At 43.5% G+C, this 72089-nt stretch overlaps 4 protein-coding genes across 4 annotated transcripts; 1 reads left to right on the top strand and 3 right to left on the bottom strand.

Moving 5' to 3' along the window:
* Positions 1-19305: 19305 nt before the first annotated feature.
* Positions 19306-28636, bottom strand: LOC133902939 (disease resistance protein Pik-2-like). The gene is made up of 2 exons (XM_062344268.1): positions 27576-28636; positions 19306-21655 (listed from the first exon to the last, which is right to left on the bottom strand). The coding sequence occupies exons 1-2, from the start codon at positions 28526-28528 to the stop codon at positions 19675-19677; spliced, it is 2934 nt and encodes a 977-aa protein (XP_062200252.1). The 5' UTR covers positions 28529-28636; the 3' UTR covers positions 19306-19674.
* Positions 28637-35254: 6618 nt separating this feature from the next.
* Positions 35255-46309, top strand: LOC133903608 (disease resistance protein RGA5-like). The gene is made up of 5 exons (XM_062345030.1): positions 35255-35446; positions 35592-36514; positions 37536-39534; positions 39618-39754; positions 46164-46309. The coding sequence occupies exons 2-4, from the start codon at positions 35682-35684 to the stop codon at positions 39744-39746; spliced, it is 2961 nt and encodes a 986-aa protein (XP_062201014.1). The 5' UTR covers positions 35255-35446; positions 35592-35681; the 3' UTR covers positions 39747-39754; positions 46164-46309.
* Positions 46310-47050: 741 nt separating this feature from the next.
* On the bottom strand, positions 47051-48418 carry LOC133903274 (aspartic proteinase nepenthesin-1-like). The gene has a single exon (XM_062344579.1). It carries the CDS (start codon positions 48416-48418, stop codon positions 47051-47053), a length of 1368 nt encoding a protein of 455 aa, XP_062200563.1.
* Positions 48419-60213: 11795 nt separating this feature from the next.
* On the bottom strand, positions 60214-61902 carry LOC133902860 (aspartyl protease family protein At5g10770-like). The gene is made up of 2 exons (XM_062344180.1): positions 61655-61902; positions 60214-61589 (listed from the first exon to the last, which is right to left on the bottom strand). The coding sequence occupies exons 1-2, from the start codon at positions 61776-61778 to the stop codon at positions 60373-60375; spliced, it is 1341 nt and encodes a 446-aa protein (XP_062200164.1). The 5' UTR covers positions 61779-61902; the 3' UTR covers positions 60214-60372.
* Positions 61903-72089: the final 10187 nt, after the last annotated feature.

Consider the following 72089-nt stretch of genomic DNA (forward strand, 5'->3'; position numbering starts at 1 on the left):
TATCCTCCAAATGTTTCCATCCGCCGAATCTTAAATGGTCTGAAGTTGATCGCTTGGAACAATCTTCTGGGGAGACTTAATAACATTAACCCCACACAAGAGCGCAATGAATTCAAATGGAACTTGACCAAAAATGGTCAATTCTCGGTAAATTCCTTGTACTGCATGCTAAAAATATCAAAACCCCAAATACAAACAACCAGTTGTGGAAACTGAAATTGCCTAAAAAATCAAAATCTTCCTTTGGTACCTCCGTTAAGGAGTCCTTTTTAACAAAGGATAATCTTATAAAAAGAAAATAGCAAGAGAGTCAAAAGTGTTGTTTTTGTCAAAAAATGAGACGATTAAATATCTCTTCTTTGATAGTCGCTTTGCCTGTTTCGCATAATTTATCATCCAGGTGGCTTCAAATCTTTACCCGCCCCGTAGCGTAACCCACATGTTGGGAAACTGGCTTCGTGGTTTAAGTAAAAAAACTAAAAGCTTATATACTTGTTGCAGTAACAGCTCTGTACTGGTCGCTTTAGCTATGCAGAAATGATATTGTTTTTGACAAAAGAAAATTCTTTTCTCCAGTGCTGCTTATCTATACATGTACATGCTAGCTTCGTACTTGGTCTGTGCTTCAGTAGTCGGATGCTCGAGAGATAGTTACGGTAGCATGTACGTGTTTGGAGCAGGTGATTAGAGAGTTTTTTAGCCAATATAGATGGGGAGCTAGACCCCGGATCTTGAACCCTACACCTTAATTTCCCCCATATGCAGCTTTCAGTTTCCACCAATTTCATTTTTTGTGTTTCTGTACTCAGGACTATCTTTTCCTTCTTCTTTTTTGGGCTGTGTATATGTTAGTATGCATTTACCAAAAGTAAATTTTTATACGATTGTATCATTTTAACGTAACGATGAGAATTAATAAAAACTTATTTTATCAGAAAAAATAGTCAAAAGTCTATTCATATGCAAGTATACTTCGTAGCAGTACGGTGCTAAAAATTACGACTACAAGAAAAGTGGACACCAGCCCCGCCGTATCCGGCTACGTGCACTGTCGCCTCACGGTCTCCAATCCCGTCGGGTACTCCCGCAATAAACTAGTATTGATGGTAATATATATTTTTTCTTTTCAGTCAGGTACGTGCAGGTTTGGTTTTATTTAGCATAGCTTTAGAAATTTTAATCCGAAGTTATAGGTAGATTGACACTATTTAGTTGAGCCATCTTATTTTTATTTTAAATTAAAAATAAAATTTAAATTACTTTATTTTATTATATAAACTTTAAATTAGAATAGATCTCGAAGTTAAAATTGTACCCAATAGACCTATAGTTTCGATTTTTGTTTTGTGTTTGGCAACCCAATCATTAGTAATCTCAACTCAATCGCCGTAGATTGAGGATATAGCGGTGATTGACTTGCTGAAATTCAGGTTCCTCAGCTAGCTACTTTTAAGGGCCGTTTGATTGCTCGCATGTCTGAGTCTGGTATGTATTTGTGAGTCGTACTCATCTTAGTCAGATTGAGTGTATGTAATAGTAATTTGTTTGATTGAATTTATGTGTTGACAAAAGAGATTGGATTTGATTGTCCATATGAGTATATGTTGTACTAAATTAAAATAAAAAATAAGTGTTAATATGATGTTTATTTTACATAAATACACTCTACAATACTTAATTTATCATATAAGCTTTAATCTAATTTAAAATATACTAATATGAGTTAATACTCACTAATTATATACTAATACTATTATTAACTGAGACAGCCCCACGAGTCTAACTCTAAAGAAACACAATTAAAATCTATTTTCCGAGCCAGACTTATACAGTGATTTTGAATCCCGTGAGGTGTTAGGCCAACTCCAGCAGGAGTGGTGATGAGAACAGCGGCCCGATCTTCCGATAGGTTCGATTGATTTCGTTGTGAGGACGTTGACGCTTGGAGGCTTTCAACCCGCAGATTGTCACCTCGCAATTCGTTACACCCGCACGACTGTCGTTATCAACCACGCTCACACGCGATCGACCTTACCACGAGGGTTATTGTTCCTGTAAGCAATCGAAGCAACTCACAAGAACAAGGAAGATGCAATCTGAATTGCTAATAAAGATGAAGCACACGAATTAGGGTTCCACAAACCGATGAACGGCAAAAAACTGACTAATTATCTAGTTGTAATCTAAGCAAAACCCAAAACCTAGAAGAGGGGGGCGGCTATCTATTTATAAGCTAGGAGAAGAAAGGATTCGGCCACAACTGATGGAGCTCGAATACAACTCAATTACAAGGCCCAAGGCCCAAACTGATTCGGACTGGAAGAGCGATGCGACTTGTTTTGCCGATTTCGGACAGCACAGAAGGTATTTGGAGATGAGGTCGGATCCATATGAAAGTAGACTCCGCGACCTTTCCAACAAGTACTCATGGGCCTCGACCACCTTTCGGACTCAAGAGTTATGGTCGTTTGAATTTGGTGCTGTCTGTAATTCCGATTCCGAATTGATCTTGGGGATAGAACTGGATTTATGCGCGGTAGCCCTCCAGTTACACTTGTGCTTATATGGATCTTCTCTCAGGTTCCTAAGGATAATAAAATCATCGCAATAAGTTAGTAGCATCCAATCCTTAGAAACATTTGTATGGACAGCGAGGAACGAGTTCACCTGATAATTAAGTTCTCGTGCACGAGCTCTTGTCAAAGGACCTTCAATTACAGTAGCGGGAGGATGAATATTTGTGGTGTGTGTAACCGAAGGAGTGATGTCCTCATCATCCTCCCCCTCTTGAATTGGAGTCGCCCTCGACTCAATCTCATCTTCTTCTCCCACATACGGCTTTAAGTCTGAAACGTTAAATGTGGGACTAACCCCGAAATCTGCATGCAACTCAAGCTTATATGCATTATCATTAATCTTCTCGAGTATTTTAAAAGGACCATCAGCTCGAGGCATCAATTTAGATTTCCTCAACTCGGGAAAACGATCTTTACGCAAGTGTAACCAAACAAGATCACCCGGTTCAAAAGTTAAATGTTTCCTACCCTGGCTGCCATAAGCACGATATTTTTCATTCATCTTCTCAATATTTTCTTTAGTTAATTCATGCATTTTAAGAATCAGTTCAGCACGTGTCTTAGCATCAAAATTCAACTTTTCAGAAGTAGGCAAAGGTAGCAAATCAATAGGAGCACGTGGATTAAAACCATATACAACCTGAAACGGACTTACCTTGGTGGTGGAGTGGACGGACCTGTTGTAAGCAAACTCTATATGAGGTAAACACTCTTCCCACAACTTCAAGTTTTTCTTCAAAACAGCCCGCAACATGGTAGATAACGTGCGGTTAACGACCTCCGTTTGTCCATCGGTTTGGGGATGACATGTAGTAGAAAACAGTAGCTTCGTTCCCAATTTATTCCAAAGTGACCTCCAAAAGTGACTCAAAAATTTCGCATCGCGATCTGAGACAATGGTATTGGGCACTCCATGTAGGCGAATAATTTCCCTGAAAAACAAATCAGCTATGTTTGTAGCATCATCGCTCTTGTGACAAGGTATAAAATGTGCCATTTTTGAAAAACGATCCACAACCACAAAAATACTATCCCTCCCCTTCTTTGTTCTAGGCAACCCTAAAACAAAGTCCATAGAAATATCCTCCCAAGGTACACTAGGAACAGGAAGAGGCATATAAAGACCATGTGGATTTAAGCGAGACTTAGCTTTATTGCAAGTAGTGCAGCGTGACACGTAGCGCTCGACGTCACGTCTCATCTTTGGCCAAAAGAAGTGGGCGGCTAGCACATCTTCGGTCTTCTTTGCTCCAAAATGCGCCATCAAACCTCCTCCATGTGCCTCCTGCAACAACAAAAGACGAACAGAGCTAGCTGGAACGCATAGCTTGTTAGCACGATAGAGCAAACCATCATTCAACACATATTTATTCCATTCTCTTCCTTCTTTACAATGTTCTATCACTTCTTTAAAGTCCAAATCAGTAGCATACAAATCTTTTATTGTCAACAAACCGAAAATTCTATGATCCAATTGGGACAACATGGTATATCGTCTAGATAAGGCATCAGCAATGACATTTTCTTTACCTTTCTTGTGTTTAATCACATAAGGAAATGACTCAACAAATTCTACCCATTTAGCATGACGTCTATTCAATTTTGCTTGACTTCTAATATGTTTAAGTGATTCATGATCCGAATGTATAACAAATTCCTTGGGCCATAAATAATGTTGCCATGTTTCAAGAACACGAACTAAAGCATATAATTCCTTATCATAAGTAGAGTAATTAAGACTAGGTCCATTTAATTTCTCACTAAAATATGCAACAGGCTTACCTTCTTGAATCAATACACCACCTATCCCAATTCCGCTAGCATCACATTCAATTTCAAAAGTCTTACCAAAATCAGGGAGTTGGAGTAGTGGTGCTTGAGTGAGCTTCTCTTTCAAAAGGTTGAATACCTTCACTTGTGCAGGACCCCATTGGAAAGGCACTCCTTTCTTTGTCAATTCATTCAATGGTGCGGCAATGGTACTGAAATCCCGTACAAAACGACGATAGAATCCAGCAAGGCCATGGAAGCTCCGCACCTGTGACACAGTAGTAGGCGTCGGCCAGCTTTGGATGGCTTCAATCTTTGCCTCATCCACCTCAATTCCCTGTGGTGTCACAACATAACCAAGAAACGCAACTCGATCGGTGCAAAATGTGCACTTCTCAAGGTTACCAAACAAACGTGCATCTCTTAAAGCATTAAAAACAGCACGTATGTGATCAAAATGTAGATCATGTGACTTGCTATAAATCAAGATATCATCAAAATAAACCACCACAAATTTTCTAATAAAAGCACGTAAAACTTCGTTCATTAATCGCATGAAGGTACTAGGTGCATTAGTTAACCCAAAAGGCATCACTAACCACTCATACAACCCAAACTTAGTCTTAAATGCGGTCTTCCATTCATCTCCAAGTTTCATTCTAATTTGGTGGTATCCACTCCGCAAGTCAATTTTAGTGAAAATTATAGCACCACTCAACTCATCAAGCATGTCGTCTAGCCTAGGAATAGGATGACGATACCTAATTGTGATATTATTAATGGCTCTACAATCAACACACATTCGCCAACTACCATCTTTCTTAGGAACCAAAATAACAGGAACAGCACATGGACTAAGACTTTCTCGTACGTACCCTCGGTCCAATAAATCTTGGACTTGTCGTTGAATCTCCTTAGTCTCTTCTGGGTTGGTCCTATATGCAGCTCGGTTTGGCAAAGTAGCTCCCGGAATCAAGTCAATTTGATGCTCAATTCCTCTCAAAGGTGGCAGTCCCGGGGGTATTTCACTTGGAAACACATCAGCATACTCCTGCAAAAGGTTAGCAATAGCAGGAGGCAAAGAGGGAGGCATATCCTCAAGTGTAAACAAGGCCTCTTTGCAAATCAAAGCATAGCAAAATGAATTATATGCTAATAAATCAGAAATTTCAGATTTAGTAGCTAACATGGCAGCACCCTTCAACTTAATTGTGTCTTTCCTAGCATGTGTATTTTTGTTCTCATGTTGAAGTGGAAAAACATTTTTAGCTACAACCTGATTTTCAGATTTGTTATCATTGCATTTTCTTTCATTTTCAGCACGTTCTACTTCATCTTTCAAAATTTCAGCAGGTGTCATAGGCAACAACTTAATCTTCTTACCCTTATGTGAGAATGAGTAGGTATTAGCTCTACCATGGTGCAAAACATCATTATCATATATCCAAGGCCTACCTAGCAACAAAGAGCATGCTTGCATAGGCACTACATCAAAGTCTGCACTGTCTTTATAATTACCAGCCGAAAATTGTACTCTCACAACTTTGTTTACCTTCAACTTACCACACGAATTGAACCACTGGATGTAGTAAGGGCGTGGGTGTGGCTGTGTGGTCAAGCCAAGCTTCTCGACCATCTCGGAACTAGCAAGGTTGTTGCAGCTACCTCCATCAATGATGACTCTGCAAGCTCTCTCCTTCACAAGAAATCTGGATTGAAACAAGTTGTGCCGCTGATTTTGCTCTCCTTTCCCCATTTGTGCACTTAGAACTCGTTGTACAACAAGGCTCACGTATCTCCCTGTATCAACAGCAGCTACTTGTTCTTCTCCATCATCAACATCATTTTTTGTCTCGTCTCCTTCACCTACAATGTTAGCAGCCAGTACATATTCATCCTCAATATCACTAGCACTTACATAACCACCATCTTCTGTTGCAATGTACGCGCGCTGACTTGGGCAGTCCTTCATGACATGGCCCATTCCCTTGCATCGGTGGCAAACAATCCCAGTTGTACGGCCCGTGGAAGCAACCGAAGAAGAACTCTTAGCGGGGGCCTGCACACTAGTAGATTTACTTACCTCAGTTGCATGTGACGGTGTAGTAGGTCCTGCTGAACGCGCCCTACTCGAGGAGGGGGCAGCAGACCGTGTAGCAGATGGTAGAATGGTTTTAACTTGCCCCGGCGTTGATCTTGGTGTAGACGTTCTTCCAAAATTGTTCTTTGGCCTCTGTAGTCGTCCCTGCAATTCTTTTTCTGCCAAACATGTAAGTTGGAACAATCTAGGAATATTATCATATTCTTTGTAATCTACTATGTCCTGAATTTCACATCTCAACCCTCCATAAAAGCGTGCCAAAGCAGCCTCTTCATCCTCAACAATATCACAACGTAACATACCAATTTGTAGCTCCTGATAATATTCTTCTACTAACCTATTGCCTTGGTTTAAGCGCTGTAATTTCTTACGCAAATCACGTCTAAAAGATGGTGGAACAAATCTATTGCGCATAGCCACCTTTAAAGCATCCCATGTAGTAGGCGATAACCCATCATTGCATACCCTATTCCACCAAATGATAGCAAAGTCTTTAAACTCACTAGTGGCTTGCCTAACTCTATGCACTTCAGGAACTAGGTGAGCATTAAATTTTTGTTCCACCGTCATCTCCCAGTCTAGATATATTTCAGCATCATAAGTACCCGAAAAAGATGGTATGGTAAACTTAACTTTAGCAAATGGATCATCATTACCACGTGTATTATGTTGCTAAAAATTGTTACCTCTCATACCTTGACGGTTGAAGTTTAATCGGTTCCTTTGTCGTGCATCAAAGGCGTCACGCTCTTGCCTCAAAATTTCATCATCAGCGATGGACTCTTCATGTTGGGCTGCACCTTGAAGATGGCCATTGTCGCCATGAATACCATGTTGCATTGGGGGCTGCTCTGGGATGCGCGTCTCCATCCTGTTCAACCTATCAGTGAAATTAACAATAATACGGTTAGCAGAACCTAATGCTTCATCCATATGATGAAGTCGGGTCTCATGGCTCCGAAGTAATTGTTGCATCTCGTCCATCTTCTCAGTTTGATTGTTCGCACTCTCAACCAGTTCATCGATCTTACGTCCATAACTCCTCATGAATTCCCGCATCTCCTCCTCGAACGTTTTACCTGCCATGGTTAGTAGCAAACAAGAGACAAATATATATATATATATATATATATATATATATATATATATATATATTATCCCTATCGACTACTGGGTTGTGGAGGTGAAGGTGGAATCACACACTCTCAAGCGTCTTACCAAGCTCTTATGAATTTCTTACCAAATTGCAGCAGGTGGTATGACCGGAGAAGGTGGGATGTATGACCGCGACGGAGGCGAATGCGAGGATCCAAATCTGAGGGCCAAAAGTATGTGGAGCTTGGATAGGCACAATATATGGTAGCAAGGATTAGCAATAGTTCAATTCAGAAATTGCAAGACTGAAAAGTAGTCCCAAGCTAGTCTATGCCGCCGGCCTAAACTCGTCTCTAACCTAGTTCAAGCAAGCAGAAATCCAACTCAGCTCAAGAACTCAAAGGATGCAAGCACTTTTGTTTCTATTTTTTTTAATCTTCTTTTCTTTTGGTGCGGCTTTTTTTTTCACTTTTTCTGCACCTCTTTGCCTTTTGCTCTTTTCCTTTTCTTTGTTTTTTATATGACAGAAAGTGCCGCAAAAACTGCTAGCAGCAACCTAATCGGATTCTGCTATTTTCTTCCGAACTGTGTAGGATATTTTCTTCCGAAGTAGTAAAGAAAGAAAAAAAACCTACTCGGTATGCACAACAAGGATCTTTATTCTCAATGCACTCTATCTCTAGTTGGAAGCAGGCAAATCCGACTAGCTTTCTTCTAAAACAAAACGGATCTGTTACAAGCCAACAAAACGAATTGAAGTACTATTCTTTTCAACAGTAAACACAGCAGCTAAAGCAAACCGAGAGGGATTTATATGGTAGAATTTGCTACTCGGTTTCCAAGGTACAGCTGCTTACAAAAGGAATTGGCACGGAGGATCTGCTAGCTGATTAATCGTGGCCCAAGATTTTCTAGCGCACTGCAGGGGGAAACGACGCGATCTATTATGTACGCTAGCAGATGGAAACGCAAGGATGACAGACACCTTGCACCAAAAACAACTCGACAAGAACACAGGCCCTAAAACAAGACCAAGACCAGCGACACAAAGACAAGGCGAGGGACTAAAATTCAGAAAAGCAAACCAAACTGAAAATTGCACGGCACAAAGGGGTTGTAGGACAGCGGAAGACGATGAATATTATTTTTTTTGGGGGGGGCTAATTTTCTGGATTCTAGGACGATGGCAAATTTAATCTAACAAAAGGGGATACAAAGTTACCTATCGGGCAACTGAGGCTCTGATACCACGTGATGAGAACAGCGGCCCGATCTTCCGATAGGTTCGATTGATTTCGTTGTGAGGACGTTGACGCTTGGAGGCTTTCAACCCGCAGATTGTCACCTCGCAATTCGTTACACCCGCACGACTGTCGTTATCAACCACGCTCGCACGCGATCGACCTTACCACGAGGGTTATTATTCCTGCAAGCAATCGAAGCAACTCACAAGAACAAGGAAGATGCAATCTGAATTGCTAATAAAGATGAAGCACACGAATTGGGGTTCCACAAACCGATGAACGGCGAAAAACTGACTAATTGTCTAGTTGTAATCTAAGCAAAACCCAAAACCTAGAAGAGGGGGGCGGCTATCTATTTATAAGCTAGGAGAAGAAAGGATTCGGCCACAACTGATGGAGCTCGAATACAACTCAATTACAAGGCCCAAGGCCCAAACTGATTCGGACTGGAAGAGCGACGCGACTTGTTTTGCTGATTCCGGACAGCACAGAAGGTATTTGGAGATGAGGTCGGATTCATATGAAAGTAGACTCCGCGACCTTTCCAACAAGTACTCATGGGCCTCGACCACCTTTCGGACTCAAGAGTTATGGTCATTTGAATTTGGTGCTGTCTGTAATTCCGATTCCGAATTGATCTTGGGGATAGAACTGGATTTATACGCGGTAGCCCTCCAGTTACACTTGTGCTTATATGGATCTTCTCTCAGGTTCCTAAGGATAATAAAATCATCGCAATAAGTTAGTAGCATCCAATCCTTAGAAACATTTGTATGGACAGCGAGGAACGAGTTCACCTGATAATTAAGTTCTCGTGCACGAGCTCTTGTCAAAGGACCTTCAATTACAGTAGCGGGAGGATGAATATTTGTGGTGTGTGTAACCGAAGGAGTGATGTCCTCATCAAGTGGCATCGGCGGGCCGTATCACTGTGCCGATGATTTTGCTTCTCTTGCCATCCCGCATCGTCTCCAGCGGAGGAGAGGCAAAGTTAATTTTTCTGGTGCTACAGGGAAGCAGGTGGCAGCCAGGATCGGCAAATTTGTTGATGCAAAAAGGAGTCTGTATTACTGTTCACAAAATATGCGTGTGGGTCTGAGGGGAGGAGGAGAGTAATAAAAAGTAGGAAATATAGTAACTGCTAGAGATGAAAAAAATAAAAGATATTATAAATAGTATTATGAAATACTGTAATAATATTATAGGGATATATTTTTAATATCTGCTCGAGTTGGTCTTATATTTCCTAAGGCAGACTCGTACAGTGAGTTTTTTTAGTGTGTTGTGCTATTACCCTACTCTGTCTGAAGCCTGAATGCAGAGAAATGCATGCGGATGGATTGATGCTCGCCTGACGTGACGTCTAGTTGATCGGTCGAGATGGTGAAATAACACATAAAGCTTCGTAATTGATATACTACATCAACCGTAATTAATGGATCTAAGAAAATTACACACGTGTTTCACATCAAGTAGCACCATCAAGTTACACGAATTGAAATAAAAAATCTAACATTATATAATACATAACGTATCATAATTGACCAAAAGTTAGACACAAGTCCTGTGGTCGTCACTATATCATCGCCAAACGAGCTACATGCTAATCCTCATCACCATCAAATACCAATTCATCACCATCTTCCGATACAACTACGTGCAAATTAGCCACAAGTCCCTTTAGTGTCTCCATTTGCACCTCTTTATTTGCCTCCTCTTAAGCCATGCACCTCCTATCTTACTAACCCATAACCTCCTTGTGTGACTTGAACTTCAGATTATTTTCTTCTCTCTCCGTCCTCCGATCCTCATACCCTTTAGACGGGGGCACGTACTTGTCACGATTCTTCCTCCACCACATCAACGCCACCTCTAGGCCTACTTTCTTCTTCCTAATAATTTGGCTCAAAACATCCCACGATGGAGATGGCACATCATACCTGCTCTTCATCTCGTTCTTAATATTTTGAATTCTCCTCTTCTTGGATAAAGGTTCGAGTCGGTGTATATGTTCCAATAGTTTACGTAGACCATCGAAACTCTCCCAATTGCACCTCCATGTCTCCTGCAACATAGTATCTAAAAGTTAGAATTTCAAAAAACCGACACCAATGCTACCACAATCCGCTTACTCATTACCAACCGTGTTACCATAGAAGTATCCATGTCTGAGCTTAGATGGCACTACACCCTTCCAAGCTAGAATCCCACACTGACACATTATTGGTGGGTTCTCATATTATGGCATATGCTTGTCATATGACTTGTATTCTGCCTGTTCCCCCTCCTTTGACCATGATGACTTCGGACCATATATGAACTCTTCGAAGTTGCACACAACCCATCCATCCTGCACCCATGCTCAAATTAGCATACAAAGAGCAGAGTATCGTCATTTTGAGTCACATGCTTCACCACTTACATGGTCCCGTCTCGAGCAAAGGAAGAAAGGAGTATAGGTCAATCCCTCCGCGAACGCTATAGCTGGGCACAGACACCACAATGGCACAAAGGGGTTAGTTACACGCCTAGCACTAGCTTCCTCCTTCTCCTTCTTCGTCATTTTTGGTAGGTTTGGTGGAAGAGGTACCCAACGCTTGAAATGATGGTACGGAGTAGTGTGACTAACGCCCCGACTTACTCATCACCCGGTACGGATTATATGAGTTTACGGTTATGTCATTCGGATTAACTAACCCCCCGGCTTACTTCATGTACCTCTTGAATAAAGTTTTCATGGAGTATCTGGATAAGTTTGTTGTTGGGTTTATTGTGACATACTGGTTTACTCTAAGAGTGAAGGAGAACATGAAGAGCATCTAAGAAAAATCTTGGGAAAGCTTAGACAACATCAACTGTATGCTAAACTTAGCAAGTGTGAGTTTTGGTTAACAGAGGTGTCATTTCTTGGACACATTCTATCTGCCGAGGAGTTGCAGTAGACCCAAGTAAGGTGAATGATGTGTTGAATTGGAAATCATCTACCAGCGTTACAGAAGTGAGAAGTTTTCTTGGTCTAGCAGGCTTTTATCGTCGTTTTATAGAAAAATTCTCGAAGATAGCCAAGCCACTCACAGAGTTGCTAAAGAAGGAAAAGAGATATGAACAGACAAACACTTGTGAAGCAAGTTTCAATGAGCTTAAGAAAAATTAACTACAACCCCAGTGCTAGTGTTGTCGGATATCCAGAAGAACTTCGATATATACTGTGATGCATCTCGACAAGGTCTTGGATGTGTTTTGATGCAAGAAATACAAGTGGTAGCTTACGCTTCGAGATAGTTGAGGACTCATGAGAAGAATTATTCGACTCATGATCTGGAATTAGTAGCAGTGATACATGCTTTGAAGATATGGAGACATTACCTTCTTGGGAAAAGATGTGAGATATATACGGATCATAAGAGCTTGAAGTATATATTCACACAAACAGATCTTAACTTGAGGCAACGAAGATGGCTAGAATTGATAAAGGGCTACGATGTGGGAATTCATTATCACCCAGGGAAGGCAAACATGGTTGCAGACGCGTTAAGTAGTAAAGTATACATCACCATGGCAAAGTTACACGAAGCTCAACCGACTTTCTGTGAAGAGTTTCGGCACCTTAACCTAGGTTTTGTTGTGGATTTAGAGACAGTAACTATAGAAGTGGAACCTACTCTGGATGAGGACTTAGAGACAGTAACTATAGAAGTGGAACCTAGATTTCAAAGAACGTTTTCAGTCTTCTCGACCACCGATCGGAAACCTGACAACATACATATCGGGTCCGTGTGCCTTAACCACTCCCATCTCAACCTGAGTGCCATACCAAGGCAGTTGAGTTCGTGTAACTCCAACCCACCATGCGACCAGGCAACAACCACCACTGGCGACCTCAGAGCCACACCACAGAAAACCTTCCCGAAACTTGTCAATTGCCTTGATCACCCACGGCGTCTTAGTTCTGCAAAAAGCCAGGTTTTCATGTGAGGGTTGATTCTGTAATAGTTTTGAAAGCATTCAGCAAAGGGGCAAGATTAGATTCGAGATTGTTAAGTTGTTGACCCTAGGGGAGAATTAAACGTTCCCACCAGTTCCCAAGTTTCAATGTTGGTCTCCACAAAGGATCCACTAACCCACAACACAAAGCTGACACTCTTTCTAAAACACTGGCACACAGCCCACACACACTAAAGGATGACTCACACAAAAGCTAATCATCATGAGTGAACCATCAAGTCCATATCCGAGGACAATGGCTATCCGAATAGATCAACACTTTGGAGAGATGTACAATTTTACCCACAAGATATGCAATGAGATGACTAGAGTGACTTGCAACTCTGCCATAACGAAGCACCATTTCCAATAACTCAATGTCGATAGCCACCCATGTGATTTACTACTCAAGGGCTCATAATACTGGTTTTTAGTCATAACACAAAAGTGCAATGGCTTCTGCACACAACTCGAGCTGGACCGCAAGACCATACACATAGAGGCTTGCGTCTTCTCCTGAGTCCAGCTGCAATTCTATCTTTGAGTGGGTACCAGCCTAAGCTAGGGTATCTGGGCCAAGTCCAACCCATAACAGGTCTTGTGGTCATACGGATGTCGTTAGGTTGAAGGTCACAATGAATAAGTCCTTATACGACCGAGACAAATGTCTCCTAGTAGAGGAACACCACACAGGTGAACCCCACCCAAAGGTAACTCTACTCACTATGGTACCTACTCACCCTACCAAAAACATCACTAAGGGTAGATTACTGGCTTTTCCATTTACTCACACGCACAACCACCAAGGTCACACACATACTTAATGACATTTTATAAAAGCATGGTGATTAAGATGTAATCAACACATGGTGCGAATAACATAAGGTCCTAATCATAATAGTTTCAAGACAATCATCCAAGCAATCAATTATACATGATGTTGGAGAGTAACCTAGGGTTTCCAAGATCCTGTGTTAACAATTACCAAGTAATGGCTAGTAACAAGTAGGGATTAACTACTTCAATATTTAAATTACTTCTAAATTAAGCATGCACATATATAACATTAAAATACATGCTTCTATGAGATGTGGTGATAAAACATGGGACAAACAATGTCAAGAAAAAGTTAGGACTTGCCTTATTTGAAGTCTTCCTCAAGTCCTTCTTCGAAGTCTGGGTCTTTTGGATCTTCCTCGTATGTTTCCTCATCCACGATTCGTAAAATAGTGTTGAATAAGTAAACTACCATGAAAATCAATCAAATTTAAATAAACTCAAATGTAATTCAAATAAGTTTCAAAAGTTCACAAAACTGGTCTGAGTAGGTAGGGTTTGAATTTTACTGGTGAAAGAATCATTGAATTTCTAGCTAAAACAATGAAGTTACGGGCTTCGGAAGATCGCAAAAACCCTAAATTAGAGAAAATGAAAGGGGAACACTACGCAAGTTGGGCTTCAATTGTTTACTGGGCTTAACAGGCTGTCAGGGGTTTATCGGGCCAGGGTTGAGTTTCGGCCCATGCACTGGTTGGTGGACTAGGTCCATCGGTGCCGTGGACCAACTACACCAGGGCGGTCCACGTGGACAGTGGATTATGCCCACGGACCATTCGCCGCTTGTGGACCAGATGGGGAGTGTGAGAGGGGTTCGCATGCACTGTGTTCACAGGATGAGGGAGAGGGAAGGCTTGGCCGACGGCGGTGGACATGCCGATATGCCGCCGGGATTTCACAGCAGTGGCCATGGTCAGGTTCAAGCTAGAGGCCTGGGCTCTACAGGAGGCAGCAGACCTAGTGGCAGCATTGCCGTTGTCAGCGGTGAGTTGTAGCGGCCGGTACGGCCTGCCGAAGGTGCGACAGTAGTGGCGAGAAAAGGGAAAGGGAGTATAAGGGGTTCCTGGTGCGAGCGAGTGGACTAGAGAGGTGCGCATGGGCGTGGTGAACCTATTCTGTAGGTGTGTGCAGCCGGACGGCGGCAACCGGCAGCAGGCGATGCGCAAGGGCAGCGGCGGAAGGGGTGAATCATTGTGGTGTCCCTTGGAGCTACAAGAGAGGGATGTGAGTGTCCCGTCCTCACGGTTGTAGCGTGCGTGGGTCAAAAAGAAGAATACCAAGGGAAGAGAGAAAAGGGGGTGGCATGGGCTCGCTGGGGCTACAGCCCAAGGAAGGAGGGAGCGGGAAAGAAAAGAAAAAAAAAAGGAGGTGTGGGCTGGCTGGGAGACCAGATTGGGTTTCAGGGGATTTGATGGCTTTAGCATTTTCCAGAAGTAAAAACCGTTTTCAAAATTTGAATAAGATTCAAATTTGAAAGCAAAACACAAACTTAAAGAATAATAAAAGCAGAAATGCACATGGTGAAGTTTGATGCAAAATTTGAAATCCAAAATTTAATTTTGTAGTGAATTTGAGATACTTAGCTCAAACTATTATTGATTTGATTTGTATTTGTTGCAATCTCACAAAGTTCAATTTTTTTAGAGATTTTCATGTAAAGGAAACACGGGGTGTTACAGAAACTGTTTGCATGGATATAATGAATGAATACGCAATCAGATGGTCATCAGAATTTGTGCAGTCCTAGTACAATGTTTACCCATTTGCCTTGTATAAAAACTAAGTATAGTATTTTGGGGGAGGCAGTAGGGGGAAAAGTTGGTGGATTTTATAATAGTGAAAATAGCAATCAGATCTGACCACAACTGCTCCAATCTGTGACAAACCCAAACGGTGATATTGCACAGACAAAAGGGTAGAGAAGGATCACTCACATCCTTGTCACGCTCCATGTAAAAATCAGGCTTCAGCTCTATCTCATTATGTCAATCTGTACATTTGCCTTACGGAAATTTGGTCTAAGCTCAATATTTTGATGGAGGAAGGATAAGGTAATGTACTGAATTTTTAAGTTGTTCGGTTGTGACCAACTCCGACTTGTGACGAACCCAAATGATGTTATCGCAAGCGAAAAGATGAAGATGGATTATACTTGCATCTTACTGCAAACCAAAGGACGAAGATGGATCATACTTGCATCTTTGTCAATTTCCATATAAAATAAGTGGTGCTTATCTTCTTTTCTCCATCTGCCGGCTCGACAGTACAACCTAAGATGTATAATCTTGAATCAGGACTGACTTGGTTGAGTCAGTCAGTGCTGATATGCATGGAACATTGGTTTAGTGACATGGTATAGTAACACGGTTTTACAAATTTTAATATATTAGCCTATCAAACCTTGCACTTGTACGGGTTAGAAATTTTAGAGAACACACGAACTGTACAAAGTTTGTGAAACAATTGACTATATGTCCACGATTTAAATTTCAAACATACTTTCTATGACAACTATGTAGGATGTCGTCATGTGTTTAAATATAAAGTAGGTCGTGAAATGGTACAGTATTGTAAGGACTATTTGAAATTTCATAATAGTTTTGCATTATCTCAACTAAAGAGATAAAGAGAAATTGCACATGTACTCTCTCTGGTCATAAATAAATATTGTTTTAGACATCGATATGGTCTGCAAAATATACCTTTGACTACCATTAGTATTGTGAAACTACTATTTGAGACAAATCTATCGGTACCATTTTTAAATATTCAATCTCAATATACAAAGATATGTTAATGGTTAAAATTTAAACACTTTAACTACACGCAACCCAAAAGACACTTATTTTTTATCGGAGGGAGTACATGGATTCTAATCTCCAGCAGTTGTGTGGTATGTCCCACTACAGTTTACTGGTCACCTCATTGTGCTTCCCCGTCTTCGTTTCCATTTCTCTGGTGATTTCACGTGCACCTGTTTAACTGAACCTCTAGCTTTGGCTACACAGAGCCCTCTTGATCGGATTGGAGAGCCGAGAGCCAGGACTCCCGCCTTTCATGGAGGTGCTCACGGTCTGATGCTTGGCTAGCGTGAGGTCCTTTGATGACCCTTATTGATCCCCGAAAGGATTCAGGTATGGCCAGTACTTGACCTATGCACAATACGCGAAGGATTCAGATGACCATCGTCCCTTATGGGAGATGAGTGAGGAGGACATTCGAGTGTTTGACAAGGTAATTGGTCGGCAACCCCGCGTCCAAGAATTAAGAACTGGATTAATTTGGCGTTGGCTCCTGAGGTGGGTGCAGCAGGGCCTATTGTGCATGCAGACATTGAATTTCTAAAATGCTTTCCATGAAGATGTGGTTGCAAGGTTCATTGCATACCGTCTCTACGACACTGTAAAGGCACGGCTCAGCATTACTCCAGTTTTGATTGAAGTCATAAAATACATTTCCACCAACACGGCGACGTACAGTAAGGCCTGTTAGAAAATCAGCCCTTGCGGCGACAAGTTGCCCGCCAATCTCCCCACGGAAGCGACATGGATCTACCGAGACAAACAATATAAGATCAAAGACGACACCAGAGACACGATGCTTATTAACGAGATTCAGCTAAAACTAGAGGAGTCCTGGCTCTCGACTAGGATATTATTACATATGCATATGTAATAAAAAAAAATCCAATTTATTCTCGTATTCCGTTGCAAACACATCACTAAAACCGATGTAGATCCAAATCTGTAACTCCGATCAATCTCAAATTTTAATAGCCGAAATTAGATAAAGTTACGGAACTAACCCATTAAGAATTATGTTAATCGGATATCTAGATCTGAAGTTATGAACCCATAAAGCAGATTGTGATAGATGATAACGAAAATTGATTAAACACTAAAGGCCTATTTGGATACAAAGTATTTTTGAAGTTTTTAGGCAATACCATGGTTTCTTAAAAATACTATGGTATTGAAAACATTGAGGTGTTTGGATGCAATAAAAACTATGGTTTTAAAAACCGAAGTATGTCCAATACCATAGTATTTTTGGAGTATTTAAAAATCCTTATTTTTGGAGCACGTGTGCGCACTTTTTAAACTCTAAATAATAGTATCCTTATATCATTAAACTTTAGGTCTGTCATCAAGCATGAGGACTGACAGGACCATCTTCATCTTTTACGCCGTGACCAAGAACCAGTTGAACAAAATTCGAAGATTACATTGTATTCCGTGAACCGCTTAATATGTTGTTTACAATTGACAAAGGAGCTACCAATATGTCTAGGACAAGGTTCAGTTAGTGCGTTGAGCAATTAGGGAGGAAATGGCTAGCCAGTAACCATACGATTCTTGTTAATATAGAATTAGTTGTCTGTCCCAGTTTTCATGGTTCAACATGCCAACCTTTGGCCAGTGAATACGAGAAATATCTATTCGTCCAGCGTAAGAGCTTCTAGTGAACTGCCTAATTCAGAAAATCAACACACAAATGTACCACATTCTTAGCAATTTATTGTTTGCCTGAATTGGTGCACATCTCACGTAAACAATTTCTCAACTCACAAAAATGGTTGGACCATCTTTCTTTTCATCTAAGAATTGGGTGTATACTCTTCCACACCATGATAACTTGCTTCTGCAGTGTCACCCGTTTTTTTTATCTGAACTCAGTGAGTAAATTTAGCAATAAGTTTCTCACTCCTGATAACATGCTCAGAGAATAAAACATGAATATATTTACCACTTATTCTGTGGATCTATTGTGGTTAAACTGATCTGGCAAGAATTATTTAATGTCTTTTCTTTATGGTTTTTCAATCTATTGGTCGTTGGTGGTTAAGCAACAACAAAAATTCTGCTAAAAACTGTTAATGCTGCTGGTGCTGCAACGAACATAGAAACTAAAAAATGATCTGGTATTTCAGACACACAAATGGAGTTTTATGGTTTCTGTGGAGAAGAATGGCGGACAAGTAGAGGACTTGACACCGAGCAGAGGACCGAGCCTCTGCTCGGTTGGTAGCATTCGGTGTGGTCGAGCAGTCGCACGCAAGTTTGGTCCGTGGGATCGGCACTTGCATGCCTCACGGGGTATTTTCCCAATAGCATTCTGGATTAGTCCGAGTTAGGTTACTATACACACGCATGTGTGTTCAGTGGTACTGTACGTTCCCGCACACTGGAGGACTCGTGCCTCCCAATCTCCTCCTGATGTGTGTATGGACACGCACGCGTGTGTGCGCGTGTAGTGTGAGTGTGGCCTACGTGTGGTGCGAGTGTGACGTACGTGTGTAGTGTGCGTCCTCTATATACCCTCTCAAATAAAAAAGATGATGCAATGTGTTTCGCAAATAGAGAAGAAGGCTCAGATGGTCTCTCCAAACGAGGGAATCCAAACTGCTGTGTTTCTGCTTACTGCTTCCTATACTTGATGGTCTGTGATACCTTGTATTGTTGATTCATGTAGCTTTTGTCTCTAGAGTTGTATTATGTCTGTGATACATGTTCAATCTCGAACAATATTAAACAAGAAATAATAATGGTGTGAAACGGAAGTATCGACCCTGGTGGCATCATTATGGTAGAGCGAGCTGAGTTTTCTTGCAGCGGCGCTAGGAGCAGGAATTTTCAAGATGTTAACATGTTGATGGTATTTGGCAGTCCCTGATCTTTGCAGTGGCATTATATTTTGCAACTCGCGCTCTTTTGCGATGTATTAAACAAAATAGCCCCAACAAATTTGAGCAGGTTTCAATGCACTCTTACAAGTTACAACACCAAGTCTAACTGACCCAAAGAAGGAAGAACGACAAAAAAACAACTCTGCGGAATATGCAGCTTTGTGCACAGCCGTACAAGTTACATATATAGGCCTCTTTTGGATTGCGAGATTTTTTCCCGAATCCTGCGTTTTTCCTATGACATTGAACTAATTCCTGTGAAATTCCTGTACGATTCCTGTGAAATTCCTGGGTTCCAAAAGAGCCCTAAAAGATGAGTTCGTAATTACCGACTGACACAGCCACATCTATATATATGTGCTTGACATGCATTCCAATCAATCATGCATGGTACTCGTTGACAATGAGGGCATACTTCGATGATGGTTTCTTCCCTGTTTTCAGACCCTCTAGTATCGACTTTGTCTGCTCACTTGATTGGCCACCAACCGTTAAAAGCACATCATTGAGCATTCCAAGTTCGTCCATGCCATGAAGACCTTCCAACCTTTTGAAACGCAGTTCAATCCTTTCCAGCTGTGGTGTAGCCTTCTTTGCAAAGCTGAGTGATGGAAGAAGAGGAACAAATATGCAAAGCAGTTTGAGCTTACTGAATCCTCCAGGTGGGACAAAGATCTCTCCTCCTGAATCAGACTTATTTTTCTCGAGAATGGCTGCCATAGCAGGATCCTGCTTTTCACTTATTGAAAACGTGAGAGAAAACAATGAACTTAGATTCCTAAGTAGTAGAAAATTATCTGTGTGGAGAGCTGTCGCCGAAAGAGTTAACTTGACAAGCTCATGGAGACTGTTGAGCCACTTTGGGACTCTAAGCAACTTGCCAGACAGCTCAAGAGCTCTCAAGTCCATTGGATCGGACGACATTGAGTCCAGGGTCATGTGGAATTCAGATGACTCATCATTGATTACAAGAGCTTGGAGAGAATAGCCGCTGAGGTATTGGATAGAGGAGAGTAAATCCTTGAATATCTCCTCACTCTTGTGGATCCTGTAAATTGCCAGCTTCCTGAGCCCAGTAAAGTAACCGAGGTCTGATGCAGCTGTTGATCCCTCTACAATTTCAATCCCTGACAATATGTGTAAGGTATTCATTCTTCCCTTAAGCTCTTTAGGAAGTCTCAGGGTTTTCTGTGTTCTCTTATCTCCGCCAAGTATGTTATTTATTCGTTCCAGCTGCCCTACAGTTGCAGGCAGCTCTTGAACCTCTGTCTCTCTTACATCTAAAGTCTCCAAGTACTTGAGCTTGCAAATACTTGGAGGAAGCTCTTTTATGTCTGTTCTTCGGAGGCTCAGATACTTGAGTAGAATCATTTGGCATATGTCCGAGACCTTAACATGGTTCTCCCCAAAACCTTTGCAGCCTTCGAGATCTAATACTTGCACTGTTCCAGTTTTGAATTGATTGAAGTGCAATTTGTCCAGGCTCCCAAACACAGTAAGTGACCGGACATGGCACAAGTTCATGCTATTCACGTTCTTTACACGCTTGGGGTCACTGCTGTGGAGGGAAAGCCTACGGACTTTGTTGCTACGTGTTGGCATGGACCAGTGGCTACCAACCACAGTGGCATATTCCTCTTCAGCTGCCTTGGAAATGATGAACTCAAGTACCATGTCATGGACCTGACAGCTCTTCACCCTTCCACTGCTGCTGTGCTCTGTAGGTCGTATTAGTTTCCTTTCAATGAGTTGATTAAAGCATGTCTCTGCTACATCCTCAACACTCAAACCCTGCTTCTCAGTGACAAAGCCTTCAGCTATCCATCTTCTGATGATCCGCTTCCTGCTAACTTTCCAGCCCTTGGGAAATATGCTTAGATACAGAGAGCAAGTCTTGAGGTCACTAGGCAAGTCATTGTAGCAATAATTGATTATCCTCATAAAATCCTCCGGTTTACGACGTCTCTCCGGTTCAGGAAACAGAGAGTTGCAAACAGAAATCCACTCCTCCCGGATCATCAGCGGCTTGGATGCCACGAGACCTGCCATGGTAATTATGGCCAATGGCAAGCCACCACACATTTCCCAAACTCTGCTTGGAACTTTACTCACACTTGGTTGACTGTCTCCGGTACCCCTGCACTCAGACATGGCTTCCTGGAATAAGTTTTTGGCCTCATCACCAGGAAGAACTTCAACTGCATGGACACGGTCCTGATCTTTGCGAGCAGAGCTTGTTGTGGCGACAGCTTGAAATCTTGTGGTGACAATTATCCTACTTCCCATATCATTTTCAGGAAAATATTTTTTGATATTGTGCCACGTAGATGATGACCAGACATCATCAATTAACAGTAAGTACCTACAAAGGAATAAGACACGATAACACATGAGGGCTGTTCGCATATATTTTCTATGTGGCAGTGTCTCACTATATTTATTTAGAGCATACTTTGCTAGATTTGTACCTTGTATACCTTTGCTTTTATGTTGGATGCCTTTAAGAGTTAAGAGTATGGTGGAATTGGAAAGTCACCTGCATTTCTCCTCTGATTTTTTTAAGCTCTGTACTCACTCATTTTGCCACAATTAACCCGGTTCTCCTAGTGGTCGGTCTTGAAAGTTCTGATCTTTGTTCCAGTGATGAAACTTTAAATTTAGATTTCATTAGTACTCCGTCTGGTCATAATACTTGAAGTTTTGGAGGTCAAAATTTTGAAACTTTGACTGTTAATAACTTTTAAAATATTTAGTTTAGAAACATAAAAATTATATTTATAGATTTGTCTCGAAAAGCACTTTCATAACCTCATAAATTTATTAGATTTTATAAATATATTCTAATAGAAAAAATAGTGGTTAAAGTTACACCTCGAAGACTGTGATAAGTCAAAGACGACAAGTATTTCTGACAGGAGGGAGTGTTTATTTACTTTCTGTGTTTGTTCAAAAATAACGTCAGCGTTTTGTAACAAAGGACTGGTATGTTGGAAGCGGATGAATGTGTAGAGAATAAGAAAGAGAGAGGGAATAGATGCAAATCATCGCACAAGCCAATGGCTGGGGTGGCCTTTCATATATAGCCAGATTGAGTCGGCATTAGGAAGTTACAGCTCCTCAATTAGAGGAGCTAAACTAGGAAGGTTACAACTATACAAATATATCTCTAATACCCGCTCGCAGTCGTATCAGGAGGAGACCGGACGCAAAGACTGGAGCAGAACTCAGTAAACAACTATACAAGCAAGCCTTTAGTCATCATATCCGCGAACTGGTGAGTGGAAGGCCGTGAAGGACTCGAACATGCCCAAGAGACACCTTCTCGTGAACAAAGCGAATGTCAATCTCGATGTGCTTCATGCACCGATGTTGAACTGGATTGGAAGACATGTAGACAACACTGACATTGTCGCAGTAGACAACAGTGGTGGAAGCAATGGAGATATGCAGTTCTTGAAGAAGTTGACACAGCCAACAACATTCAACGATTACGTGGGCGACAGCGCGATACTCGACTTCGGCACTGGATCGGGAAACCGTGGTCTGGCGCTTGGAAGACCAGGACACAAGGTTGTCGTCGAGATAGACACAGTAGCCAAATGTAGAACGCTTGGAGTCAGGACACCCCGCCCAGTCAGCATCAGAATATGCCGTGATGGAGGTGACGGAAGAGGTCCCAATTTGGAGGCCGACACCAAGGGTGCCTTTCAGGTATCTCAGAATGCGTTTGATCAGTGCAAGGTGCGGTTTGCACGGATCATGCATAAAGAGAGACACCTTCTGCACAGCGTAGGCGATGTCGGGGCGGGTGAGGGTCAGATACTGAAGAGCACCCGCCAGGCTCCTGTACGTGGCTGGGTCAGCAATAGGTTCGCCATCGCGAGCGGAGAGCTTGGCACGAGTGTCCACGGGTGTCGCCGTTGAGTGGCACTCAGGCATGCCAACACGCTAGAGACGATCCATGGTGTACTGGTGCTAGGAGAGAAAGGGACCCGCTGACCACCGGACTGAACGTCTCGTTGTAGTCGATGTTGTGCTGCTGCGAGTAGCCTCGGACGACCCATCACACCTTGTGACGAGTGAGAGAGCCATCGGAATGGAACTTGTGCTTAAAGATCCACTTGATGGTCACAACATTGGCGCCCCGAGGTCAAGGAACAAGCTGCCAGGTGTCGTTGTCAACAAGAGCTTTGTACTCCTCTACCATAGCAGCCCGCCAATTAGTGTCCGCCAGAGCACTGAGGTAGTTAGCTGGTATGGCGGAGATGGAGTGCACTGCTGAGGGATTGAGCCGATCGACTGGCTTGACAATGCCTGAGGCAGCCCACATCTGCATGGGATGAGGCCCGGGTGCTGGTTGTGGAACAGGTCCGGTTGGCGCATGGGCATCCGTCGGGCCGGTTGGGACAGCCAACTGCGACGTTGGCAACAACGTTGGGCTGGCTGAGGAAGGCCACGGTCGAGATGACGTGGTCGAGGATGCACGAGTGGTCAATGCCGAGAGGTGGTCGAGGACGCGTGAGTGGTCGACGGAACGGTAGGCGGGCACCCTAGGTAGTGAAGCCCAAGGCGAAACCATGTCCACGGGTGCCGTAGCGGTCGGACTGGTAGCAACGGCCGGTCCGCAGGTGGACTAGTGCGACCCACAGCGGAGGCAATGCGACCGGTCTGGGGCACGGTCGGAGTGGGCAGTGCGTGCACCGTGACTGCGATCGCTCGATATCACACCTTGATGGAGCTATCGCACAGGCAACAGTGTTGGGTGCCTGCGAGAGAAGAAAATCCAGAGAGGTGTCAGGAACCAAGTTGAGGGAGGCAAAGGGAAACGTGTTTTCATCGAAAACGAAGTGATGAGAGATGATGATTCGTATAGTGGCGAGATCTAGGCAACAATACCCTTTGTGAGAACTAGGGTAACCGAGGAAGACAGAAGCGGTTGATCGAGGGGCGAGTTTGTGAGGAGTGGTCGCGGAAAGGTTGGGATAGCACAAACAACCAAAGACCCGAAGATGATCATATGTGGGTTTTGTGCCATAGAGTAATTCAAACGAAATGCGGTTGTTGATGGATGAGGATGGTCGACGATTGAGGATGTGTGTTATCGTGGCGAGGGCCTCGACCCAGTAAGGTGGCGGCATGTGAGCATGAAGCAAAAGGGTTCGCACCACGTTATTGATGGTGCGAAGTGCACGTTTAGCCTTGCCGTTTTGCGGCGAGAGGTATGGACACGAGAGACGCAAGAGGATGCCACGAGAAGCTAAGAACTGAGTTGTGGTATGATTCATGAATTCTGTGCCGTTGTCCATTTGGATTGTTTTTAAGGGAAGACCGAACTGTGTGGAGAAAGTGAGAGAAGGCAACGATGTGTTGGTAGACTTTGGATTTTTTCTAGAGAGGAAAGGTCCAGCAGAAATGCGAAAAATCATCGATAACCAAGAGATAATATTGATAGCCACAAGTGCTAGCAATAGATGATGTCCATACATCGCAATGAATTAGCTCAAAGGGCGCAATAGTGCGCGAGTTGGAAGAAACAAAAGGAAGACGCACATGTTTGCCTAGCTAACAGGCATAGCACAATGAGCGATCTAGCTTATTACATAAAATAAGAGATGATTTATTGACTTTGTCGAGGACAGCAGGATCGGGATGGCCAAGTCGTTGATGCCAAAGGGTGGACAATATGGCGAGGTAGGCGTGGGGGGCGACAATGGAGGCGGTCGGGGACAAAGTGTAGAGGTCGCCGACGCTATTGCAGCGAAGAATCACACGCTGGGTTCTGAGGTCCTTGACAAAAAAAACCGAGAGGATCAAATTCAATAGAACAGTTATTGTCACGTCTAAACTGACGAACTGAGAGAAGATTTCGAACTAGGGATGGCACAACAAGGACATCGTTCAAAAGAAATTTGGAGGAATTGGTATGGAGAATAGAATGACCACGAGAGACAACGGGAATAGTGGAGCCGTTACCAACAGTAACAACAGAATGAGGCAGGGAGACAGGGCAGGAGGATACCATCAGTCAACGCCATGTGCAAAGTGGCTAGTTGCCTTGTTGAATGGCGAACTGGTTCATGGCAACAATGAGACCGACCTGGTCCCAAGTCTACATGGATGGTGGAGACACCTGCGCCGGCGCGAAGACAGCGTGCGCCTGAGGATATGGCCCGAGGATGCCGGCGCTTGGAGAACCATGGGCGTAGGGGGCGCTAGGAGCAGCGAACTCTGGGTTGAAGCAGAACCAGGGGCCGATGGACTGCAGAGTGGGGCCGCGTGACGACGAGGATGAACCGGCATTGTTCTTGCCGCCACGCTTGTTGTCGTGGCTGCCACCACCACTAGCTGAAGAGGGGGAGGGCGCCGAGGAGCAGCACCCGCCCGAGCCACAAGGCGTGGTTGGTGTAGCCATGGCAAGGGCGGTGTCAGCGGCGACCTTGACTTTGTTCGCCAGGCGAAGCTCCTTCAAGGTGAGCATGGAGCGTTGGTGATGTCGTCAGCGGTGTTGGAGAAACGAGAGTTGAGACCGTGAAGCATGTTGAGGACGAGTTGCAGTTCGAAGACAGAGTGGCCAACATCGTGCAAGGAATCTACCAATGTTTTGAGGCGCTGGCAATAGTCGAAGATGGAGATATCGCCTTGAACTATTGAGTGGAATTCGTTGCTGAGGAAGATGACACGAGATTCCTTGTTGTCGCAGAACAGCTGCTCAATGGCGACCTAGAGAGCGCACGCGTGCTGGTTCGGTTCCATGGTGATGTCGAGGACATCGTCGCTGACGGAGCCATATAGCCAACTGCGAACGGCGCAATCGGCCTGAGCCCACTGTGCGTCCTCTGATTTTGCCGAAGCGGAGCCATCAATGTGCGCCATGAGCCCAAACTTGCCGCACATGGACTTGAAAAAGGACCACTTGATGTAGTTGGGGCACTTGGAGTCGAGGACCATCGGACGTGCAACTTGACGGCAACGGTGCAGAACGGGTTGATGAAAGTTGGCGACATGGTAGCAACCAGGGCATCGGAGGGAGCAACACCGGCGCCGGCACCTGTGCCGATGAGCGACATGAGAGCGGTGCTGGGTGGGAGGCAGTGGAAGAAATCAGGACGTGATCGGCTCTGATACCAGGTAGAAAATAAGGGAGAGAGAGGGAATTGCACACAAGCCAATGGTTGGGGTGGCCTTTCATATATAGCCGGATTGAGTCAGCATTAGGAAGGTTACAACTGTACAAATATATCTCTAATAGAATGGAAGGTCTCCAAAAAGCTATGTAACTATATAAAACTTAAAGAAGCATTTTGAGCAAACGGTGGAAGCAAGAAATTAAGTAGGCATCAATTTTTATGTGAATACATGGTCGGACTCCTCTTTTGTGTCTGGGAAATGCACCTATTAAAAAGTTGGAATGGAAAGAATATTCAAATTTCTATCACAAACTTGGGGTTTTGGTTCAAGATAAAATGTCTAAGATCAAATTAGTGGCCATAATAGGCTCTTCCAAAGTACAAACTAAAATCTTGATGTAAGCTGAAAATTGTAAAATAAGTATTTGAGTTTGCACCGAGAGTTGGTATTTGGGGGGCTAAGTACAACTATCCAACTCGTAGGGTGTATCAGCAACTAGGATTGAATTCTAGGTAGGTTGCTAATATGCAAATTGTTTTTCATAAAAATACATAGGAGCAAGGAAAACACAAAAAATACGATAGCAATGCAAGTTCAGAAAACAGATGAGTGTATAAATAGGAAAATCATAGGAATAAGAACTTGGAGGAAGACACAGAAACATATTGTAGATATATATCTGTAGAGATGCAATGACATAAACGGATTTTTCCATGAGGTTATAATTCATTCTACGACTTTTCCAAATTTTGTATTGAAAAAGCCATTCTAATCTAGAGACTTAATGCTTTGTTCTGGATGGCTTTGTAGAAATTTCTTTTTCCGTATGATTCAAATTCTTAAAAATTCTTTCATTTATCGTTTGTTACAGAGAACCTTATTTTTTCTATGATGTGTGGTTATCCATATTCGCAAATGGAACACCTATTATGTCAAAAAAAAAAACTAACCATCATCAATTAACGGCTGAGATTAAGATTTAGCATCCCCCTTACAAAGGTAACAGGTGCACCGGCCGTAGAAAGAGCTAAAGTTGATATACGTTAGAGACAATTAATTAAGAGGTGATTTAGCATTCTTCTTACAGAGTACAAACTAAAATCTTGATGTAAAAACATCACTAAGAAAGAAACTGTAAAGTGTAGGATATATACCTAGTTGTTTTGAGGTGACTCTCCAACTCGGATTTTATTTGTTTGTGCTTGTCCTGCCCAGCGCCGCCATCCTCTTGATTTCGGGGCAGCAGCCTAATTCGGCTCAAGATGCTTCCGATGACTGGAACCTTCTTCTCCAAGATGGCGCCGGTGCTATCCTCGCGTTGCTGCCCGCCACTGTTGGCCTGCGGCCTGACTTGACTCAGTATGTTCCTGAGCACTACCTCAGGGTCCGAGTTCTGAGACACGGTGACCTTGGCTCGCAGCTGGAACTGGTCACTGTGATTCCTGTAGAGCGCCGTTGCGATGGTGGTTTTGCCGACACCACCAAACCCGACAATGTACAGCACTCCGAGCTCCTTCCTCTGGTCACCAAAGGCGATCCACTTCTCCAGATCCGGCATCCCCTTCACCCCCACCGGCTGCTTGACGCCGACGAGCTGGCGGGTTATCTCCTGATGCTCAGCAGCGAGATACCCCGTGGCGCCACCCAAGTTACTCTTTTTCTTGCCGGGTTTTGGATCTGGGACGCCGTACCGGCCCCGCCGATCACCCACATTCTGCGCCCTCTCCTTGAGACCTGCAATCTTTGCGGCGATGCTGCGGCGGGTGGACCATGTCCGGAGCTCGTACAGGGTCCTGCGGATGACGGTGAGCCAGTCGTTGCCGCGGGGGTCGGGGTCTAGGCTGTGGGCAAAGTCGTCGATGCAGTCCTCGACGTCGTAGGCGACGTCGCGGACCTGCTTCATCCACGCCTCCGTTTGGTCGTCGTGGCCCTCATCGCTGCGGCTGAGGTTGCTGAGGAACGCCTGCATGCTGACGAGCTCGTCGTTGATGAACTGGATGTCGCCGCGGACGCCCCGGACCAGGGCGTAGTCCTCCGCTAGGAGGCTGCCGAGCTTGCTCAGCAGAGACTTGAGGGTAGCCTCCGATGCGCCGACCGCCAGCTCCATGGCCTCCGATTGAGAAGGTTGGTGGGGGTGGGTAGTGGAGACTGGTGGCGGCGGCGGCGGCGGCGGCGGTGAGCGGAGGGGAAAATTGTCATCCCAATCGGCGGGGAAAGGGGAAACGAGGGCGAGACTATTCTAATCAGTACAGTAATAAACTGAGGGCTAATTATTATTTTAAAAGCAAAAGCTAAAAAACAAAAACTAATCTTATCTCGAATCTCGATTCATATGCAAGTGGCTAATTATTGCGGGTGCCAGGAATTAAGGTGACAACACAAGTGGACAACAACTCCGTCGTGCCCAGCCACCTGCAACGCGGCCGGCCCCCGTCTTCTTACGGAGGGGAATTTTTTTTAATAATACTTTCTCTGGTTGTATAGATGTTTTAGCATTCTCAATTATTTTTTAAATATAAATTATTCTTAAACTTCTATATATTTTTTTCTCTTTTATTTCTGTCTTACTCTTGTTTAATAAATACTATCACTCTCACAAATAAATAAGTTATTTTTTCTAATGCAGAATAAATAAAGAGCAACAAGGTCATTTGATCTACTTTCTTAATCCGTGTGTACAAATCTAAAATGATCTATATTTACGATCGAAGGGATTAGTATTTTATTGAAAAATTAAAAAATAATAAGTGATTTCTCAAAATTACAAGAATAACATATTGTCATGCCAGTTAACAACTAGAGACATATCGTCATACCATATGACGATAAGTACTAATCGTCAACTGGCTTGGTAACACGTTGATTCTATTGCCAGGCCTATGTGGCGAGAGGATTTGTCACCAACTCGTATGGCGACAGGACCCTAGCTTTTGGCGACAGAATTGCAGATTCCCGTCGCCATATGGATTGGCGATAAGTCATTTTCCATTTTAATTTTGTGTTTTTTTAAATAATATTATTTTATATAAAATTGTAAAAAATCAAATTTTTCGAACAATAATAACCCGGTACGGAGGTTACATACGCTGACAAACATTATATGGAATATGGGGTTTATCGTTATTGCGCGAATGGATCCTAACCATAAATAGATGACGACAACAAACGTTAGTATATACGGTATATCTAAAAACTAATCTAATAGCGTGTCACTGTTAATCCTAACATGCCTTAGGGAATGAAAATATACCGGTTATAGTACATGTTCTCTACTGAGTGCACCTAGTATATTTGCCCTTTTGGGCTTCGAGGCCCTCCGCCCTTAACGCGACGAGCCCTCATCCGCTTCATTTCCCTCTCTGCTTCGCATGCTTCAGCAGTAGTGCGCTCCTTTACGGCATTCCTGATGCGCTCCTCCTCTTGCCGCTTCATCCATAGTTCCTCCTGATGTTGCTCGTACTCGCAGCGTTCGTAAGCTTCCCTTCTTCACCGCATCTCCATATCAACCCACTGCTTTTGGTGCTTATTTTGTTCCATATCCAGCCATTCCATGACATCACAGATATGTGGAGGATATTGAACAATTGAAACAAGATGGGAGATTAGGAAAACAGTGCATGAAATCATATGAAAAATGACACATGAGTGATCTATGTCATTTTACTGGTGGATACTCGTACAGTCCATGTCAAGGCTTGTCGTATTGGTAGTTGGCACATATGAAGAAGCGCAAATCATAGGTGTAGAAGATATCTTGAGACTCACGAAGCCTACAAGGGTCACCATAAAAGCACGTCGGTGGTTCGACCCCTTAGGAGATGAAAATCCCTAATGTTTCTTAGGTGAGCTTGGTGGAGCTGAGGAAGATATTACAGTTGAGAGAGATGAGGAATGAGTGATCTATCCATTGATGATGGTAGAGTTATTTATAGTGGCTGGGGGCTAGTGCATGGACTGAGTACACAGGCTTGGCTGGGGGCTGGAGTATAGGATTCCCTGTGAAAGCTATAAAAGTTATGGCATTGATGCTTGGCAGAGATTCCCTGTGAAAGATGTTGTTTGGTGTGGTCATTTCATTCTGCAATAGTTCAGGAAGAAGTTATTATTGTCTCTGCATGTAAGGCAGGGAATCCTATGAAAGAATTGGACTTAGAAAAACATATTGGTAGTTGTAGTTGATGTAAGGTAGGGAATCATGTAGCCTCATCTTTGGCCGTTGAACATCCGTGCACCTCATTGCCTTAGCCTTATCGTAGCCGTAGTTGATGTTCGCGTAATCTTCTTCGTCCGCGTACCATTCGTACTTGCACTTAGGTTTGTCATATTGTTAGAGGAAAGTAGGTGAATTAGATGAAATTCGTAGCACGGTAGGATATCATGCACACTTACCCCACAACGGAACTAAGAAATTGTGGCAAGGAGAGACGGTTTCAGGCTTGCTATTATACCGCAGTCACATGGTGACCTAGTTAACTTATTATATTAAGTATACTAATAAGTTAACTTATTATATTAAGTATACTAAGATTAATCCTATAGCTTAAAGCATGAAATAACGATATACTTCTAAACATTTAATTTAAAGATTAATCCTTTTAGTTATTCTAATTCTAAACTATTCTTTAATAACAAAATGATTAAATCTACACTTATGCTAGATTAACAATGTGATTAAATCATGATTATAACCTAAACATAATTATCTAATTAACTAACGTCAACTTTATTTACTAAAGACAACATCTAATTCTAAGTTAAAGCCGCAATACAAAATAAATGCCAAATGAGTAAATTAAATGAACACAAAAAATTACAAGATTTGGCGGAGAGAAAGATTATGATTTTAGAGGAATATTGATGAAAGAATTGCCAAAATCGGAGTTGAAACAGAGGAGATATGGACGACGGAAGATTTATCGGAAATGGAAATCCTGAAATTGGAAGATGCTACTATTTGGCGGACTTGGTCTATGGGTTGTGAACCGGAAGGAAGCTCGTGAGTGCGGTGTATGGTGGACCGTATCTAGTGGACTTGGTCCATGCTTGTGGACCGTGGGGGAAGACTCGATGGTCGGTCTACTGTGGATCACGACCTGTGGTGCGGTGTGACGCGTGGCTGAGTTGGCTTCGTGCGCAAGGCCTTAAAAGCATCCTATCTCCATACCATATGGTGATAGGTCTGTTGCCATATGGTATAGTGACAAGGAACTTGTCGCAACTACCGCTGTATTTATTGTCGTAACCCACAACATGTCGCAACGTCAGTTGGCGACTATGTTATAGCAACATGTACTAATCGCCAACTGACGTGGCGCAATATGCTACTCTTGCAATTCTGCGAAATCGCCTATTATTTTTACAATTTTCCAATAAAATACTATTATTAAAAAATTATTAAAAAATTGAGAGAAGGGCTGGCCAGGGTATGTTTATTTGGGTTTCTGCTGGCTTCTACTTCTTAGAAATTAAAAGCTCAAATAATAGTCTGTTTTTTCTGATTTTTGGATGTTGTTTCTGAGAAGAAAAAACAGTTTTACTACTACAGAAATTAGAAGCAATCTTTTGCTAGCTTCTACCAACAGTAGGTTTCTGGAGAAGCAATAGCTTACAAAAGCCTAAATAAACAGGCCCTCAGTGCAAACAAGCCCTTAGTGCTGCTGCTTTGTATTCCTGGTGGGGAAAGTGGATACAGGGTGAGCCGGGAGTGCGATGGTACTGCTAATTTTTTTTTAAAAAAAACTACTTTTATAACTTTTAATAATTTGTAGGTCCTCAAATAATTTTTCAAAAATCTGGGAAATTTCACTAATATTCATCTTATATGATGAAATAATTTGCAAAAATTATTTCTAGCCCTAGGCTATATGGTGAAAAAGTGAGTTCTTTTGTAATTCTATTCACATGAAATGATAAAAATGCATATAAATAGAGCATTACAAAAGAACTCACTTTTTCATCATATATACTAGGGCTAGAAATAATTTTTGAAATTAGTTCATCACATAATATGAATATTAGTGAATTTTTCTAGATTTTTAGAAATTTATTTGAGGCCCTAACAATTGTTAAAAGTTATAAAAGTAGTCTTTTTTTCGGAGAATTTTAGTTTAAATTATACACATGATTTTTAGATGAGTCTACTTAAAATGGGTTGCACATGAATTATAAAACATGTACAAAAAATTTTAGGATTTTTTGAGCAACAGAAGACCATAGTTTTGTATAAAGAAAATAAAAAGGGAAAAATATTACTGTTAACAGTGATTTCTACAAAATACTGTTTGATCAAAGGGTTGTAAGCCCCTGCTCGACGCGTCAGACTGAGAGGGCAGTAAGGGACTAACCGTCCTCTGAGAGAGCGGTAGGTGTCTATTTCTATAATTCTTTCTATTAGAGATCTATTTATTTAAATATTAATATTAGAAAATATAAAATTAAAAAAATCGAAAAGAAAGAGAGGGGAGGGTGGGCCGGACTTAGAAGAAGGAAGAGATATATTGTTTTGGCAACACAATTTAGATTTGTTTAGGAAATTTTCTGAGATTAGAATATAATTTAAATGAAATTCAAATTGGCAAGGCAAACAAAACTCCCATGAATTTAGTAAATCCGGGTTAGAATAAAGAGTATGTCATGAAAAATCTATGCATGTTTTTAAATCCGATAGTCCACATTCGGAGCAAATTTTGGGACACTTATCACAATTTAGGTTACATTCGTCTTAGTTAGATGCAAAAAATTTAGTGATTTTTAATTGATACCCAAACTCAGGTGGAAAAGAAATAGAAATTGGTGCCCGGCAGACTAATCGCATTTATCACAAATAGGTCAACAAAAGTACCGTGTAGGATACGGAATCCTACACGTTCTAGAGTATTCCATAGGCTGCCATCCAGGCCCGTCTACAATATTTATTCTAATCGCTCCAGAATAGAATCGTGTGAGATAATCATTTATCTTAGACAGTTGCAGGCTGAAGCTGTCTGAGATAAGGATCCAGAATGAGATAAATTATCCCAAACAGCTTCTATCTCTAACCATGTGGGATAAATTATCTCACGCGGTCAGCGACAAGCCGTCCAATATGTCATTGTTTTTTAATAGTGATAGATGGTATCGTTCGCGGAATCTTCCTATGCAAGACTTAGTATTGTTTGTTTGGTAACTAAAATGATATTTATGGGTTAGTGATAAGTTAATTATTGTTGCATTCGTGGAGCGGCACACTCTGTTAGCCAGGTGCCTCACCCGCCATAGGCACACATTCTTTCCAAGTTTTTTTCACCCTTCTTGCTAATAACTTTTGTGGGAAAAAAATACAGTATACCACAGTTTGGAGAACTTTTTCTTGTCGAACTTTTTTCTTGCAACATAAAGTTTGGTATCTCCAATCTTGGTTCATATACACGAGTGTACGAGATAGTTACAGTGTGGCGTTTTGAAAGCACGAGGAGTATAAAATGTTATATCTCCAATCTCGATCCACATATGGATGCCAGAGACTACTCTAATCAGTAATATAATGTGGGCGGCAGTGTACTGTATTAAAAGCGAAAGCAGAAGCAGAAGAAGTTAGCATAAAGTAATTTTATGGGGAAAATGCAAACTCTTCAAAGTTAGTCTGATTTTAAGATTTCTCCAGAAATTATTTTTTTGCAAAACCCCCTCTAAAATTAGTTAGGTTTTGAGATTTTCCGCAGAAGTTATTTTGTTGTAAAAGAGCTACCTACAAATTCATGTACTGAACTGCACCCCTGCGTGCACATGTTTTATTTCTGTGACCCATTTTTACCGACGTGGACACGGGGCTCGCTATAGTAGCACAGTCGGGCTTGGTCCAACGTGGCCGATGTGGTTAAGTCGCATCATTAAGTCTACAAAACTCATCCTTTTTATTTGTGCCAGCTGGCCTTCTTTTGTTCTATATCCTGTAGTATATGCTTGCACCCAGATGGATATGTCTGTGTATGAATCTGTACTGAACATGCTTTTTTTTTTCATGTGACCATCACTTACAATTTTGTCACTAATGTATTCAACATATACTTAGAGCAAGGTAAATTATCATGTTCAATTAACCATATCCATACTTTTTTGGTTTATATGACCATCACTTGTAATTGTACAAGAACATATACTCAGAGGTAAGTCATCATATTCATTTAACCTTACCAGACTCAAGCAGCAAGAAACTGAGCACGAATGCTTACCTGGTTTGAGCCTTCAGGTACTTCTCACCGGGAACCTCCATTGGAGCCGACACCACTGATGACGTCCCTTCGCTTTCTCCTGTCGTTCGCCTCTCGCACTCGATGGATGGAGACGGGCTCGACGAACAGAGCAACCGAACGAGTCGAGCTCGAGTGGAGGTGCGACTTAACCAGCTCCACGTTGGACCGAGCTCAACTGGGCTACCATGACGAGCCTTGCTTCTACGTAGGCGGAAATAGGCCAGAGAAGCAAAATAGGTGCACGCAGGTGCAGTTCAGACCGAGCCGAATTTGTGAGTGGTGTGGGTGATCTTTTGTAACAAAACAACTTCAGTAAAAATCTTAAAACTAGACTAATTTTTAGGAAGGTTTTACAATAAAATATTTTTTTAGGGAATTTCAGAGGTTTTTATAACTTTTCCCTAATTTTATCTCGAATCTGGATTCAGAGTATGCGTCGGAGGATAGTCCAAAGTCTATTCATATGCAAGTGGCCACGTGTGCTGTCGCCTCACGCGGCCGGCCCTCACGGTCTCCAATCGATCCAGGCCGCTCAGGTACCCCGCAATAAAGTATTGATGGTAAAATTTCTTTTTTGTTCATTTCAAGTCAGGTACGTTCAGGTTTGTTTCGATTTTTGTTTTGATCGTTCCATTTCTCGATCAGGTACATGCATCTGACCGTTCCATTTCCCGATCGAACAAACTCTTGCACCTCAATCCCACCAAAACCCCGCCGCCGCCGGTGACTCCTGCCACGCGGATCTACTGTCGCCGCCTCCACCTCCCGCCGCCGCCGTCACGTGCCCGGGAGAGGTGACTTTAAGCATCGTGATTTGGAAAATGTTGTATTGAAACTTTTTAGTTGAAACAGGATAATTTGACTTGAAACGTTCTTTTTTGAAATTTTCAAGTTCGTTTGGATCTGAATTGGAACTCTTTTTTTTTTTTCCTGTTTCAGATTGGTTTGTTGGTGGATTGAAGAAGAAGCAAGAAGTGAGGGGGGAGGGAGCAACGGGAACAGGCTCCACCGCGACAGAATCAAGCGAGCATGGATCTCTCGACAGAGAAGATAAGCAGACTCATCACCAAGGTGGCCAGTCTCCAGGAGGACTACGTGCACAAGGATCTCTCAGCGGGCCTGGAGATGATGCGCGCCGCCCTCGAACCGATGGACCAGGTGCCCAGAGACCAGCTCACGGAACTGGGCAAGGTCATGGAGCATGTCCGGGAGCTGTCCTACGACATGGAGCATGTCATCGATACCATCCTATTGTGCGTGCAGGAGGGCCTTGAGCAGCACACTAACCCTGCCAGGTTCAGACGCCTCCTGGGGAAGATGGGCAGCTTCTTCAGCATGACCAAGGCCGAGAGGCTTCACCGCAAAAGAGTTGGCCGACACATCGAAGAGCTCTTGCAACGCGCAATGGTGATGCAACAACCGTGTGATCTTTACCGCGTGATTGATCTTAGTAGTATATTACGTAGGCATGCCGCAACAACAACAAGAGATGTGCTTATAGGCCTGCCGCATTATTGGAAAGTGCCAGAGCTGGTTGGCAGTAGCGAGCGAAGAGATGTGCTTATAGGGATGCTATCCGTAGGGGATGACGACCCGTCCAACAACAAGATAAAGGCACTCTCGGTTGTTGGACATGGAGGATTGGGCAAAACAGCTCTTGCCCTAACACTGTATCAGGAGCTTCGTCCACAATACGATTGTGCGGCTATTATTCATGTCGGCCAATATCCTGATTTGAAGAAAGTTTTGATCAATCTTCTCCTTTGTCTTGACACGCAAAGGAATAAAGATGATTTCAATTTGAGTGAATTGGATGAAGACCAGCTCATTGAGGAACTTCGAGAATTCCTCGCAAACAAGAGGTACACATCAGCTTTCCGTGATGAGTGTTTTTCTTAGTTGCTTCACAGTAAATTTCGTGATATTATACGCTATAATACCAAGATTTTCTTGTGAAAATTCCTTGTATGCTGTTCATATGATAGCTCATTCAATGAGCCACCACTGAAATAATGACGTCCCTCCATTTGGTGCCACATTATTCGAATGTTTACCCTTATTTGCCTCATTCGTTAGTATGGTAAGGGCAATCATATCAATCGCTGGCCTCCAACATCCAGCAGAGTTTTCGAGAAATGCCCATCTTTTTACAAAAATACAAAGGGGTAACAATGTCTATCTTTAAGTCACTTTTTTTATTACGACTACCTAGAGAAAAGGTTAGGTTATCCTTAGACATCTTATCACAAGGTTTCTGGTAAAAGCCGTCTATGATATGGTTTTTCAGACAAAACTGATTACAATATATATATTAGACAGTTTACAACAAAAATCTTATGTATCACAAATGGTTTTGGCACCATTGTAGTCTGTCTATGATAACTTCTTCTGTTGTAGTGGATGTTGGATCTAATCCAACAATCACTCTCCATCCAAGATTTTCTAACCTAGGAATAAATAAACATATTGATGAACCCTATAAAAAGAAACTAAATATTTCTAATCTAGAAAAAAATTAAATTAACATTGTAAGACCCTACACAAATAAAAACAGCTGCATGCACGACTTTAGCATAATAGGATTTAAGTCACCTTAAATTTGGAAAATCCGAAATGCTAAATGCCCATCTTGGCTCTGTCTTTTTTCCTTTCGTCTTCTCTCCTATGCTTTTCACGAAGATCGGACCCACATCTCTCATGTCAGGTTCAACGTGAGCTTGTTTTAGATAGTGGAAGAACAACTTCTGACCTCTGCATCACAACTAGTGAACTTTTGAGAGTTATCTTTTTGTCAGTTATTTCTTCATTCTTTTCATTTGCATTATTACTGTAACTAGATTGTTAAATGCAGTGTATAACTTTGCGAAAATATTACTTTGGCAGGTACTTTCTTGTATTTGACGATTTATGGGATTCAGAAATATGGAAAATTATAAATACTGTCTTGATCGAAAATAGCAACGGCAGTGCAGTTCTAACGACAAGTCGCACAGTTGATATTGCTGAAGACTTTGATTTTATTTACAGATTACAGCCTCTTTCAGATACTGACTCTAGGAAATTATTCTACAAAACATTATTTGGTTCTGAAGTCAAGTGTCCCTCTACACTGGCGGACATTTCTGAAAAGTTAATAGCAAAATGCGGTGGAATACCATTGGCCATCATTGCTCAAGCGAGGTTGCTGGCAAGTAAGCCATTGACAATGGAAGACTGGCATGCAGTGTATGACTCTTTTGGTTACGAATTTGAACAAGGTCCAGATAGTGTGAGAGGGATATTATCTTATTCTTATAATGATCTCCCTGCCCATTTAAGGTCCTGCCTTTTGTATTTAAGCATGTTTCAAAAGGGCTACGAGATCAGTGGAGAGCGCTTGGTATGTTGCTGGATAGCTGAAGATTTCATCCCCGAAACTGGAGGACAAAGTTTGCAGGAAGTAGGAGAGTGCTACCTCAATGAGCTCATAAACAGAAATCTGATTGAGCCAGTGGACGTTGGTGCTGGCGGTAAGATTCTGTCTTGCCGTGTGCACGACTTGGTGCATCAATTGATAATCTCACTCTCAACCGAAGATAATTTTGTTACCATTTTAGATGGTTGTCAAGGCATATCATTACCACATAGAGTTTGGCGGCTATCCATCCATGGAAATAGTATCCAGCACTCCTTGTCGCCAATGCGCTTGTCCCATGTGAGGTCACTTGTTGTTTCTGGTGATACAATGCCATCCCTATCAGATTTTCACGGTCTACGTGTTTTAGATTTAGGGGGGTGTGATTCTTTGCAGGATGATCATCTTAAGGGTATTGAGAAATCACTTCTTCTAAAATATCTTGCCATAGGAGGTAAACGTATCACTGGTATCCCGAAACAAATTGCCAGTCTGAAATTACTGCAGACACTAGATTTAAGGGCAAGTTGTCTGAAGGAATTGCCGGAAAGTGTTTTCCAGGTAAGACATTTGCAACGCCTATGGGTTAAAAGTGATATGAAGATACCAGTTGGGATTGCAAAAATGGAAGCTTTGCAAGAGCTAGGTGACATCAACATCAGTAAGCCAGAGTTACTGAAAGAGCTCCGCAATCTGACCAAGTTGAGGGTTCTTAGGATTGCCATATGGTCATGGAATGAGAGTTTGAAGAACAACGATGAGAGTTTGATGAGCTATGATGAACAACTCCTGGAGTACTTGCGTTCACTGGTGCAGAGCAGGCAAAGCATCCAAAGTCTCTTCATATCAACATGCTGCTCCCTGGATTTCCTGAACCAGTTGGGCGCCCAATGGTCCCCTCCAAGTCTCGAAAAGCTTGAGATACAGCACAGTATCTTCTACACATCGCCAGGATGGATGTGCTCACTTCAGAATCTTTCCTCATTATCAATTGAGATCGACAAGTTGTCACAGGAGATTGTTGATATTCTCGGGAAATTGCACAATCTTTGTTTCCTCTCCCTGACATCGAAATATGCCGCAGAAGGGAAGTTTGGAGTCTGCACTGATGGATTCCAAAAGCTAACTAGCTTTTATTTGGCTAGTAATGCTATGGGAAAGATATTTGCACCAGAATCTGCAGCCATGAAAATGCTGAAAAGGGTTAAGCTTTCATTCCAAGCTTCACGGACAAAAGATGTAAATCAAGGTTTCGATTTTGGGTTGGAGGACCTGTGTTCCCTAAAGCATGTGGATATTGAGATAATCTGTTTCAATGTCAGTCGCCGTGTGGTAGAAAATGCAGAGGCTGCCATTCGGGAAGCACTATCCAGGGGTTGTAGTCGTTACCCAAATCTGGAAATACGAAGAGTTCGAGAAGAAAGTATGATAGAGGATGTGAAAAAAAGAGCCGCAGAAGGAAATGAAGAAGTGGAAAAAAGAGACGAGGTACTAAGTTTCCACTCCTACAACTCTGTCACACAGATTTTCTCTTGCATTTCCTGATGAAAGTGCTATTTCTTTTTGCACAGTTCAAGCAAGAAGATCAGATTTACTGCGAAAATGCTCCGACAAAAAAGGAGAAAGGAATTGCTAGAAAAAAATCAGACCATTTCTCATTGACTCAAAAGCCACACTTTGACCCTTCACAGGGTCCTTAATACTTCAGGTACTTCATTTTGCTCCTCTGACATATTACATATTCATCTCGCTACATATTAGCATATACTGAAGTTTAAATTAATTTACTGCACAATCTGCTCCTCAAGTATTAACGCTTATAGATTAACTCAATCTAACCATTAATTTTAGGGTTAGTGAACTTTTAATCGAACTCTCTACAACACACATACACACACAAAAGCACGTGTGCACACTTTTTAAACTCTAAATAGTAGTATCCTTGTAACAGTAAACTTTAGGTCTGTCATCAAGCATCAGGATTGACAGGATCATTTTCACTTTTACGCGTGACCAAGCACCAGTTGAACAAAATCCGAAATTTGAAGATCACGTTGTATTCCGTGAACAGCTTAATATGTTGATTACAATTGACAAAGGAGTACCAATATGTCTAGGACAAGGGTCAGTTAGTGTGTTGAGCATTTAGGGAGCAAATGGCTTGCCAGTAACCATATGATTCTTGTTACTGTAGAATTAGTTGTTCGTACCAGTTTTCATGGTTCAACATGCTAACCTTCGGCCAGTGAGTACGAGAAATATCTATTCGTCCAGCGTAGGAGCTTCTAGTGAACTGCCTAATTCAGAAAATGGATACACTGAAGGCTTATCGCAGATCTAAAGGCCTGTGTTTCACACGTGGGGATAAATGGAGTAAATCCCACAAGTGTCCAGATCAAGTACCCCTGCATGTCCTTGAGGAAGTTCTGAAGGTTCTTCAGATTGCTGAGGAGCCACCAGATACAGTGAGTTCCGAGGAGGAAGAGCAATTCGAGCTGGTGTTAGCTGTTCAGGAGCAGGCTGAGCCGGTTAAGCGGCCGAGAAAAACAATGCGCTTTTAGGGTTTCATAGGCAAACAAGCAATTCTGGTTTTGGTGGATTCGGGAAGTGTTGGCACTTTTGTCAGCGGGAGCCTGGTGGATCAGCTTCTGCTTCGCTGTCTTTCCATTCCAACCGAGAAATTCTCAGCCGCTGATGGTGGGCTTATGTCTTGCTGCCAGGTTGTCCCTCAGTTGTAGTGGTTCATTCAGGGTCACCTTTTCTCACGACGTCAAGGTCCTCCGTCTTAAGCGCTTTGATCTGATCCTTGGGGCTGATTGGCTGGAAGATCATAGACCAATGTGGATCCATTTGTTGGATCCGGATCCTGTGAAAGGTGGGTTGATAAAACACACGCGCGAGTACACACTAGACACATGAATTTTTCTCGATGCCAACAACTTCTGATGTTTATTCAAATACTCAAAAGCCTATAACTGTTAACAACTTCTAAAAAATTACATCGAATGAAGCACATTCGGTGCTTCCATCCGACGAAGCACATTCGATGCTTTTCTTGCTGCCAGAAGCTCGTTCATGAGCTCTCACACTTCATACCTCGGGGGGGGGGGGGTTCACCCCATATTTATAGGCAGCAACTGGACTACCGTGGCTACAGTATGTCAGTTTGCAATAGTAACCGACGTACTGTTCGTGCTGTGACCGAGATACTTCTGCTACAGTAACCACTAATAGTAACACACAAGGATTATATTAACAATACTCCCTCCTAAGCCTTGTGTGTAGCTAACCGGCCGTTCCTCCTTTGCTAATACCGTGATGATTAGATCATCCACGTAGACTCCAAGGAGTAGCAGCGTGTTGCCATGGCCGCGCCGGTACGTCGCATGTTCGTGCGCACTCTGCTCGAAGCCGAGATCCCTCAAGGTGTTGTCGAGCTTCGCATTCCATGCGTGCAGTGCTTGTCATAGGCCGTAGAGCTTCTTCTGTAGACGTAGGACCTTGTGCTCTTCTGTGGCAACGACGAACCTTGGTGGCTGTGCAACATACATGTCTCCTCCAATTCGCCGTTTGAGAAATGCTGATTCCACATCCATGTGATGGACCGGCCATTCCTCTTGGGCAACTAGCGCCAATAGCAGGTGCATGGACTCCAGTATGGATTTCACATCCACGTGTGAATACCTCGTCGAAGTCCATGCTCGGTAGCTGCACATAACCCTTGGTGACGAGGCAGGCTTTGTGCATGATCACAACCCTGACTTCGTCTTTCTTGAGTTTGAACACCAATTTGAGCTCAATTGGGCGGTGTCCACGCGGAAGCTCCACCAGCGTCCATGTCTAGTTCTCCTCGACGGCGTTGACGGTGTGCTCGACTGCGTCCCACAGGCCTCGCGCCTGCAACATGACCGTCATGAGGGACCAGTCAGCATAATTGGTATTCGCTTGCCAATGACAACATTGATATTCTTAATCTGATTGTGGACATCTTCCCTGCTAAAATGCCTCGGAGGTAACACTTTCTCACTTGTGCCATCAAACTGCTTATCCATGTTTCGATACGGGTGTTTTCTGGGAGGAAATGTCGATGTCGCATGTATACTGTTTTCTTTTAGTTGTTTAACCTCAAACTGCATGTGTCATCTAAGCAATAGGGGTATGCTTCACCTTTTCTTTTACTCTGACCTGATAAGTTACGATGTGCTGGCAGATTATTGATGGTGACGAACAACATGACGTGCAAGGTAAAGTACTCTTGCTTGTACTAATCCCAAACCTCGACGCCTTCTGACTAGAGTTTCTTAAGATCATCGATAAAGGCCTGAGGTACACATCTATATCGTTGCCATGTTGTTTCGGTCCTGATATCAAGATCAACAACATAATGTATTTTCACTTGTTACAAAACTAGGGTGGAAGGTTGTAGATCAACAATACAACATACCACGTGCTATGTGAGGTACTCATGTTACCGAATGGATTCATGCAATCCGTGCTCATAGCAAACCTAATATTTCTCAATTCTTTGGCGAACCAACCAAATGTGGAATCAACGATTCGCTACTGAGCAGAATCTGCCAGGTGCCATATCATTGTGTCATTCTTACAACCCTCCTTATGCCAACGCACCAATTGAGTCTCCTTTCTGTTGGCAAACAGACGCTTCAGACAGGGAATTACAGGAAAATATCATACCACCTTTACTTTTCTTGCCTTCGTCCCTATCACCACCATTATTTCTAGGCTTATATCGATGGGTTCCACACATGGGGCATTGATCCAGCTTTGCATACTCTCCACGAAATAAGATACAATCCTGCTTACATGCATATATTTTTCTATTTTCAGTCCTAAAGGATAAATTATCTTCTTCGCGACGTAGACGCCCTCGGGCACCAAGTTCCCCTCTAGTAGCATGTCCCTTTGCAGATCCAGCAATACTTCGGAACTCTTATCAGTCCAACCATGGGTTGCCTTCAGCTGTAGAAGCTTTAGGTTCCGAAAGATCTGCATGTACTTCTCCTTACAGTTGGGATAAATGGACGTTTTGGAATCCCGCACAAATTCCTAAAATTTAGCAAACTCACCATTGTTATACTCGTCGTGTCGCTCAACATCCCGCAGCATCTGGTCCATATTCTCCACAAAATCCTCGAGATCATTATCATTTAAACCTAATATGTCCTCATCCCTGAGATCATGATTCATTTCATCGGGTGTAAGTCCTTGATCTACACTGTTGGCATGGAGGGCCTGATCCATCTCTCCCTCGTTAAGGCCTTCTTCGCCATGTTTGTTCCAATATGTATAATTCTCTTTAAATCCACGTATGACCAAGTGTGCATGGATATTGTCTGGTTTCGAAAACTTCTTTCCATTCTTGTAGTTGCGACATGGACAATACATTGCCGTTATACCATGATCTTTCATAACCGCCAAGGCAGCACTCATGAAATGCTTCACCCCGCTCAGGTACTCCGTACAAGTCCGGGTCTCGAGGCACATCCAACTTCTGTCTGTCATCTACAATTAATGTAAAAATATTCATTCTTCATTAATAATGACCTTAATTTCGTGGTTAAGCACGCGATTAAAAATTCCCAACAAATACACTAGATCTGTGTCATCTCGCGGTAGATCGGATAAACCTAGTACCAAATCTAACATAAATACAACTCACTTGTACTAAGATTTTGGATAAAGATGCAAAATGACCGATTACAACTCAAAGCACAATAAATCTACCAAATAGGGATTAGAGGAGAAGGAAAGGGAGAGATACAAACCTTCAAAGACCTAGCACCGATTCAAACTTTAAATTAACAAAATATTAGAGAGTTTCTAGTGGAACTGGAGAAAATTGCTAGAACTAAGCGCGCGGTACTGTAGACCACTGTTTAGCCCGCACAGTGGTTGGCCAGCTTTATAACAGATCTAAGTAATAAGTGACGGGTGATAATATTACCTGTCACTTATTACTTCTCATAAGTGACGGATCATACACTTATTACTGGCCCAGAGAGACCTGTCATCTATGCCAAGTCATAAGTGACGGGTCGTACCATGACCCATCACTTATGACTGGTGTGGGGAGACCCGTCATTTATGACCAGGTTATAGGTGACGGTTTTATTCATTACCCGTCACCTATTACATGTTATAAGTGATGGGTATATATCCGGTCCCGACCTGAGGCGACATAAGTAACGGTTAGGGTAATGACCGTTACTAAATTGTGTCTCATTTGTCCGTTTTTCACGTAGTGTAAGTTATTTACTCTATACAAGACTTGACTAGTCACTTGCTATCACGGTGGCAAGCAGCACGGTGATGCATCGCAAGGCAGTGAAGCAGATTCTTTGGTATTTGAAGGATACTGTTCATTATGGGCTTATGTATACAAGAGGAGGAAGAGAAGAAGGAATCACCGGATATACTGATAGTGCTTTGGCTGGTGACATGGATAATAGGAAGAGTACCAGATGTATGATTTTCTATATCAATGATAGTTTTGTGTCATGAAACTCGCAGAAGCAGAAAACAATGGCTCTGTCTTCGTGCATTCATGGTGGCAATAGTAGCGGCATCTCAAGCTTTGTGGCTTAGAAGTCTGTTGGGGGAGCTAATAAGAGAAGAGTCCAAAGTAGTCAAACTCTTTGCTGATAATAAATTGGCAATTGCTTTGATGAAGAATCTAGTGTTTCACGGCTGTAGCAAATACATTGAAACCAAATTTCATTTCATCCGTGAGTGCTTTGAAGGAGGCCAGATTGAGGGTGAATTCATCTACATGGAGGAACAGTGAGCATAAACTCTGACGAAGGCATTGCCGGCGGTGGAGTTGATAGTCATGCAACATCTATTGGGAGCTTGTGATCTCGGTCCACGTCAGGATTACGGAGGAGTATATTGGACTTAATCCTGGCATGGGTCTCGGGGACTCGATTCAAGTCTGGAGTCCCGGTCGTAACTCGGAAGGTCCGGTCGTAGGTGTGCAGAACTCAACGGAGGAGTCGTTCGGTTTGTACTCGGTTTGATTAGTTCGAGTCGGATTTGGAGCCTAGAATTCAAGATCGTGGGATGATACGATTTGTATTAGAATTTGGAGTTAGTAAGTGCTATAAATATAGAGTTATAATCTTTAGTTTATATGAGTTAATAGAGTTAGAAATTTCATAAAAACTTGCGATCTGCTCCTTCGTTGTTTTCGTCGAGTACCCGGTACTCGGCATCTTTGTTTTCTTGCCGTATAGGTTGGGTGATCAAGCACTTCTGGTCGATATCGTGGTTGAGCATGAGCACATACTGGTCGATCGTATGGTCGAGCACAAACTCATTCGTGTGGTCGAGGAGCGTGAGCTGGTCGCGCGCGTGATTGGGTGTCGGAATTCAACAGTTTCTGCATACTGCGCCAGTTCAGACTCAACGCATCGTCCCAAATTCTGAGCTTTGTTTGCGGACTGGTGGCTGCGTGCGCGCAAAGCCATAGCTAAGGCACTCCGTCTTCCTGACCGTCTGGCGAATCTTGAACGAGAGAAACGCGAGTCTTCCGTGCACAGACACTGCATGCTGCCGCACGATTTGGTGTTGCTTATCCAAGATGAGGCAGTGCAATGGAGACGCGCCGGTCTACTCCGGAATGGTGGTCATTAGGACACAACTGGTGCTATGTAATAGGAACCTAGCCTCAGTTCGTGCGGTTGGCTTCGTCGTCTCCTCTCTGGTGGCCTCCCCATTGCTTCTGTTACGATTTTCTGTGTTTTTTTTCTTGCTGCGTCCTCCCCTGTTACACTTTTCCTCTTCCTCGTAATGAAAAACGTGCATGTCACGTTCTCGAAAAAAGAAGAAGCTTATACAGTGAATGGTCAGATGTTAATTGTAGCTGTATTAGTACATAGGCTGTTTACAGTGAATGGTCAGATGTTAATTGTAGCTGTATTAGTACATAGGCTGTTTATTTTGATGCCACCTCATATTTGTTTAATTGTTTTTAGGATTTATATGTTTACTTACGAATAGTAATAATCTCATGCATGCTGCAGTATACGAATTGATTCTCCATTTTCCAAGTCATTGATGGCCTCATGTGCTATATACTTACATTCTGGAATCTGCAGGTTTGCAAGATTAGGTGTGATTTCCTGCGCTTGATGGGCTAATAAGGTAATGACGTATTTAGGGTGTGTTTAGTTGTCCGTATGAGTTTTTTAATCTATAGTGTATATCCTGAATAAGTATAAGCAGACTGAGTGGATACAGTGACTCTAAAAAAAAAGAGTGTTTGGTTATCTATACGAGCGAATCCAATAATGTTGCATCATATTTTGTAATTTTTAACTATTATTTTAATAAAAAATAGTAATCAAAATTGCATAAAGGAAAAGATAAGTCCAACCTGTGTTACCACGCGATAGATGGACACATGGTGACCACCCCACCCCTACCAAGAAGGGTCAGGGGCAGAGGACTTTAGGTTCCAAGGAGGGAGGCAAACCCGACGATGAGTGATGATGGTTGGGTGGAGTGGTGAGTGTTGCTGGCTTTGTTGGTCGCCACAGGTGGTGGGTAGGGTCGAGGCAGGAGCCTTGCAGCAGTGGTTAGGGGAGAGCAGCTGGGTCAAGGCGGTGGTGGTGGGAGTGGGGCGATGCGGCAAGGCGACGCGACGCGAACACCGTCAGCAGGGGTTGATGGAGGAGGTGGTAGGGGAAGCAAAAGAGGGATCACGCATTATGCACCCCGCGCGACTGGTCGTGCTTTAGCACTGTCTAAAAGAAAGCCCTACCAATGTCATAGAGAAGTATATATCTAGACTGCTTGTCTGGTTATATTTACGAACTAGTAGTATTAAATCTCAATGCCGACGTGAAAATCTGATTGCTTCTTATAATTAAGGGAATTTGCAGGCAAGATTTATTATTGTTTCATAGGTATAAACGAACCAGTTCCCAGGAATAGTTACTCTGGTTTAATTTCAAGAGTATTATGAGCAGCATGGGCGAATCATTTAAACGACTTCGGCTTCGATGGTGTCCCGGCTGCACGACTCCGATGCGAAGGAAAGCTTGGAGTTCTTAAGGTCGTAGACGAACCGCGTATCCACCTGCTGCAATGCGCCGATGACGGTTCGGCGTCCCGGCATCATGGCGAGGCAGGCGATCTGCCCCTGTTTGTCATTCATCATCAAGAACAGTTGCTCCGGCGAGAATACCAGCACCGCATTCTCCTCGGGGAAGTGAAGCGACAACGACTGGAGACGCCCCTTTATCGCCTTGGTCGCTCGGACGCAGAGGCCGTAGCCCGGCCGCTTCACTCGCTCCGCTCGCTGACGCTGAAGGTCCGACCACACGGCCTCCTCGACGACGCGGTACGCCTCCTGGACCATCACTGTGAGCGGCGTGCCGAGGTCGATCACGCACCCGCCTTGGCCGTCCTTGCGGCGGGCGAACGTCTCCGGGCGAATCCTGTCGAGTCTGCGCGAGCCCAGGCTGATGCCGACGAGGCTAACGTAGTACATGGACTCGTGGGCGTCGAGCGCCGGCAGGATCCTGGTGGTCCTATAGCGCGGATTGCGCGGGACGTCGGTGCCAAAACGGAGGAAGCCCTGGCGCTTCGTTTTGCTGCTGCCCCCGAAGAGGCAGTACGAGAACTGCGTCAGCCCGCGAGCCGCGGCCTGCATTGCGAGCGATGTCGGCGTCCTGCCGACGGAAGCGACGCCAGCATAGACGCCCTCGCTCTGGAAATGCTCGGTCGAGTGGGAGCAGCCGAAGAGGAAGTCTCGATGTACCTCTTGCCCCTTGGTGAACTGATCGTTGGAGAGGTAGCCCCTGACCGACATGCCTCTCGGGCCGGTGAGGTGGAAAGAGCACAGAGTCCCAGAAAGCACGGGCTGGTAAGGCGGTTGGCAGATCTGGCTCGTGCCAGCGACGTGGTGGAAGGTCGGCGAGGCAGCTGGGTCGAAAATAGGGTTATGCTGCGGGGCATGTGGCTCGCACGGCTTGCACTGCAGCCATGTCAGGCTGCTCGAGGCGTCGACCCTGAGGATGTACTCGTGTCGCCTGTTGCCAGTGCCGACATCAACGACCACGGCGTGTGGCAGTACCGTGGTGTAAATCTCTGGGCGTAGGGTGGTGACGTTCGCCACCGATGGTGGGTGTGGCGGCAGGTCGGCGCGGAGGCTGTGCTGCAAATGCAGGAAGCCGTCACCGCCGCGACGGATACTACTGTGGTTGGCGACCAGCCGGAAGCTAAAACCGGCCGAGCTAGCGTTGGGCAGTACTGTTGTGTGGTCGGCAATGGCGGCGACCGTGAGCGAGAGGTGATGCACGAGTAGTGCGGTGATGATAGCAAGACTGGTCGTGAGCTTCATCTCCATAGTTAGAGAGAGAGAGAGAGGTTGGGAGGTTGGAGTTCTATCTTGGAGATATGGTTCGGATGCCTGCACCATGCAAAGCTGCAGTCAGGACGAATGGAGAGTTCTATCTTGGAGATAGCATCTTAAAGATTTTTGTTGGGTACAAATGGGCGGCAGGAGCTTTAGAGTAGCATCTTAAAGACTTGTGTTGGGTACAAATGGGTGGCAGGAGCTTTAGAGCGACGGCAAACCTTTACTTTCCTTGTCACAGACATTATTCCTGATATACTCGATTACAAATCGAAATAAAATTCTAATATATACCTCACGGTACAGAACATGAAATAAATAGTCTAGATAGATACAAATCAAATTCCACACGTTATAGAACAAGAAATCAACAGTATATACACGAAATATTCTCAGCTAGCACTGTTCAATCAATACATTGTCAGAACTCAGAAAGATGGTACATTTAATTTGTGACTTTGCATTGTTTTAGTAAATTGAACTACAGACATCTCCGGTTACTAATCAGAATTGAAATATAAAGATGGTAAAATGAAATACAAAGATGGGGGTAATTAGTTAGTTAATATGCCTGTGATGGGGGGGGGGGGGCGCTAAACGTTAAAAGGGTTAGGTCCCCGGTCACTCTAGCGCCATATTAAGAAGGTAATCACTAACTAATCACGTCATTAATCCTCAGTTAATACTACCTCAACAGAACATCTCCCCAAACCAATTGAGAGGCGCTTTGGTGAGTTGAAGGCCGATCCACGCCGCCGGGGATCTCCCTTGAGCCTGGACCGTCAGCAAGCCATCTTCATCGACTACACGGGGTGACTTCGTCAAAACAGGTTCTTAACCTCTAATTTCCGCATTAGTTAATAACAGTGTTCATGTGATTAGTGAATTTCCTGAAAGTTAGAATTATTTAAGTTCTAACATTTGGTATCAAGAGGCTGGTTGCATCGATCTAATCTCATGAACCTATCACGAATTAGCCTGGTTTTCCCCCCTAAAATTGCCTTTCGGTTGAAGAACCCTAGGTCTGTTGCACTAATTTTTGACCGGCTTTTACTGCATCCTATGTCAATTCTATCAATTTGCTACTAGTTTGACATTACTCGGTGTAGCACTGCATAGAAATCCATAAGAAAAGGAACCAAACTATACTGATCTTTGAAATCGAAGGGATTAGCACCTTTTTGGCCGAGATGAGTTCTTGCCTCCCTCCATTCTGGCGTCGGCCTCCCTCAGCTCGTGCTTGGCGGCCACCGTCGCCGCTGACGCAAGTTGCCCGCTCCTCCTCGCCGCGCGTGCTTTCGCTGCCACGAACGCGTGTCTCCGGCCGCACGTGCGTCCACGCATTAAGTTTCTCGGCCTGCTTCGGCGATGGCATTAGTTGGCCCTAATTCGCGGTGCTCACAGCAGGCAATTTGAACAAGGGCCGCCATTAGTTGTGCGGGCTGGATTGCCTCGAAGGGATGTTTTATGTTTTCATTCCATTATGCTTTTAATTTCTTTTCTGTTATTTAATTCTGCATTTATTTTTAGTTTGTTAATTATGATTAGATGATGTTTTTATTTTATAATGATCATTACCCTAAGTTAATGTGCTGAGTCGCTTTTAATTACAATAATGATAGTAATTAATGATCATGCTTCCCCACTTAAGTACTTATTGTTTAGTGATTATGATCATGTAATAATTATGCTTGTCTCTAATCAAAATGAAACCAACGGAAAGTTTTGGTTAGAGATTTAAGATTATTTTGGTGCTTATGTGATTAATTTTATGGCTCATGGTTATATTATGACCAAAGTTGCTTATGATCATGTGTCAGTTAATTAATTTTCAAATCAATTAAGGTTTTCAGCCATAATTTTCCTTTGTTAAAATGGAACCAACGAGAAATTTAATTTTGGGACTAGAGCTAATTTATGGGAATTCATGTAATTAATTTTTTGAGTAGTTCATGGTTGTATTCCGACCAAAGTTGTTTATGACCATGAACTGTAAATACAAATTCCCAGCTACTGAATAACTTGTTCCTTTTTCGTTTCTGCCCGATGGCTATGCGAATTAGGATTGCTAAGTCTTTCCTTAAGTTATAAATAAATATTTATCCCCTTGTTCGTTTCTGTCCAACGGTGATGCGGATTAGGACTATTAATCTTTTAATTATGTCATTAGCATGTTGTTAATCAGACCAACGTAGAGTTAATAGCATGTTAAACTATTATTCAAAGTTTGTAGGCATTGACTTAATGATCAATTTTCTATCCCTATTGTTTAATGTTCAATCTTGTTTGTCTTGGACACCTTAATGAAATAGAGCAATTTTATTAGTGAGTAGTATTTTCCTGCTTGGAAGCGCAGTTTATCCTTGTTCTTGAGGTCAATGATTTTAATTGCGCTAGAATATAAGCTCTCATTGAAGAAGACTTCTAATAATTAGAACCTAACTTAATTAGAAATCAATTGTCAATTTGGTTGCTAATGAAAAGTGGGAGTGAGCAATTGCGTGTCCTTTACGATCATGAAAAGCACAAGTGTCAGTTAATTTTGGGGGAGCAATCCCCGAGTTACATTGTGCTAAGACATTTCTGGCATTAGTAGAGGAGCAGTTTAGAGCTTCTCAAGTCTAAGCCAGTAAACCAATTATGGGCTTACCACTAAGTATGACAGTGTAAGTGGCATTAGACATGGTCGCAAAATTAAAGGGTATGGACATGATTATGGAGCCTTCTGATTTACATCATTATGTCTTTTGTTCCTGCGAAGTATGGTCCTCCTTAGGATTAATAATGATACACAGCAGTAGATGTGGACCATGTGACTGTGCTCATAGCTGTGTGCATCAAGGGAAAAGAAGTACTTGGACGAAGTCTTGGAGTTACAGTTGGACATGAGGTTAGAATAGAAGCAGGTAAAGACTTTTTATTAATGCTAAAGCGTAGCTTCACCCTCCAGACAAGCTGGCGGCCGGGGACAACCAGAGGACAAGCTGGCGGCCGGGGATGATCAGCACAGCGGCACGAAGGCCGAGCTCAGACAGAGAGCACAATAGAGAGAGAGAGAGAGAGAGAGAGAGAGAGAGTCGGTGGCCGCAAATCGCTTTAGGCTGTTGCCCCCGATTTGACATACTCTTAGCAGTCAGTGATTGGGTCCGAGCTGGCGGCGACGCACGCACCATAACACCACGACATGATGGCCGACCTCAACTCAAGGAGGTTATCACAGCTGGGACTCACCGCGAATGGCAACAATGTCGACGAAGCTAGTGTTCATGGTAACGATGGCTTGTTGGCCAGCGGCAAAGATCCCAACGTTGCAGTGGGCAGAGGCTTTGGTGGTGCGAGCGATGGATGGATGTGTAGCAGAGCTTCCGCACAAGAGCAAAAAAAAGTCAATCCTCCTCGGGCACCCCCTCCCTCCTCCTTATATAGGTGCGGCCCAGGGTTCCCTCATAGGAGATAAACTCGAAGCCATTAGGATTTGGGGGAGTCCCAATTGGATTCAGGTGGGGATAGTGCCGAATCTAGTTGGGGAGAGACTAGACTTGATACGAGGATGGGAGAGAGAGGGCTGGTGGCCCCAGACAACAGAGAGAAGGGGGGAGGCCTCATGGTTTGGTGTGGTGCAGTACGAGCGAGGCTGGTGCATGGTTCAAAAAACCGACGATAACCGCTCAAAAATCGCGATAACCGACCTTCTTGATCCGGTTCGGTTTCAGAAACCCAACGGTAGCCGAATTTGAATTCAAAAAATTCGAAAAACTAAAATATAATAAAATTAAAAAAATCTTTAAAAAAAACTAGACACAATTCTAAGATCTTCTATGAATTTTTTTTTCAAAAATAATGTCGTTTGCATCATATTCTATAGGGAGGAAGTTTAAAAAAATGAAAAAATTGAAGCGTGCGGCTCAGTTATTAACTCATGTTAAGAAAACATTTAACATGTAAACACATATTTTTCTTGTGTAAAACGTATTTTAAGAGAATCTTTAAAATTGATTTCACTTTATTTAGAGTTTTATTAATTTCTCTATGATTTTTACAAATCTCACAAGCATAAAGTGAATATGTTAAGAAACAGCACTGTAATTAACTTTTTCATGTCTACTATTATTTTTCCTACGTAAATCATAGTATAAATAAGCTAATGAAAGTGGTTTCACTAATTTTTGAGGTGTGATGGGTCAGTTATGAATTAATCTAGTCGCAACACATTTACACAATCATGCATATTACAATAACTAATTCATGAGTTCATGTATTTTTAAAAGACATAGGATCATGTAATAAGACTAACAAAATTAGTTTTATGATTTTTGGGTTAGCAAAGAGTAAACTATGCATTTAACTTGGTTTAACAAATACAATTTCTCACAGAAAATTGTAAATTTTTTTATGAGTATAAATACTTTATCATGTAGAACATGTTACAAAGAAACCAACAAAATTTGTTTCACTTGATTTGAAGCTCAGATGAATTAGTTATTGATTTTACAAGATTGAGATAATTTTTGGATTTTTTGTTGAACTTCACTGAAAATCGAAAACTGCTCGATAAATCGAGAAAACCGAGCGGTTATCGACAATGTGGAAAATTCGAGAAAACCGCTCAATAAATCGCAAAAATCGCTCGGTAACTGGTCCAAACCGACCGGTTACCGAACGGCTAAAATCACGTTTTTTTCGACCGACTACCGTGATAACTGCGAATTTTCGGTTAACGCTGAAGCTCGATAAGGTGAACCTTAGGCTGGTGGTGGCACAGCCAAGAAGAACAGGGCAAGGAGTGGAGGTCGAGGGGAAAAAAGGGGCGGCTTTGGGCCGATTTGGCTCGGGTTGAAGAGAAAAGGGGGCGGAGTGGTGGGCCTGCCTAGGCCAAATTGAGAAAGAGGAGAAGTGAGCCGACCAAGTCCAGGCCATGAAAGAGGAGGAGAGGTGGGCACCGGCCACGGGCCAAGAAACAGGCTCGAGCAATACCGCCAGAGAGTTTTTTTATTCCCTCACCTTTTTTTTCTTTCCTCCTTTTTATTATTCCCTAGTATACATGAGTACGCATACACAAAGTATAATAGGTCAAAACGCGTACTGCACCAAAATGCATTCGTACACCCTCTAGTCTTTGGGTGACCTAGCGAGCACCTAGATTTGCCTATGGAGACTGGGGGCAGGGAGGCATCGCAAGCACGATGGCACTGACCCTGCTGGCCAAGCAGACATGCACGATGGTGATCTTGGTGCTCACCATGGCGGTGGCACCATGGCTGCGCAGGGGATGCGTCTCGGTGAATTTTGTTTTTATTAAGATAATAGATTGTGTTGCCTATTTTTTAGTAAGCGCTTGACTCCGTCTTCGTCTTTTAGTAATGTCACAGCTACGTAATAATGCAATAGCTATAAGGGCATTTTGGGATAATTTTTCATAATGGTAGGGATGGATAATTTATAAACATGCATATGGATAATAGATTCTCTAAATTATAAACAAATTCTCTAATTAACGTCATAATTTCGAAGCCTTGAGAACGACGTGGTGACTCCTTTTAACTTTGTTTTACTAAGATAATAGATCTCAAAACCGATTCCTTTCTGCATTGGCTCATCATTGCCCGATCCTCCTCGGATGCTAAAGCTCGTCGCCAGTGATTCTTTTCTAGCTTCTTTGGAGAGTCTTCTTCAGCACAGGAGGTAAGAGAGGAGAAGGGACCACCGCTAGTGAGCAAGACCAAGGGCCAGAGATGGGTAAGAGACACGCAAATGGCTGTTTTGGTAGCAAATGATTGGATGAAACTCAACCAGCAAAGCAGAAATCCCCGCACTGCAACCAACTACAGCAGCATAATCCGACTGCAGGAAATTTGCAAGACATTTTGCTTTACAAGCATTCTTCCTCGACTGAACTTTTTCAACTTCATATACATTCATCCAGTACTGGTCATGACTCACAGGTAAACTTCTCAACCATCGATAATACCGGATTATGTTTGAAAATTGTAATAAAATTACCATACTATTGTACAGGCCACACAACACAGGTTATCATATGTAGACAGAGACACACACACAAACGCTATGAGAGCAAATTGTTTGTCAGAAGATCGTAGATGAGCTGACCGTTTTCAGTATAAATTCCAACTGCAAATTCTGTCTTTTCTCCTGACAATACAGACAGAAAGATATACGTAACAGGGCATACACGTACACATGTTTTTTGAGCAAGCAGCATGTATTTCAGCGTTGAATAGCACGCAGGCCTGGAGATTTGGAAGATTGCTCGGTTTAGTACAAAAGGGAAACGAAATAGTACAGGTCATTAACGTATACCTCGTAACTATAAAACACTACTACAAAATAAAACACTACTACAAAAAGGGTATAACCGATGGTATATTGCAGACGGTATGCGGAAATGTTACATTCCAAAAATCTGAGATTTTTTTTTTTTGCATTTTCTTTGTGCATATTCTTCATCGAGTTCTTGAGATTCTTCTTGGAGTCTTCTTCGCCTATTGGATTCCATTTTCCACTTAGTTTCATTCATCTTCTAATAGGAAATCCTTCCTTTTTAAATTGAGAGTCCCATACTAATTACAAGACCCTTTCTCCCTCACATGGGTCCAAACCCAACCCCTTTTCCTATCTTATTTTTTTTCCCTGACTAGGCCCAGTCTAATAGCAGGAGCACTGCAACCCAGCTCCCCTCTTTTCCCATTTGGGCTGAGCCCACCTCCGTTCCTGGCCAAACAAGGCCGCTGAGGCCCAAACCCCAGCCCATTTCCTCACCTCCACCCGTTGCCAGATCTGCTTCCATCCCTGCTCTTGTTACCCTCCATTTTTTCTGGAACGCACAGGAGAGATACGTGTCATTACATTAAGAAAAAAAAGGTAAGTACAAACACATCCCACACACCCCTTTAAACGGTAGATTATATTACGCACCACTAAACTCTTTCAACGACCTAAAAGCACTATACCTAACATCATCAACCCATCACCAGCTGAGACAGCCTTGCAGCACCTGCTGCACACCAAAGCCGAGCCTCATCACTGGCCTGTTGCAGCACCTGCTGGACGCTCAGCGTCGCACCATTGAACACATAATCATTATGTTGTTTCCAAATTAGCCAAGATCCTAAGATGATCAGAGAGTTAAAGCTGTTTCGATACAGTTTGCAAAACCTTTTGCTTGTTCCTTACCACCAATCGGTGGATACCAAATCGTCCTGCTGCAGCGGTGAGATATCCAGGATGCCAAATTGCCAGAATAATAAGAACCAGACCTGTCATGCGAAAACGCACGTTACCAGGAGGTGTTGTATGGACTCATCCTCCTGATCGCAAACTTGAGGATGTGGTAAGTCTCGTCTGTTGTCCATATATACTCTTGTGTGCATGCTGCCAACCAAAGGAAGAAACGATAGTGTCTCGGAGCCCAACTCTTCCATATATGTTTCCAAGGCACAAAGGTGACAACATGCACCATGAAAGAAGGCCCTCTATGCCGACATGGTTGAGTACTGACCGGACATGGAAAATCTCCATGCATGTATGCTCATCCTGAACATTTTCGCACCCTAGCTGGTATATTGTGGTGAAGGTCAAATTAGTTATGGTCATAACGGTGTAGATCTCTTTGGGTTTCGTCATGTCGTCAAGGGTCTTAGTAAAGCAAATGAGAGGACCATTGTGGGTGTGTGCAAGTAGCTAATGCGTCATTTTCAACTGGATCCGCAGCAACATGATCTTAAGCTGAGAGTTGTCCTAAGCCGTGCTAATCAGGGCTACTTTGGCGAGCTCGTCCCGATCGATGCGACATCTACTTGGAGGCAGTATGTAGATATATCATGTGACCGTGGGCTCCCTCTAGTTTTGTTAGCTGAGGCATACCAGAAGGATCTAGCAGAGATAAACTCTGTGGAAGCAGTAGTGGGAACAAGTCAGACAGTGATAGATGAATCAGACTTGGTAAATGTCGGGGCCAGGCAAGATGTTGGGGATATACCTGAAATGCAACCGAGGGGTGTAGCCGATGAGAGGGAGCACATCCCTAGCATAATTGAAGAGATGAAGTTGGACGATCAAGAGCTGGAGGAAGCCGTTGCCGATGAGGATTCATTCGACGAGGAGGGAAATGCTCCTATTCCTGCAGAGTGGAGGAATTAGGAATTTTCGAAGCTGGTGGTTAGTGAGGGTGATCGAACACCGTGGGAGTATCATGAGAACGAGGTGTCTCAGGGTGCTATGTACCATACTAAGGAGTCTGTTATGCAGTTAAATTCTGGTCGTTGTCTCTTTGGAGGCAGTTCAAGGTTGTTAAGTCGAGTAAAAGGGAGTACGATGTGAAGTGTTTGGTGCCTGAATGTCTTTGGCGGGTGCACGCATTCAGGGAGAAGTGGGTTGACTACTGGCAGTGCTCAATAGTCAAGGAGCATGCCTGGCCATCTACTTCTGCACCTGCATACCACACATGAACAATAGTGCATTTTATACAAATACTTTCATTTGCAAATTTTCCGTATCTAATAAATTCATCTATTTGTAGGCCCCTCCAGCTAGTACACATGGACGCCGGTGGAACCTTCGCAATCTTCATACCCGAGCTAGGTGGATGAGCCTGGGCCAGACCCCCCGTTCGACCTTGTGAGGGACTTTTTCAGGGGCACACCAGACGACGACGTCTTCCAGCAGCCTCAGCTACCTAGTGCTCCACTTCGGACATAGCACACCCAGGAGGAGGCCTCAACACCTTTGATCCTTACTAGGCCTACCAGACAGGTTGGTGCACCCGACACCCTGACCTACTCTAGGGGCCACGTGAGGGCCAACCAGCGGCAGCGGCACTGGGACCATGATGGTGGGAACGACCGACGTCAGCGAGGGAGACATTAGTAGGATTATACATTTGCTTTTGTAAGTTATATACCACACACTACTTTCTATCGTCCTCGGCTTTGTATGAACCGTTCACGACAGACCTAGAAAAGTATTTCTTACAAAGCTACTTATACACAAAGTGACCACTCGAAAACTCTGTTGGGAGTCTAGCTTTAGTCACGAAGTGACCACACAACTCAACTTTAACTATTAAATGACATTACCTTTGTCCTGGTGTAATCTGCAGACACGAATTGTCGTCGTGTCTTCGTGGTTACAATCCCATGTAATGTTTTCCACCGTATGTATAATCTTAAATTAATCACCGTTTGTAACCTTATTGCCGCGTAATATGCTACGACTGCTTCACATATATAATTTGTTCACAAAAATTAATTTTGTATCCTCCCAACAATACGTAAACTAGTCCAAAATATCGACATATGTACAACGATCCATATTTTCCAAAGTATCGCTTCCCCATTTTGCCGTATGGGCCACTTTTTTACCATTTCAATTCCAAATTTTGCAACATATCAATTTCAAATATCGAGCAATACAAATGTACAATTAAAAAAAAATCCAAAGCTGGGACTACCCGCCCGGTGAGAGGGCGGTTGGAACCTACCCTCCCTCTCAGTGGGTGGTTGCCACCTACCCGCCCTCTGAGAGGGCGGTTAGCCCTACCCGCCCTCTAAGAGGGCAGTAAGGGGTGGTCCTGCCACCGTGGCACTCCTTACCGCCCTCTGAAGCCCTTTCAAAGGGCGGTAGACGCCTATTTTTACAAATATTGCCCTAAGGAATCTATTTATTTAAATTTTTAATCAAAAAATATAAATATAAAAAAACTCTTCGGAGCGATGCGTCCCCATGGAGTGTCATCCACCTACCGTGGTGTACTGGTCCATATTGTCGGAGTGGTTGGAGGCCCGTACCGTCACCTTAGATGGACTAGGCATTGTTGCTGATGCCAGCAAAGGCACTATGGCTATCAGTTGCCATGGTCACCACCACGATTGAGTGACATCAGCAGAGTAGTTGAGGGCTGACCTGGGCTAGGTAGGGTTTTTATCATGTTGGCCCTGAGGCCCAGGTGTATATCAGAGACCCTTATCTCTACCCACTCCGTAGGGGTATTGTTGTACATGAACCCTACTGTATGGAAATATAAATAGAGGTCCCTGGCCACTAGAGCCAGGGGATCCCATAATTCTTCCACAAATCATACATTCTCCCTTAGCTTCTTCTCCAAGCTTGAGCCAGCTTCAGTGGCTTGGCTCTCGCCATGTTCTGTCGGTGGAAGAATTTCTCTTCCACCAACAAGTCCCTTTCACAATTCTCAGCCCGTGGAATCCCCTGCCCAATGAAATAGCACCCCAAAAAAATTCCAAGAAAACCTCACCAATCGATTAGGGGATGACGGATTGGGCCCTGGGAGCCATGATCAGACCAAGCCTATGAAATCCCGCGGCAAAATCATAAATGAGAAGGGGAACAGAGAAACCTAACCCTACGCGAGGAGGCATTTTCGTGGTCACGCTCTCCGCCCCTGCACCAGGCACATCTCCAGGCGTGGGATTTGGGAGAGAGGGAGAGAGAGAGAGAGAGAGAGAGAGAGAGAGAGAGAGAGAGAGAGAGAGAGAGAGAGCTAAGATCTAGGGTTGCATTGCTACAGGTTTAGAGAGGAGAGGGAGGTGGAGGAGTAGGAATATCTGTGGGGGGTGTCAGGCGGCAGCGGGGTGCCCTTGAGGCAATGAGGAGTGATCAGCAGCAGCGTGGAGTGATCAGGCGATAGGCGAGATGATTTGGGGAGTCGGGGATGAGAGGAACGATCGGGAGAGGTAGGTGGAATCAGTTTCCTTTTTTGGCCAAGAGTCTGATCCAGGTCTCCTTTCCATGGTTGGAATGTGCTGGGCCGACCCAGAAAAGTGTTTCCAATTCAGCCCATTTAAGGGGATTCAAACAGGCCCTAAGAGGTTTCGACATACCACCATAGGGCCTGAGAAAGCGAGGTAGCAGGTGAAGCGAGCCGAGTAAGGGAAGCAGGCCGAACAGATAGAACACCTGGAGCTAGACCATCCAGGGCCCGTGTCGTGTGGACTGCAGCTCGGTTCTAGCCCACAAAACCCCTTATAATATTTAGCCCCAGATCTTTCAAACCAGCCCATTAGATCTAGCAGCTGTATGAAAAAGAATATATTGTGTGCGCTGGGAATCAAACATGACTAATCGCTTGTGTAGGCATCGGTTAGCAAGTTAGTCAAATTCCTCTATTCGAACTTGTAAGTACTAAAGTTTCACCACCAAAGGATCTTTTAGTATCTCAATAATATACTCCCTCTGTTTCGCTATGTTTGTCTATGACCGAGAGAATACGTTTCACAATGTTTACAATTTTTCACTCCCTACTCCTAATTAAATGCTTTGTAAGAAGGAAAACTGTTATATCATGTTACTACCTCAGTTGTCTTTTACTTATCGTTTAAAACATCGACATGATCTACAACAAGCATGTTTGATTATTACTTTTGATAACTATCTCTTGGCAAAAGTTGATAAAAATTAGATGATGTTAAAATATTTTTCATAACAAATTTATTACTATCATTTTTATGTGCCAAATTCTAATAGTTTTGTGTATATTAGTGATCAAAGTTTCTAAAATTTGACTGCACATATTGTAAGACGATATCTATTTCAGAATGGAGGTAGTATTTGATAGGAGTATGGATGATCATTTCACATTGATTTTTTCTTGGAACTAGTACTTCCTTGGTTAGTGCGCACCATATGCTATGGATAAATATAGTGAAACGGAGGGAGTATTTCTGTACAGAAAGATCAGTTTTGACCTTATTTTCTTTAGTTAAATGATATTATTACTGGCTCTTCATTTTGGTGACCATTATTTATTTCTCCCAACTATGTTGAATTGTTGAGTCCAAAACTCCAAACCAAACCATGAGTTCTAAAAAGAGAAGAGAAAAGCACGCGCAGTAGTGTGTGAAACTAGTGAAGTGGTACACAACTTGGGTTTCTGTGGGGTGCAGCCATGCAATCGTGGTCCGTGGATACTGTCAGCACGCGCCACGCCGGAATCCAACGGCCCAGCCGCCGACGTCGTACAGCACCTCCAACGTCCTCTGCTGCACGTTGCCGATGATCCCCGGCGTGGCGTCGTCACCGTTAGGCGCAAACGCGAGGCAGCCGTACTGCATGATGCCCGAGGAGTGGAGCTCCACGGCCGCGCCCCGGTCGAACCCGAGAGCAACTCTTGGCACCATGACGCGGCGGACGCCGGTGAGGTTGAAGCACGTGTCGAGGATGCTGATGGGGCTCGCCGGCGGGTACATCTTCATCTCGGCCCTGAACGCCGCCCGCAGCGCCCGGTACGCCGTCGGCGGCAGCCGGGTGATGATGGTGCCCGAGTCCATGATGGAGCCCGCGGAGAACACTGAGGGGGGCACGCCGAGCCGCCGTCCGGCCACGGTGATGGCCTGCAGGATCACGACGTGGAACGTGGGGGTGTTTCTGAACCTGTACATGGGCGTCACGGCGAACCTTGAGGATGAGATGTGCGGCACGCCGAGCGTGAGGAACCCGGTGTGGCTCGCCGTCCGCGGGAGGCAGTAGGAGAAGGCTCTGCCCCCGGTCTGCGACACGAGCGACTGCGTGCCGCCGCCGAACCCGAGGATCCCGTCGGTTCGGTCGGGGTCGGAGAAGCCCTGCTCGGCATGGCTGCAGCCGAACAGGAAGTTGCTGACCACGCCGGAGGAGGTCATCGTCAGGGTGTCAGAGCTGTACGTCCCAGTGGTGTTGGAGCCGTCGTTATACTTCACAACGTAGTCGCACTGGCCGTTGGAGCAGCCATTGGTGTATTGAGAACCGAGCCGCGCGCAGGCAGGAGAGCCGCAAGGGAAGGAGGAGTAGGTGGACGACTTGCTCGGGTCGAAGACGACGTCCTTCTGGCGGTGGCACGGAGGCACGGGACAAGGACGGCACTGCACCCAGGAGAGGTCGGACCCGGTGTCGACAAGCAGTGTCTGGCTGACCGCCGGCGTCCCAAGCTCCACGGTGACGACGTACTCCAGCGTGTTCTCCAAGGTTCCTAGCGCGGTTGAAACTGTCACGTCGCCCTTCTTGGAGAGCTTCCTTCGGATGTCGTCGGCGCGGAGTTGGTCCCGGCGGAGAATGTTCGTCGTCGTGGAGGTTCTGCTCCCGGTGGAGTAGGACGGCGAGCACGGGCCGCGCCGGTGGTGCAACGGCAACCAGGTGGTGTTGGAGGACGGAAACACTGCATGCGAATCACTGCCAAGTTAGTTACAACCATGAATGCGCGCCAATAGCTAGTATTCGCACCCCTGAGTCCGGAGCAGACGGCGTGTGGTTTCAGCGAGTGTCCATGACGACCTTTTGCATGAGCAACCGGAGAGAAACTAGCTGCAGGTAGGAGAAGTAGTAAAATGGGCAGAACAGGAACCATGGTCTCCTCACCTGATTGATTATCTTGCTTAATTACAAGTCGCAAGAACGCTGGACTATATTATATACTATTTGCCACCTGAGGCAACGTCTGCTACGTTGCGTACCACCTGAGCAAGCTAGCACACGTACGTTAGCATACTTGCTATTTTAGCACACGAACAAGCTAGCAGCTGTTTAGAGAAGAACAAGAATTAGTGGCCGGCGCTTAACTGACAATAGCAGTTGAATTAATAGTTACATCCATGATCTATCCCCTTAAGTTTAATTTCGACAAGGCAGTTGACTTAATTGTTACATCCATGATCCATCCCTTCAAGCTTTAAAGAATAACTAACTTCGTGTTCCACTACTCATTGCCGTCAGTGAAGAACACAGATGGAAAATGGACGAGACTCATAAGCATTTGACCAGTGGCGTGCGCATCATAAAAATGGAGGGGGCTAGAGGAACAGTAATAATGCTCCTACTCACTCTCGGTAAAAATATGACGTCGGTGTACAATAAGTAACTTTAATAATTACTTCTCATATAAGTTTAAATATGTTGGTATTTTCTTCGTTTCACTATATTTGTCTTTTATCATATATGATATTTGTCTCTTCGTCTCGGAAGAGTCTCAAAATATTTATAGAAAACATAATATTTCATTTGTGCCACTTTTCCTCTTGTGCCTCCTCAAAAGAAATGTACTATTTTGTTTAACGAAAACGCATGCATGCACTGAGCATTGATGGTAGTTGATTTTGCACATTGCCACAACAGCAAGTGGACAACAAAATAGCTGGGCGTATTTATTTTCTCTTGATTTACTAAGCGGAAGCAGCATCATCTACTTGATATCATTTTTCACTCATTTCTTAGTTTGTGTACATGGGCTGAGAACAGTTTTAGTGAAATAGAGGGAGTAATATATTCTAATATGGTGAAAATATTTTCATGAAAAAACTAAAGATAGTACTTTCAATTAATCAACCTATATATTCTTTTTATATAAAGCTAATCAAAGTTTATAAAATTTTGATTGCATGCTTTCTAAAACATAATCTATTTACGAATATGGTAGTACTAGTACATTTTGCCAAAAGCCACTAGCCCACTAATATGTACATTCCAAAAACAGATAATGATTTTTATTTTCCACGGTCTCTAGGATGCAACTTTGGCCATTACTTTTACAAGAAATATGTAAGAAAAAATATAAAAACTTATGTAATGAAACTAACTTTCTCATGGCAAATCTAACGATACTATTTCCATCTAACTAAACTAAACAGATTTTTATACATGATTTTTTTTCAAAGGTAGAGAAGTTTGATCTCACACTTTCTAAAATCTCATCTATTTTAGAATGGAGAGAGTACTACAACTAAGAACCTATAAGATACACGAATAATAACGTTCAGATCAAACTTAGCTAAATTCATATAACGTATGAATTTCATTGCTTTCTTTAAAATATAATTACTGCCAGGGCAGCCTGCGCCTTTGCGTGGCTAGATTTGTTGTGTATCTTGATATTTGATATTGATTTTTTGTGATGTCAATTGTTTCCCTTTCCCTAATTAATATTGGTGACTACATTATCTTACAGATGGTTTTGTGCAATTAAATAGAATTTAAATTGTAAAAAAACTTGTAAAAAATGTATGTTTCAAGAAAACTCAATTGTTGTTTGTCTCTTTTGGACGTGTCTTTTTTTTTTCATTTGATATAATGAGCGGGTTCTTCTATTTTGCAATAATAACGGAACACAACTACACCATAGTTCAAAAATTCCTACCACCAGCTCCTTTGGATGCGTTGGCCTCTCATCCCTCAATGTTTATGGACAACTAGAGCATCTCCTATAGTTTGTTAATATGCTTATTACTAATAGGAGAGAGAATACTCAAATTAATCACTAATAACAAGCTCTCCAATAGACTGTTACGAAGCCTTGTTACTAAGACCCAAAAGGTTATATATGAATGTGAAAGGGTGGACCCCAGAAAATGAGGATTTTAGTATCAAGCATATCTCTAATGGAGCATTTGCTAGTTACTATAGTCTTGGTACAAGAGACAAACTGTTACTCACTAGAGTAACAATATTACCCTCTTTCCTTCCTCTCTGTCTTCCATATCAACAAAATGCTTATATGGCACACTTTTAGTAACAATTGGGTTGTATAGTTGGAGACACTTGGCTACTGCCAGTGGGGAATTTTATATTGGTGTTTCTAAGAGAGCCAGAAAAACAAGAGAACATTGAGTTGATGGTTGAAATTGTCCCCTTAAATGCATTGTTTCATTTTGTTATTTCACAGGCAACATAAGCAACAGAGCATTAAGTTGGAAATAATGCCCAGGTTGTTTCATCTATAAGAAACCTCTCTATTATCTCTCTTCTTAAAAAATTATCATATCATAAAGAGGGGAAAATGCAAAACCCCCCAAAAGTCACTTGGATTTTGACTCCTCCCTAGAAGTTGTTTTGTTGCAAAAAACCCCCAAAAATTTGGCTTTGTTGCAACCCCCAAAAAAATTCAAAAAAAATAAAGAAAATCACAAACAAATTCTAAAAAAAAACTAGAGACAATTCTAAGACCTTCTGTAATTTGTTTTTTCAAAAATAATATCCTTTGCATCATATTTCATGGAGAGGAAGTTTAGAGAAAAGAAAAACGTACACCTCATTTATTAACTCATGTTATTTTAACTTTGTCATGTCTACTATTATTTTTCCTACACAAATAATTATTTAAGTAAACTAATAAAAGTGATTTCACTAATTTTGGGGATGTTATGGATTAGTTATGAATTAATCTATCTGCAACACATTTACTCAATCATGCACGTTACAATAACTATTTCAAGATTTCATGTATTTTTCGAAGATAGAGGATCATGTAAGAAAACTAAAACAATTGGTTTCATGATTTTTGGATTAGTAAATAATTAACTATACATTTAACTTGAATTAATAAATGAGCTGCACATTTTTTCTTTTTTTAATCTTACTCTCCATAAAATATAATGCAAAGGCTATTATTTTTGAAACAAAATTTCACATAAGTTATTAGAATTGTCTCTAGTTTTTTTTAAGAATTTTTTGTGATTTTTTAAATTTTTTTGAATTTTTGGAGGTGTTTTTGCAACAAAGCCGAATATTTGGGGTTTTGTTTTAAAAAAAATAACTTTTGGGAGAAAAAGTCAAAATCCAAGTGATTTTTAGGGGAGATTTTGCATTTTTTCCAATAAAAAATGATTAGGTGTCACCCTATTAAATATGAATGAAACTCCCACTGAAAATAGCTAGCATCAACCCGATCGATGTGGGTCGATAAAGTCCGGTTGTGGACGGGGTTCAAAACCCAACGAAAATCATTATCATTTTCTTTTCTTTTTTTTTCATTGTTCTCTTTCATACTTTGCCCATATTGAGTGCTTTATGCTTACACGATAAGATCCGACTCATAGCCACGGATCGCGTATTGCTTTTGCTCTTTGCAGAGCTGACACTAGTCCCACGGAAAAATTCGGGCATTTAAAAACAGGACAGGTTCCATCAACTTTGGATCAATACTAATCTTCCTCCTTTTGAAACTTAGATATGTATCCCTTTGCGTACATGTTTGCACAAGCAGCTTGCCGACAGTCTGCAATAACTGAGTTGTCAATCGATCGAACACTACTGGATTTTGAGACTTTGCCGTATGCCCAGGGCACACGGCAAAGCCCTAAAAATACTCGGCAACGTGTTTGCCGAGTGTAACACTCGGCATAACACTGTCGGTATATACAGTGCCGGCAAACAGCTGTTTGCCAAGTGTTTTATATCACGCACTCGGCAAACATATTTGCCGAGAGCCAAATACGACACTCGGCCAAAAAAAGGGACCTAACGGCGCCAGGGCCTTAACGTCCTCTTTGCCGAGTGTCTAAGGAATACACTTGGCAAACACGAGGACACGTGGTGCTCACACATCGTCCCTTTTTTGGGCAATTTGCCGACTTTGCCGAGTGTATTGGAGGGTACTCGGCAAAGTGAGCACAGAATAGTGCCCAGATAGCACAGTTTGGCGACACATGGCACTATTTGCCGAGTGTATTGGAGCACACTTGGCAAACTGGCATCCAAAATGCCAGATTGAACAGCCTTGCGACACGTGTCAGGTTTGCCGAGTGTAACACTCGGCATAGCCGTGTTTGCCGAGTGTTACACTCGGCAAACTGTTATTTACCAGATCGACAATTGATCCATACCAGATTCAAAACTGTTGCTGCAATTGAAAACAATTTATATATATTTCACAGATTACCACCTTCACATAAACATCACATAAACATCGCATATTACACAAACATCACATAAACCGTCGCATAAACATCACATATGCCACAAACAGCGCATAAACTATCGCAAGTGACACAAACATGACAAATTGTCGTGACAAGATAGCAAAACATAGTCCAAACAAAAAGAAAATGTAGCAGGCCGTAACGAACTCAACACTTGATTACCACATTAACCTGCATCAATTAAGGAGCAGAAACGCTAATTAAGAAGTATGCATTTGAAAGTAAACAGAAATGGTAAGTATGGATATGGGGTTACAAAAGTAAGTTTTCAAAGTGAGGTGGAGTACCAAAGTGCGAACCTCCAGCTCCAGGCGTATTCGATCCCTCTGATGGATACTGCACAAATGAGGAGATAGTTAGCACAACACTCTATGGCTGTAGGAATGGCAATAATGGTGATTACAAGGTTATAAACTAACTCACAGGAGTGTGTGGAGCCTGTGGAGCAAGTGGACGAGAAGGAGTTGGCATCGGTGGCGGAGTTTGGCCCATTGCAGCATAAAGGGGCGTCATCATCGCATACCACTGGGATCGTTCTGCCACCATCCTCTCCTCGAACGATCTCTCTAATTCGTGCCGGAGCCTCCTTTCTTCATCCAGCTGGGCCTACAGTATGTCATCGCAATCTCATCATCATTCCAATGCAAAGCATGTAAAGATCTTGGAGGATGAATGAAATAGAACTAACCTGGATTTCGTTCATCGCAATCCGTGTAGGCTCTGGGCGAGGGCGTATACCCAAACTTGAGCTCGTGCTCTGAGCTCTAAGCTGAGAGAGAGAGGGAGTGGTGGCCGTATCGAGTGTGCCGTCGCAAATCCAGAACCGGCCATGTTTCTTGCCTCCTCCCGCCCTCATAACCACTTCCCCATCAAGATCATGCTCGCTCGGATCAAAGTCTGGGTCATGGACCTCCTTTGCCATCGATGTGTATCCATCCAGGCGAGCCTTGACGTTCTCGTTGGTGTACACTGAGGCCGGGTCATTCGGGTCATAAGCAACCCTGTGCATCGCCTTTGACTTATGGGCCAAAGCATAAGCCTTGAACTGGGAGAGAGGCTGACCATCATTTTTTGCCGACTGCAACAGAAAAGCAATAACATTCATAAAGGGAACGCCCGCACAGAAATTAAGGAGAACTGAGCTTGGGAACAACAAGATGCTATTGCATACCCATCTAGCCGTGAAACCAGTTAGGCTGAGGTTGCCTTGATGGTGTGGCGCGCCAGGCATCAACAATCGCCTTTCCCGGCAAGCATTGTGACTCTCCTCCCACTCGGGAGCGCACCACTTGTCCACGATCACCGTCCAGCACGGAAGGTCTTCGGCGCACCACCCCGGAGGCACCTAAATAATCAAGTACATGATATATAAGAAGAAGAAATTAAGTGTTAGTAATCTAAGGAACAATAAGCTTTAATGTACTTTACCTGCAGGTACTGCTCCTGGGTCAGAGATATGGTCCTAGCGTCTTTTTTTGTCACCTTCACTCCAAGGTGTTCCGCGTGAAATTTGATCACGGCCTGGACGCGCGCCTCATAGTGCATATCCTTAACAAGCTTCTTGGCAGCTTTGTTGACGACAGCAGCTGCCCTAGCCTCCAAGCCCGGCTCGCATCTAAAAAAATCCTGCATATAGATGCGACGGATCCAGTCATTAGTTAAATAATTTCCATGAGATTAGTATTGACTAATGTAGTGTGAAAGAAACTTACCCACAGCTCGGCCTTCACCCGCTCGGCTCTATTGGGAAACACCCTTCCCTCCCGGTCACGGGCATCCGGCGCGGCTACATAGTGGGCCCATGTGTATGCCGGCTCGGTTACTCCGCCCAAAGTAACCATGCCAGGGAACTTCTCCTTGATCAAAAGTCCAAGGATGCCGTTTACATGGCGTGAGTGGTCACCCTCTCCAACCTTCAGCCAGTTCCTGCACAAGTGTAAAGGCAAATTATTAGTATGTGTTGAAATATTGAAGATACAAAGGCAAAAAAATAGTGAGAGTAGAGAGAGCCATTTACTTCTCTCCATCTGGTCGAATGAGCGGGCGTCTAGCCATTGGCACCGGTCACCTCGGGAGGCTAGAAGGACCACGCAGCCACACACGAGAAGAAGTAGAGCTAGAGCTACCCCCCTGGTCTACCTGCTCCTCCTCTACCTGCTCCTCCTCATCCCCAGACTGAGTCGCAGCCGTAGGTATAGGCGAGTCAGACTCAGACTCAGCCGCACCTAGAGGCGACTCAATCTCCTCCTCAACAGCAGGTATCGAAGCACCTCCTCCACCCCTGCCTCCGCCTTTCGGCCTTCCTGGAGGTCTTCCCCGGGATCTCTTTCCGGACCCGTCACCTGCATCCATGGCTTTCCCCGTCGCCTTTTTGTATAGCGACGTTAACTTCCTCATACCGCCCACCATGCTTCAATCACCTGCTATGAGAACGAGTAAACCAATTAGTACGGATGTTACCACTTGATGTAAATAAATGAAGCATACTAAAAAAACATGCTATGAGAAAGAATAAATCATACAGTTATTAGAAATAAACATACAGTTATTAGAAATAATCATCATCATCGGGATCAGTTGGATCATAAGTCTCATCATCACTATCACGCATGTTGAAATAATCATCTTGATGCTCGGGAGGAGGAATGCCGTCATCACCGTCATTGCCTAAATGTAACCGCTCAAGTAATTCCAAGTCCCTCGCATTCTCAACCTCATCTTCTTCGTCCTCATCAGCACCAGTTTCATTGTCTACTTCCATGCCCTGAGCTTCCGTCAAGTCGATCTCAAAATTCCCTGTGAGGCCATCTTCTTGAAAGAATTCTCCATCATATGTGTTGGGGTCTATGTTGTAATCTTCATTGTTTGGGACTGGTAGTTTACCGTGTGGCGGTACCTTGTACACAACATCCCAACCCTTAAGACGCTCAACGGTTTTGCACGGGTACGAGAGATAATAAACTTGCGTGGCCTGTTGAGCCACAATATAGATATCGTCTCCTGGTAAGACGGTTGATTGTCGAATTTTGACTAGCCCAAGATTAGGGGTCCGTCTCACTACTTCTGGATCGAACCAATGGCATTTGAATATGACGGGATTCAGAGGTTTGCTCCCATCAAAATTCAGTTCGTATATTTCTTCAATTCTTCTGTAGTACTTAGCCCCATCTAAGCCTGGAGTAAAAACTCCGGTATTTGTTGTTCTACGATTGGGCCGACTCTGCTCGTGGCTTGCTGTGTGGAAGCGATATCCATTCACGTCGTAAGCCTTAAATGACCTGACCCTATAGGCACAACCATCAGCAACTTGTCTCAAGCCGGCACTCATAGACTCGTCGGTTGTTCCCTACAAGTTTAAGCGGGATAGCTTGGTGTATTAGTCGCATGTAAGAAATGAAATCAAGTTAGAAATGAAATCAAGTTGGTGTAATAGCCAAGTTAGAAAGTACTTTCTGTTTGAACCAAGAAATGAAATCGGGCATGTCATTTCCCACACCATCTCTAAGAAGGGCCGAAGCTTCCTCGAGGGTAGGTTCCCTTGATTCATGCCAGAATTGCTCATTGAATTCCCTATAGCAATGAGAAGAAGCGGAGTTGGATACAAACTTGTGACTAGTTGAGAAATAATGTATTGAGCACTTACTGCATGTACGGCTCCACTTCGGATAGGTTGGTCAAGACATACAACATAATAGTGCGCCACTCTTCATGTTGCAAGGTCTTGTTAGTCGCACCACTTGCACTGCCAAGTTGCCCTCTAAAGATGCTAAGCTTTGATTCATCTTCGGGGTTGCCAGCATTGTAACGAGGGGGTGGATTATGCACACTGGGAAGATTGTCAGCATAGTATTTTGTTGTGAAGTTTGACACCTCCTCCAGGATGTATGCCTCGGCTATGGATGATTCAATTTTGCATTTATTTTTACATTTATTTCAAAGAATCTTTTGGAATCTCTCAATTGAGTAGCACCAACGGCCCTGCACGGCCCCCCCATTTGTGCCTCATACGGGAGGTGCAAAATTATATGTTGCATCGGATTAAAGAAGCCGGGTGGAAAGATCTTCTCCAACTTGCAGAGCAACACAGGCGCCAGTCTTTCCATGTCTGCTACCACGGTATGAGATAACTCTTTAGCACAAAGCTGGTGGAAGAAATAGCTCAACTCCGCAAGCACTAGCCAAACATCCTCGGGGACATAGCCTCGAATCATCACCGGCAGTAGCCGCTCAAGCCATATGTGATAGTCATGACTCTTGAGCCCGTTGATTCGCAAAGTAGCTAAATTCACTCCCCTCTTCAGATTCGCTGCATACCCATCAGGGAACATCAAGGTTTGGAACCACTCAAGTACTTCCCTCCTTTGGGCCCTTGTAAGAACGAAATTGGCCTTTGGCTTCGTCCACGATTTCCCGCCTCTGGGAGAGGCCATGTCTAGCTTTGGTCTATTGCATAATCTCGTTTGATCGACTCTAGCCTTAACGTTATCCTTCGTCTTCTCAGGAATGTCCATGATTGTGCCAAAAATGGCCTTAGCGACATTCTTTTCAGTGTGCATTACATCAATGTTATGTGGAAGAAGGAGATCATCGAAGTAGGGGAGATTCCACAAGCATGGCTTGTGAGTCCAAGCGTGTTGCTCACCATATCCCAGAAATCCATCTCCTTGGGCATTGGCCTCGAGAGCATCTAACTGAGCACGAACCGCGGCACCGGTCATCTTAGGTGGTGCTGAGCCTTCAACAACTACATCTTTCGTAAAGTTCTGCACGTCTTGTCTGAATGGATGGTCAAGAGGAAGGAATTATCGATGCTTGTCGAAGGAAGAATATTTGCCACCCTTTGTCAACCAAATATACATCAGAGCCGCCCTGCATACTAGGCATGGGAACTTCCCATGCACACACCAGCCACAAAATATCCCATACGCCGGTAGGTCATGCAGGGAGTACTGGTACCAAACATGCATTTTGAAGTTTGTCTTTGTAGCTCGGTCGTACGTCCAGACCCCATCCTCCCAAGCACGGACCAAATCATCCATCAGCGGCTCCATGTACACACTCATATTCTTCCCCGGGTATTCAGGCCCCGGAATTATCAGCGACAGGAATATGTTCTGTCGTTGAAAGATGACGCCGGGGGGGGGGGGAGATTGAGGGGAATAACAAACATGGGCCAATAGCTGTATGAGGCACAAGTCATACCATATGGATTGAATCCATCAGTTGCGAGCGCAATTCGTACATTACGAGCCTCTAGAGCTTTTTCACGATGAATCAGATCGAACCTCTTCCATGCTTCACCATCCGATGGATGTACCAGCTTGTCAGGATTGTATCGACGCCCATCTTTGTGCCATGTCATCTGTTTAGCAGATTCTACAGTCATATACAGCCGTTGGATTCTCGGTATGAATGGAAGATACCGAAGGATCTTCACGGGGATTGCGAGCTGCCTCTTCTGACCATCACCAGAGTCTACCTCAAGGTACCTAGAGGAATTGCACTTCACACAGTACTTTGTGTCCGCGTGTTCTTTCCTAAATAAGATGCATCCCTTTGGACAAGCATGTATCTGCTCATATGGCATCTTAAGTGCACGGAGGACTTTCTTCGACTCGTACATACTCTTTGGCAGAATGTGACCTTCCGGGAGAAGGCTACCAACAACTGTCAGCATTGCATCGAAGGTTTCTCGGCTGCAGCTAAACTGGGACTTGATAGCCATTAGGCGTCCGATGGCATCCAGTTGAGAAACCTTGGAATGCCCGTGAAGGGGTTGCTGCGCCGTAGACAACATATCATAAAAGGCCTTTGTGGTTGACTCCGGCACTTCCTCCATACGTGCTTCATTAAAATGTGCGTCATGAAAGTCATCTAGCATGTCTCCGACCCCGACATCATAGTCGTTGGTGCGTTGACGCACCACCTCCTCTCTGGCACGTTCGGACTCACCATGGTAGGTCCACCGG

The sequence above is a fragment of the Phragmites australis genome, chromosome 21 (genome assembly GCF_958298935.1).
Source record: "Phragmites australis chromosome 21, lpPhrAust1.1, whole genome shotgun sequence".
In the NCBI taxonomy this organism is placed as follows: Eukaryota; Viridiplantae; Streptophyta; class Magnoliopsida; order Poales; family Poaceae; genus Phragmites; species Phragmites australis.

Excerpts from the sequence above, each read along its gene's own strand:
- LOC133902860 (XM_062344180.1), bottom strand. The coding sequence starts at position 61,778 with ATGGTTCCTGTTCTGCCCATTTTACTACTTCTCCTACCTGCAGCTAGT. Across the intron at positions 61,590-61,654 it reads CGTCTGCTCCGGACTCAGGG|TGTTTCCGTCCTCCAACACC; the intron begins GTGCGAATACTA and ends ATTCGCATGCAG.
- LOC133903608 (XM_062345030.1), top strand. The coding sequence starts at position 35,682 with ATGGATCTCTCGACAGAGAAGATAAGCAGACTCATCACCAAGGTGGCC. Across the intron at positions 36,515-37,535 it reads GAATTCCTCGCAAACAAGAG|GTACTTTCTTGTATTTGACG; the intron begins GTACACATCAGC and ends TTACTTTGGCAG. Across the intron at positions 39,535-39,617 it reads AAGTGGAAAAAAGAGACGAG|TTCAAGCAAGAAGATCAGAT; the intron begins GTACTAAGTTTC and ends CTTTTTGCACAG.
- LOC133903274 (XM_062344579.1), bottom strand. The coding sequence starts at position 48,418 with ATGGAGATGAAGCTCACGACCAGTCTTGCTATCATCACCGCACTACTC.
- LOC133902939 (XM_062344268.1), bottom strand. The coding sequence starts at position 28,528 with ATGGAGCTGGCGGTCGGCGCATCGGAGGCTACCCTCAAGTCTCTGCTG. Across the intron at positions 21,656-27,575 it reads AGTCACCTCAAAACAACTAG|GTACTTACTGTTAATTGATG; the intron begins GTATATATCCTA and ends ATTCCTTTGTAG.